The following is a 72,089-nucleotide window of genomic DNA, read 5'->3' on the forward strand; positions in this document are numbered from 1 at the left end:
GTCCCCGAGTGTTTTTAAAAGCTGCACTACAGAAGACAATGACAGGAAATACACGTGGTTGTATCATCCCGGTAACCACAAATGTGGTCACCTCAAGTGCATAACCTGTGAACATCTCTTGACCACAGACAGTTTTTCATCATGCGTTACCAATAACAAATACAACATTACCACATACATAAATTGTAATACTACCTTTGTTATTTATTTAATATCTTGCATTACGTGCAGCCTACAGTATGTGGGATATACCACTAATTCCTTAAAAGTGAATCTCTACTTTCAATGATTCTTACAATATCTATGCTGAGTTATTAATGAAGGTTTCATATTCCATCTCAGCCCCGTACCGCTCAGTACACTGGAAGAAAAAGGACATGTCCGATCTTTCCCTATGTGCACGGCCATGTGCTGTGCATCTCTATGGGGAGGGGATTGTCCATAATATACTGCAGGGAGACGCCATTGATCCCATATTTAGATTTCTATAGCAGAACATAAAGACCCATAACATGAAGAATGAACACTCTAAAAAGCCTCCAACTAAACAAAATCTTTCATTAAATATAATCCATATTTCTAATATAACAGCAAATCGTATGAATATAAACTGCATCTCATCTACAGATCGGCCCAATATGTTTTAGGAGATGCCTAGGAAGACTGATCACCTCGCTAGGAGGTCTCCAAAAGTGGAGAAGTTAGTAATTAACATTAACATATCCATTGTTTATTGATATAACGTGTTCTTGTAAAGCATCCAATATGGATTCACGGACGGCACTCCGATGTGTGGTGCACGAGGACAAGAGAATGACCGCTATAGAAATCCAATACAAAGACGTCCCGGCACACAAAAGGACTTCTTACTAGAAACTAAATTTATTAGCAAATAGCTACAAATAATGTATGAGAAGGCGTTTCGGCTTGTATCTAAGCTTTTGTCAACTGAATAGTAAACTGCTATCACAATGAACTTAAATAGAGAAACCATTTTGTCTCCTACTTATGACATCACACCAGCACCGGCGAGGTGTGATGTCATCATGGAGGTCATAAAGAAAGACGGTAACATTCATTTCCGGCTTCTTTTCTAGGATCGAAAGTGAAACAGGAAAGTAAATAATTATGAGCAATATGTTTGTCAGAATCAGCATTTATGCTATAATATGAAAATATTAATAAATGAATATTTATAGCATTGACCTGATCAGGGAGAATTCACAGTATTTTATATTCCATGTACTGGGAAGTGGAAATAAAATTAAAAATGTGGTAAAATTGACATGAAAGCGTATTTGCCTCATTTTCTCGTGGGCTCTGTTTTTACCGTCTTCCACTGTGTGCTCCAAACCACATCTCTAATATATTCTTTGGTTCTGTACGATTACAGGTAGGCCAAATTTATACAGGCTTTATAAAGTTTTCATACATTTAGAAAAATGAAAACCTATACAATTTTTTTTTTTCATTTTGCCATTTTCTGGCACTGATAACTTTTTCATACGTCGTTGTACGGAGATGTTTGCAGTGTTATTTTTGTGACTTTAGATAACATTTAACGCTACCTTTTTATCACTTTTTATTACATTTTTTTTATATGTTGCAAAATAGAAAAAAAGTTTTTTGACTTTGGGTGCTATTTTCCGTTATTTTCCTATAGAAACATGGTGTGTAAAGGACCTTATAAATTTATTATTTTTTATTAGGAATATATTTTTGGCTTTACTTTACACTTTCTAACTTTTTTCACACTAATGATTGAGCAAACTTGAGTCTGATTACTTGTGAGTTTTCTATTCGAGAGAGACCACACTTTCAGTTTTTAGTTTCTTACTATTTAATAAATTAAAAATGAATTTGGGATTAATTTGACTTTTCATGGTGATATTTCTTTCACTCTCTTTTTGCTGACCCAAATTTTTCAATTCATAGCATATAAATAATCACTCATATTCAGCACATGCAGACACAGCCGTCTATATTAAACTTTCTCAAGGCAAGATTATAATGCATAGACCCGAAAAATTAACCTTAAACAAAAGGTAATACATAACCAATAGGAAATACAAGTAAGTAAAAATCCGGGCGGACCAGACCCAACACATGATTCACATTTGCTTCGTCAGCGAAACCGAAATAATAAAGATTTATCCTGATTTCATTAACTTTTGTGTCCTATCCGCTACGTGGTGTATATGTCTCTATAATCCAGTAATCAATTCTATTTCCACATGTCATAAAACCATACAAAACTGTACATGTTTGGTATCTCTGAAGTTGTAGTGACCTAAAGAAGAAGCTTAAATGTTATTTAATGGCACAAAATGTAAAACTCAAAAACAAGACCAGAATTATAGTTTTTTGTCACCCTCCCAAGAAAGGTTAACTAATAATTATTCAATAAGCCAAAAGTGAAACTGAGGCCTAGTTTCCATCCCAGCACATCCTGGAGAGGTGTGAGACCCCCGCCCTGACATTACCCTCACAATAGTAACGTCTCCAGTCATTCAGGTGCTGATGCTGCTCCCCCGGCTCTCAGTGCAGGTGAATGGGGGAAATACACATAAAGACAATGAGAATGTAAATCCCTTTCATTATGAATAGGTCTGACAGTCACACCCAGAACCGCAGGGGTTGATGCTTCTGCAGGACTCTCCGCCCTCTTACTGTATATAAGATGATGTTTCAGTCTTGAATCCTTCAGATGAGACACAACTTCTGCTGCTCGTGTATTGTGAGTGCGTTGGATGTACTGGAGGATATTCCTATCCTGATTGTGGAAAGAACTTTTTGTGACGACCGATCTTGGAAAAGAACAGGAAACTGGGGAATACAGTGGAGCCTTCATCTACTCTGCCTGATTTTGAGATGGCAAGAGTCTGCTGTACTTACTGCGATTCTCCTGAACCGGCTGACAGAACATGTCTGAGATGTGAGGCTTCTTTCTGTGAGAAACACCTACAGAGACACAGTAAGTCCTCAGAACATATTTTAATTGATCCTACGTTTAACCTGGAGGAAAGAAAATGCCCCACACACAAGGAGGCTATAAAATACTATTGTACTATGGATTCCACCTGTATCTGTGTGTCCTGCTGGGTGACTGGAGACCACAAGGGACATCAGGTTGAGATATTGGATGTGGCCTCTGAGAAGAAGAAGGAGAAGCTGAGATCTGCTGTTGACAAAATGAACGCAGGTAAAATGAAAGCAGGAAAAAGAATCCAGAATCTCACAGATCATGGGGTAGAAGAAAAAAATAAATTATCTGGACTCATTGAGAAAGTCAACAATCTGTTTACTGATCTCAGGAAGAAGCTGGATGATCTAGAAAGGAGAGTCCAGGCTGAGATATCCAGACAAAAGGATCGGGTGTCACTCTCAGTCTCTCAAATGATCAGACAGATGGAGCTACACAAGGATGAGCTGAGCAAGAAAATTCATCAATTTGAGGAGTCATGTAATATCACAGATCCATTGGCCTTCTTACGAGAGGATTTCATCAAAGGTAACATCATTGATCAGAGCTGGGATGTCATTGGTGATGAAAGAAAAGCTCAGAGTTTGGATGATGTCGTAGTGTCACAGATATTATACAGAGGACTGCTGCGCTTTGCTGATGATCTGAATAATATGAAAAGAAGGAGACAGTTCCCAGTGATGCAGAAATCTGAGGTATTACTGGATATAGACTCGGCTCATGATAACATCATTATATCACGTAGTCTTAGATCTGCTTCTTATTGCAAGAAATCGCAGAACAGACCTGATGGACCCAAGAGGTTCGAGTCCTGTCAGGTGTTCAGCTCCTGCAGCTTCTCCTCTGGGAGACATTACTGGGAGGTGGATGTGAGTCAGGCGGAGAAATGGATCATTGGAGTGGCCGGGGAAAGTCTGGAGAGGAAAGTGGTGGGTAACGAGTCATTTATTGGTTTTAATGAGAAATCCTGGGGTTTGATGGGTTTTTTTAATAGCCTTAGTGTGCTTCATAACAATATATTTACAAGTCTGGAATCAGAGTCTCCTGTGAAGGTTGTTGGGATCTATCTGGACTATGAGGCCGGGCGTCTGTCCTTCTATCAGCTGTGTGACCCCATCAGACACTTACACACCTTCACCGCCTCCTTCTCCGAGCCGCTCTATGCCGCCCTCTGTATGTATGACAATTGTATCCTCAGAATCATAAAATAATTTAGAGAAAATTGTGGCTGTAAAATGTAAAACTAAATATGTGCCTTCTAAGATCTTCTCATTTCTATAACTCTGCTGATTCATTACTGATTATAGTTTATTGTTGTGAAGCTCCAGATTTTTGTTCTTACATGTAGATATAGGGATAACATACTGACCCCTTGCAGCCATTGTGATCGGGAGACTAGGAGGTTATAGCCTAATGACTTATATTGAGTGTTTAGGAGGCTCCTTTTCTTCTCCAGATATAATTAGTAACACGTTTCATAGAAATTTGTTGTAATTAAGAAAACCAAAATGGCGGAAGGACTTTCTTAATACACAATATATGTACTAGATCCATCCTTCTGTACCAATCATGTTCAGAGTGTTACATGGTAGGGTCCTTGACATCTAAGGAGATTATTAATTTATGACCTGAGCTCCATCTCCTCCCAGGAGGCTCATACATTACAATCCTGAGATTTTGTACTACAATCCTCTGTACAGTCTCCTTCACCTGATTCTTCTTGTATTTTATTAACTTCCTGTTTATGTCCTGTGCAATGACTGATGTATTGCAATAAAAAAGAGAGCTCCTCCCCCTAAATAAGGAATAAATATGATTTCCTATTGTTTTGTGTATACAGCTCCTATTTAGATTTATGTGTCTCTATGGTAACAGACAACAAACAATGTCATCTTATTCCTACTTCATATTCCTTCTGTCCGTCCCTCAATGTTAATTAACACCTTGTAGATCAGGAAGAACTAACACAAAATGTTTGTTTACTGTCAGTTAGCGTGGAAACACATATATCTAGATATGAGCTGTATACATAGAAAGATAGGGATAAGTTGCTTCCTTTGTTATTGTAGATTTATGTGGATTTTGTTGATAATATAGTAATGGACAGTGTAGAGCCCTCGGTTCTTTGCAGGCGGCTTCTCCACCACTGCTCCCTTCTGCTCTGAGTGATAGCTGTGGCAATTAAGGAAACACTCAACTAGGAATGCTCAGCTGTCACTCAGAGCAGGGGGAGAGATTTGTGTGGCAAGTCCCTTCCAAGAGCCGAGGGCACTTCACCAGGGATCACTGTCTCTTATTATGAAGAAATAATACATTTTACAGTGGCTTGTAGTTGTGGGGGTGAGGGGGAGGAGGTGTTTAACCTGATTTTAACAAATTAGATCTATTTGGAATTATTTGATTGCTATGTTCTGGTTTGTCTTACTTTCAATAAAATATTTCAAAGAAATCAATCGGATTGAAATTTGTTTTTAGCATGAGCAGAAGTAACATCAGGCATTTATATGATCAGTCACATGTCATCTCCTCCTGATATGTGGGGATCATGTGGGGTGGTGTAATTTAGCTTCTCATTCTGGCAGAGGACATTATAAGGTCACAATAACCGTACTGAAGATCATACATCAGCCATAACTTAATAATACTCCAATCTACTGTATATCAGTCATATCTTCTGTTTGTGAGGTAATAATACTGCAATATACATCAGTCATATCTACAGTGTGTGAGGTAATAATATTCATATATACATCAGTAATATCTACAGTATGTGAGGTAATAATACTCCAATATACATCAGCCATATCTACAGTATGTGAGGTATAAATACTCCAATATACATTAGACATAACTACAGTATGTGAGGGAATAATACTCCAATATACATCAGCCATATCTACAGTATATGAGGTAATAATACTCCAATATACATCAGCCATATCTACAGTATATGAGGTAATAATACTCCAATATACATCAGTCATATCTACAGTATATGAGGTAATAATACTCCAATATACATCAGCCATATCTACAGCATGTGAGGTAATAATACTCCAATATACATCAGTCATATCTACAGTATGTGAGGTAATAATACTCCAATATACATCAGTCATATCTACAGTATGTGAGGTATAAATACTCCAATATACATTAGCCATAACTACAGTATGTGAGGGAATAATACTCCAATATACATCAGCCATATCTACAGTATATGAGGTAATAATACTCCAATATACATCAGCCATATCTACAGTATGTGAGGTATAAATACTCCAATATACATTAGCCATAACTACAGTATGTGAGGTAATAATACTCCAATATACATCCATCATATCTACAATATGTGAAGTAAAAATATTCATATATACATCAGCCATAACTACAGTATGTGAGGTAATAATATTCATATATACATCAGCCATATCTAGAATATGTGAGGGAATAATACTTAACTATTCATCAGCCATATTTACAGTGTGTGAGGTAATAATACTCCAAAAAAACATTAGCCATATGTAAATTGTGTGAGGCAGGGGCGTTGCTAGCGTCATAAAAGATCCGGGGCACGGGCCCTAAGTCGCACGTTTCAAATTCTCTGCAGCATCCACTCATACAGAATACCCCCACATGCTTTTGCTGTATAAAATAACACATTTTATCATATGCAGCTATAGAAAGATCTCCCCATTTCTTATATCCAGTCATTGTGGCCCCAAAACTTAAAAGGGTATTCTCTAGCATTTATAACATATGCACAGGATATGTCATTAATACATGATAGGTTGGGTTCCACCTCTGGGACCCATATCCCCAGCCAGACAGAATGCCACTTTAAGGCACCTCCTCCAGGAGACACGATGTTACCTCCCCCTGCAGAGCTCTCAGCCCCATTGTGTAGCATTGTAGGGTTTGTAGTGGAGCAAGGAGCTGACAGCACTGTGCACCGTCACATTACTCATCTCCGGATCTCTGAATTTTCCATGCCGTGTACTGGGAAGCGGGAGAAACATTCCAAATGCAGTGAACTTGGACAAAAAAATGCTTTTGGACCATTTTCTTGTGGGCTCTGTTATACTGATTTTACCTAACGATGCCTCCCCTTTTTGCTTTGGGTCGGTGAAATTATGGGGATTCCAATTATATATGTTTTGTTAGGTTTTAATAAACTTTAGGAAACCTTTTGTACAAAAAAAGATTTCTTCAACTTGACATATTCCATTCCATTTCCATTCTGTGGCATACAGAACTGCATCAGGTGTCATTTTTTTGCAGGAGGTGATGACATATACATTGATACCATTTGTGGCACTGTACAACCTTTTCATCACTTTTTATTCGCAAAATGGCAAATAAATGGTGTTTTGGGATGTTGCAATACCTGACATGTTTGTGACTTTTACTGTATCTTATATCCGTTCTTGGGAAAGGGGCAAATTAGAACTTATTTGTTTTTTACTATTTTTTAGACTACTTTAACCCTAGTTGGTCTTGCCGATATTATCATATACTGCCATACTACAGTATAGCAGTATATGGCATTTTTGAACATGATTTGTTACAATGTTCACTGGTACATTGTAACAGATCTGCATGAATGACAAATTCTCAGATCTAATAAAGACCTGAGTCATGGAGATCGATCATTGATACCTGATGATGTTACAGGGAGCGGTAATCCCAGCCAAGATTGCGGTGCATGTCACAGCTTAACCGGTGGCATGTAAAAGGGTGATTGCTGGGTAATTGATGGGTGTTTGCTGCAATATACACCTGCATGTTCCTGGCATGACACAAGCTGCACACAGCAGGCATATGTACTGGAGCCCACTGAAAGTAATGGTGCTGTGACTCTACATGGTGATTGATAAAAGAATGAAGCTCACAGTAACATTACACAGTATGTGCACAAGGCCTTATACACCCTATATACAAGTTCACTCATAAATATACAGAAACATCTGAATACTAAACTGTGTATATAGATGAACACACACATACATACACTATATACATGGACTACATTATGAGAATCCTCTTATAAGCCACTTACTATGTTTTATGAAGGGGAATTTTATGTGGTAACTTCTCTGCTGTGTGGTGCAGCAGACAGGGCTGAGGTAATGGCTGCAGCCTCTCCCTCACCCTCCGACACTGGAGCCTGCACACGTAGTCAGGGCTTGTGTGAGGAGCTGCTGGGGGAAGGGCAGCATCAGAGAGGAGATGTGACAGCCTGTGGAAGGGGCTGTAAGAGGCTGGAGGAGAAGGTTCCTGTGCTGTGGGGATGACGGGACCTGTTTCCCCTCACTGCCCCTACTATAAACCTGAAGCAGGAGTCTCCGGCAGAGCTGGGGGCGGGGCCTCTGTGATGAGTGCTTCTCTCTGCCCCGGCTCTCATGTCTCTGCTCACAGACATCCGGGGCACAGGACAAAAGATCCGGGGCCTGTGCCCCGAATCTTTCCACCTAGTGACGCCCCTGGTGTGAGGCAATAATACTTCTATATTCATCAGCCATATCTGCAGTATGTGCAGTAATAAAACTTTCATATACATTAGTCAAATCTATAATATATGAGGGAATAATACTTAACTATTCATCAACCATATCTGCCTCTTGTGAGGTAATAATGATCCCATACACACCAGTCATATCTACAGTGTATACGGTAACATGCTCATATATCGTATATCAGCCATGTCTGAAATGTGTGAGGTAATCGGAAGAAGATTCATTAGTGGACATGGAGACTACAGGAATTCATGAGTTATTCCTCCTGTCATACCTACAATGTGTGCTGCCATATACATCAGCCATATATACCGTATGTGATGTACTAAAACTCCCATATACATCAGCCATATATACAGTGTGTGAGGTAATAATACTCCAACATACATTAGCCATATCTACTATATGTAAGGTAAAACTACTGCAATATACATCAGTCATATCTACAGTGTGTGAGGTAATAATACTCCAATATACATCAGTCATATCTACAGTATGTGGGGTAATAATACTCCAATATACATCAGTCATATCTACAGCATGTGAGGTAATAATACTCCAATATACATCAGCCATATTTACAGTATGTGAGGTAATAATACTCCAATATACATCCGTCATATCTACAGTATGTGGGGTAATAATACTCCAATATACATCAGTCATATCTACAGTGTGTGAGGTAATAATACTCCAATATACATCAGTCATATCTACAGTATGTGAGGTAATAATACTCCAATATACATCAGTCATATCTACAGTATGTGGGGTAATAATACTCCAATATACATCAGCCATATATACAGTATGTGGGGTAATAATACTCCAATATACATCAGTCATATCTACAGTGTGTGAGGTAATAATACTCCAATATACATCAGTCATATCTACAGTGTGAGGTAATAATACTCCTATATACATCAGTCATATCTACAGCATGTGAGGTAATAATACTCCAATATACATCAGTCATAACTATAATATGTGAGGGAATAATACTTAATCATACTTAGTCATATCTATAGTGTATACGGTAACAAGCTCATATATCGTATATCAGCCGTGTCTGAAATGTGTGAGGTAATTGGAAGAAGATTTATTAGTGAACATTGAGACTATAGGACTTCATGATTTATTCCTCCTGTCATACCTAAAATGTGTGCTCCCATATACATCAGCCATATATACCGTATGTGATGTACTAATACTCCCATATACATCAGCCATATCTACAGTGTGTGAGGTAATAATACTCCCATATACATCAGCCATATCTACAGTATGTGATGTACTAATACTCCCATATACATCAGCCATATATACCGTATGTGATGTACTAATACTCCCATATACATCAGCCATATATACCGTATGTGATGTACTAATACTCCCATATACATCAGCCATATATACTGTATGTGATTGGTGATTACATGTAGTAATATCTCTCACATATATGATATATCAGCCTTGTCTTCTGTGAGAAATATTACTGAAAGCACATACATGAGGAGATATGTATTACACACATGTATTACAGAAATAGCTGCGCCTCCTCCTAGTAGCCTGTTACAGCTGTCACTCAGAGTAGGGGGGAGGGGTTTGTGGTGCACTTCAATACTAAGAGCTGTGGACACTTCATTACTGGTCGCCATGTTGGCAGCTGCAGGCTCCATATTCTTCCTCAAAGAACTGCTGATAATAAAATGATGACTGTTCCCTAAACCAGATCTCTGTGACCTCATCAGACATTTCCGCACCTTCTCTTAGATGCTCTAAGACATTAAAATCATAACATAATTTTATGCTAATGTCAGCTGTAAAGTCTAAAAGTGAATCTCTACTTTCAATGATTCTTACAATATCTATGCTGAGTTATTAATGAAGGTTTCATATTCTATCTCAGCCCCGTACCGCTCCGTACACTGGAAGAAAAAGGACATGTCCGATCTTTCCCAGTGTGCACGGCCATGTGCTGTGCATCTCTATGGGGAGGGGATCGTCCATAATATACTGCAGGGAGACGCCATTGATCCCATATTTAGATTTCTATAGCAGAACATAAAGACCCGTAACATGAACAATAAACACTCTAAAAAAAGCCTCCAACTAAACAAAATCTTTCATAAAATATAATCCATAATTCTAATATAACAGCAAGTCGTATGAATATAAACTGCATCTCATCTACAGATCGGCCCAATATGTGCACAGACACCAAATAAAAAAATCATAATCCAATGGTTTCCTGAGAAAATTTCTTTATTGTCCAAATGTAGAGATGAGCGAGTATACTCGTCTGAGCTTGATGCTCGTTCGAGTATTAAGGTACTCGAAACGGCTCGTTGCTCGGACAAGTATTTCCCCTGCTCGAGATCGAGCATTTAATTAAAAAAACACAGTGAAGAACAATGAAGAATAGAATAAAAACAGTGAACACAGGATCATTTAAGTGAAAAACACAGTGAAGAACACTGTAGATAGATAGATTACAGATGTTCAGCACATCTGCTTACTTGTCGGAAGATACGTGTGGAATGGTGCAAACAAAATAGCATGTGAAGAACAATATATATGTGTGTAGAACACATTGAAGAACATGGTGAGCAGGACGGAGACTCCGGGGAGCAGCAGCACGGAGACATCGGGGGAACAGCAGCACGGAGACATCGGGGCAGCACGGAGACATCGGGCAGAACGGACACACCGGGGCAGCACAGAGACATCGGGCAGAACGGAGACACCGGGGCAGCACGGAGACATCGGTGCAGCACGGAGACATCGGGGCAGCACGGAGACATCGGGCAGCACGGAGACATCGGGCAGGACGGAGACACCGGGGCAGCACGGAGACATCGGGGCAGCACGGAGACACCGGGGAGCAGCATCTGCTTACTTGTCGGAAGATACGCGCGGAACGGTGCGAACAAAATAGTATGTGAAGAACAATATATATGTGTGAAGAACACATTGAAGAACACGGTGAGCAGGACGGAGACTCCGGGGAGCAGCAGCACGGAGACACCGGGGAGCAGCAGCACGGAGACATCGGGGGAACAGCAGCACGGAGACATCGGGGCAGCACGGAGACATCGGGCAGAACGGAGACACCGGGGCAGCACAGAGACATGGGGCAGAACGGAGACTTCGGGGCAGCACGGAGACATCGGGGCAGCACGGAGACATCGGGCAGCACGGAGACATCGGGCAGCACGGAGACACCGGACAGCACAGAGACATCGGGGCAGCACGGAGACACCGGGGAACAGCATCTGCTTACTTGTCGGAAGATACGCGCGGAGCGGTGCGAACAAAATAGTATGTGAAGAACAATATATATGTGTGAAGAACACATTGAAGAACACTGTGAGCAGGACGGAGACACCGGGGAGCAGGACAGAGACACCGGGGAACAGCAGCACGGAGACACCGGGGCGCAGCAGCACGGAGACATCGGGGGAACAGCAGCACGGAGACATCGGGGGAGCAGCAGCACGGAGACATCGGGGAAACAGCAGCACGGAGACATCGGGAAAACAGCAGCACGGAGACATCGGAGCAGCACAGAGACATCGGGGCAGCACGGAGACATCGGCCAGAACGGAGACACCGGGGCAGCACGGAGACATCGGGGCAGCACAGAGACATCGGGCAGAACAGAGACACCGGGGCAGCATGGAGACATTGGGGCAGCACGGAGACATTAGGGCAGCACGGAGACATTAGGGCAGCATGGAGACATCGGGCAGAACGGAGACACCGGGCAGCACAGAGACATCGGGCAGAACGGAGACACCGGGGCAGCACGGAGACACCAGGGCAGCACGGAGACATCAGGCAGAACGGAGACACCGGGGCAGCACAGAGACATCGGGGCAGCACGGAGACATCGGGGCAGCACGGGGACATCGGGGCAGCACGGAGACATCAAGGCAGCACGGGGACATCGGGGCAGCACGAAGACATCGGGCAAAACGGAGACATCGGGGCAGCACGGAGACATCGGGGCAGCACGGAGTCATTGGGGCCGCACGGAGACATCGGGGCAGAACGGAGACACCGGGCAGAACGGAGACACTGGGGCAGCACGGAGACATCAGGGCAGCACGGAGACATCGGAGCAGCACGGAGACATCGGGCAGAACGGAGACACCGGGGCAGCACGGAGACACCGGGGCAGCACGGAGACATCGGGCAGAACGGAGACACCGGGGCAGCACAGAGACATTGGGGCAGCATGGAGACATCGGGGCAGCACGGAGACATCGGGCAGCACGGAGACATCGGGCAGCACGGAGACATCGGGGCAGCACGGAGACATTGGGGCAGCACAGAGACATTGGAGCAGCATGGAGACATCGGGCAGCACGGAGACACTGGGGCAGCATGGAGACACCGGGGAGCAGCAGCACGGAGACACCGGGGAGCAGCAGCACGGATCCCGGGACAGCGTATCTACCGACAAGTAAGCAGAACATCTGCAATCTATTCTTCACTGTGTTTTTCACTGCGTTTTTCACTTAAATGATCCTGTGTTCACTGTTTTTATTCTATTCTTCACTGTTCTTCACATCTGCTAACTTGTCGGGGGATAATATACGCGTGTACAGTGAAGAATAGATTGCAGATGTTTGCATACATCTGCTAACTTATCAGAAGACATTCTTTTCAAATTAAATAACACATTTTATTCACGAACAATTTGGTCCCTTTGAAAAATGCTTGAGTCTCCCATTGACTTCAATGGGGCTCGTTATTCGAGACGAGCACTCGAGCATCAGGAAAAGTTTGTCTCGAATAACGAGCACTCGAGCATTTTAGTGCTCGCTCATCTCTATCCAAATGTCATAAACAATAAAAATCTGCAAATATTTGGTATCTCCATAAACGTAATGACCTGTAGAAGAAGGTAAAAGGTTTTTTAATAACACAATTTTTAAAACACAAAAACTGGGATGAACTGCAGTTTTTTTGTCAATCTTCCCACAGAAAGGTTAAATAATAATTATTTATTCAGGCAAAAATTAAAACTGAGGCCTAGTTTCCATCCCAGCACATCCTGGAGAGGTGTGAGAGCCCCGCCCTGACATTACCCTCACAATAGTAACGTCTCCAGTCATTCAGGTGCTGCTGCTGCTCCCCCTGGCTCTCAGTGCAGGTGAATGGGGGAAATACACATAAAGACAATGAGAATGTAAATCCCTTTCATTATGAATAGGTCTGACAGTCACACCCAGGACCGCAGGGGTTGATGCTTCTGCAGGACTCTCCGCCCTCTTACTGTATATAAGATGATGTTTCAGTCCTGAATCCTTCAGATGAGACACAACTTCTGCTGCTCGTGTATTGTGAGTGCGCTGGATGTACAGGAGGCGGCTGGAGGATATTCCTGTCCTGACTGCAGAAAGAAGCATCCGTGACGTCCGTAATCACCTAAAGAAAAGGAATCTTGGGAATATAATGGAGAATTTATCTACTCAGCCTAAGATGGAGGAGACCAGAGTCTGCTGCACCTACTGCGATTCTCCTGAATCGGCTGTAAGAACATGTCTGCAGTGCGAGGCTTCTTTCTGTGAGAAACACTTACAGAGACACAGTAAGTCCTCAGAACATATTTTCGTTGATCCTGATGTTAACTTGGTGGAAAGAAAATGCTCCACACACAATGAGGCACTGAAATACTATTGTCCTATGGATTCCACCTGTATCTGTGTGTCCTGCTGGGTGGCTGGAGACCACAAGGGACATGAGGAGGAGATATTGGATGTGGCCTCTGAGAAGAAGAAGGAGAAGCTGAGATCTGCTTTTGAGAAAATGAACTCTGATCAAATTGAAGCAGGAAGAAGAATCAAGAATCTCACAGATCATGGGGTAGAAGAAGAAAAGAAATTATCTGGACTCACTGAGAAAGTCACTAATCTGTTTACTGAACTCAGGGAGACACTGGATGATCTAGAAAGCAGAGTCCTGGGTGAGATCTCCAGGCAGAAGGATCAGGTGTCACTCTCAGTCTCTGACATGATCAGACAGGTGGAGCTACACAAGGATGAGCTGAGCAAGACAATTCATCAATTTGAGGAGTCATGTGAGATCACAGATCCATTGACCTTCTTACAAGAAGATTTATTCAGAGGTGACATCAATGATCAGAGCTGGGATGTTATTGGAGATGTAAGAGAAGCTCAGAGTTTGGATGATGTCGTAGTGTCAAAGATATTACATAAGGGACTTCTGCGCTTTGCTGATGATGTGAAAAATCTAATAAGAAAAAAACAGTTCCCAGTGATGGAGAAATCTGAGGTATTACTGGATATAGACTCGGCTCATGATAACATCATTATATCACAGAGTCTTAGATCTGCTTCCTATAACACAACGTCACAGAACAAACCTGATGGACCCAAGAGGTTCAAGTTCGCTCAGGTTTTAAGCTCCTGCAGCTTCTCCTCTGGGAGACATTACTGGGAGGTGGATGTGAGTCAGACCAAGCAATGGATCATTGGAGTGGCCGGGGAAAGTCTGGAGAGGAAAGTTAAGGGTGTAGAATCTTTTATTGGTTACAATGAGAAATCCTGGGCTGTTAATTTGTCTAAAAAACTATGTGCGAGTCATAACAACATCCATAGACCCCTGAAATCAGAGTCTCCTGTGAAGGTTGTTGGGATCTATCTGGACTATGAGGCCGGGCGTCTGTCCTTCTATCAGCTGTGTGATCCCATCAGACACTTACACACCTTCACCACCTCCTTCACCGAGCTGCTCTATGCCGCTTTCTATCTGTATGAGAATTGTGTCCTCAGAATCTTAAAATAATTACAATAAAATGTTAGTTTTAAAGTGAATCTCTGTCTACTTATATCCTTTTATTGTCCTTTATTGTCCTGTCTATTGAATATATTATAGCAGTTTGGTCCGTTGTCATGCTGTCCAATCAAAAAACTTTGACATATGTCCCTCAGAACAAGGGGGAGGGGTTTGTAGTGCAGGTCATTGCTGACCCTCAGGTTATAGCCTCATCTCCTACCACCATAACCCCAGTTTATTCCTCATGCCCCTCTACCATGACCCCCAGGTTATTCCTCATCCCCCTTCATCAAGACATCCAGGTTATTTCTCATCTCACTCCACTATGACACCCAAGTTATTTCTCATCTCCCTCCACCATGACCACAGGTTATTTGTCATCTTCCTCCACCATGACCCCCAGGTTATTTGTCATCTTCCTCCACCATGACCCCCAGGTTATTTGTCATCTCCCTCCACCATGACTCCCAGGTTATATCTCATCTCCCTCCACCATGACCTCCAGGTTATTCCTTATCTCCCTCCACCATGATCCGATGGTTATATATCATCTCCCTCCACCATGATCCGAAGGTTATATATCATCTCCCTCCACCATGACCCCAGGTTATTCCTCATCTCCCTCCACCATGACCCCAGGTTATTCCTCATCTCCCTCCACCATGACCCCCAGGTTATATCTCATCTCCCTCCACCATGACCTCCAGGTTATTCCTTCGGTAAGATGTAATCATGAAACAAGACAGACAGACAAAAACCCATTAAGGCAGAGTAAACAATCCCAGTCGGCAACAGCAAGAGAAAACAATGATTAAATCACAATCCAATTGGATTGTTGGGGAAGGCACAAAATGATTATCAAAGATGTAATGTTACCTTGGTGGATATACAATGTTTATGATCACTGCATCCAAATCATCTTAGGTCTTCACATAATGTTTACTGTTATTTCCAATATGTTATTAACCTTATATTTGGGTTTTATATGTGGTGTTATAACCTTTAATTATGTTCTATTGAATCTAAGTTGTCGACATGGACAAAAAGCCCTAAAGATCCCTAACAATGTATAATTGTTACATATTTAGAATTCGGATCCCTCAGTGAGAGTAGTGCCCACTTTGGTATCATCCAATCCCCTTAGTGCCAGTCCATTGCGCTGTTTTTGGTGAAGGTAATGGATGGACGTGTAGTCTTCCTGTTGTCCACCTTCATATTGATGAAGGAAGCACAAATGTTCTTTCCAAACACATACTCTGAAGGCTTATAGAAAACATTCTCGGGAATTTTGAAGTGGCTTATCTGCTAAGAGAGGACAACTCTGTATGAATTGTAGGTTAGCTTAATGCCTTGAATGTTTTTAAAGACACAATTTTTGGCATGTAGGTCATCACACCATCTTTTGTAAATAAGACAGCAGGTCTCCTTTCTCACACCAGTTTGGTGGGACAACCCCATTTATGCCAGCACCTATCCCACACTCAGCTCAGGAAGTCTTCCCTCGTCAGCTGTACTAACTTCTCCTATACATTTGACACTTCATGGTGACAGGCTGGTTGTTTACAAAAAGATCACAGTTATTGCCTGATTACTTATTTATTTGGTCAAATATGGTGACAGAGTTTCTTTAAGGGAACAAAAACAAATTCTATCTAGTAAGGCCTTGAGGTTTTTCTCAGGGAAAAAAGTCTTTGGACATAGTTTTACGTAGTATATTTTTGCCATAGGCTCTTGCAGACTATTCTTTCTAATTAACTTTTTCATAAAATGCATCTCTCACAATATTTTTTTAACTTTCATTGTCAATGTAGCAACAGAAGAATTAATAGATGCGCCAAATGCAATTATATAATTGGAGAAATACTTCTTATACATGAGCTAATGTCTTAATTCTTTGTGCTAACCCCAGAAATGCCGATTGTACATTGGAGTTCTGTAGACTGTATATGATAGGATTTATCAATGGCGTTATAGTTGTATATATTATATTGAAGACAGAATCCAGAACTTCAGAGTAAGCTGGTAAAAAATAGACTATTACGCTTGACCCGTAGTACATAGTGATGACGGTGAGGTGGGAGTAGCAGGTGGAGAAAGCTTTTCTTCTGCTTTCTCTTGACTTCATCTTAAAGACGACAGAAAATATTTTAACATAAGAAACAAAGGTGCAAAATGATGGAATTAAAGCTAATGTGGAAAGATCTATACCAGTTACTACAAAAAACAGTTGTGAGATTGTACAGGTCGTTCTTGTTAGTGACTTAATATCACAGAAGAACTGGTGGATGACGTTGGAGTGACAGGAGGACATGTAAATAATTGAAAGGAAAAACACTAGGGAATTAAAAAATGTGGCTGCCCATATGCCAAAAGTTATCCAGATGCAATTTCTCTGACTCAAAATCTGTAGATAATGTAAGGGGATACAGATAGCGATATACCGGTCATAAGCCATAACGAAGAAGAGAGTTTCTTCAGCTATCATTAAAATTATTAAAAAGAACAACTGTGTATAACATTGTGCGGAGGAGACAATATGATTCCCGGATAATAACATGTGCAGTAATTTAGGAACCGTGACCGATGTATAAAATATATCTACAATGGATAAATTACAGATAAAGAGATACATTGGTTTATGTAACTGAACCTCCAGACATATGACTGTGATAATGGAGGAATTAATAAGAACTCCGACCACATACATCAGGAAGAAGAAAGCCGTGATGAAGGGTTTACTCCTCGCCTCTCCAGAAAATGGCAACATGTAAAAATATTTAAGAGACGTCTCGTTCTTCATTAGGGTTTTCCTAAAAGTCTAGAAAAAAAAAACTATTGTACTGTAGGTTTCCTGTACATTATATCGTATATCAATAAATATCGTCAATTTATGTTGCATGATAGAAAATTATATCAAATTCTTATATATGTGATCAACCGGTCACCTGTTGTCCAGTAGTTATGTCTAATGGTTACATAATTGAAGACTTACTTGAAGTCCTTGAAGACTAACTAACCTGGATCATTGTCCCTGTAACCAGTCCCATTGAGGTCAGAGCATTGACAACATGCCTTGTGTCCTGCTCCATGAAAGAGGTCGGATGGGAATGAGACATTGGCCATGGGCAATGGACAGGCAACTAATCGTAGATCCGTAGTAATGGAAATTATGGCTGAAAGGCTTCACAATTGTGAACTATTTTGGGCCCAAATTTATGGAAAGGTTCTACATCTTTCTGGATGGTAACGGCACGAAAACTATCATTTACTTCTGTTTTAATGATAAATATTTTAAAGATAGAAATGTAAATGTACTAGTGCGAGATTTAGACGGATGAGAAGGAGTCAATGGGGGTATGTAGCGCAGCATTGTCTGTTGTCTTGAACTACTTTTTGATCATTTTTGTGTCCGTTGAGACAAAAAAAATCTCAAAAAAGAAGTTCAAGAAACCTGACAATGTTGTGATATACGTTTCAATGTATCGGCTGTTCTTAAGTAGGGGACCGCCTGAATATATTTTAAAGTACTGTTGAATTCTGTGTAATGAAATTTCATTATTCTAACAAATGTTTTTGCCTTCATTTTCACATTTCTAAAGGTTGATATTTTGCATATATATTTGATTTCAATGTAATTATTCTGAGAATATCCCTAGGAGACATTACTGTGGTTACGAGTGGCTGATGTGAATACATGTATATTTTTCTTTCAATGTGTAAATTTAGTTAGAAATAAAATGCATTGATGTAAAGATAAAGCGTCCAAAACCTACTGACCTCATGGCGTTTTGGATTAATTGCTAAACTATTGATAAAAAATGTGTAAAATGTAAAAATGTATTTTCAATGACAATAGCAGTGGGTGGGAGACTTACCGGTGCAGTAACACAAGGTTTGTCCTACAATTTTTTTTTTCACTGGAGGACAAGGAGCTGCATGGAGGGTTTATATTGTGTTGGGACAGTCACGGCCTGATGATCACAGATTTAATATTACTCAGGAGGAGTTGGATGCTTATGATTTCATCACCCGGTAATGTCTCCTGAGTTTCCACATATTTTTTTCAAAATGTAGTCTTCTAATAATTAGTTTTACCATCTATATGGAAAATTATTTTAACTCTTACCCATAATATGCTCTAATAATCATCTAATGGGATGTTTTCTGTATTAACTTTGTTTGGTCATCACCTCTAATCACATGGTGACCAAGAAAAGATGGCTGCTTTTCCCAACACTAGACCATTCTTGCAAGTAGCCTTGGCCTGTTTTCATCCCCCATGCCCAATGGCAATGGTTGTGAGTACAAACCTCCATTAAGGGGGTGAGCCAGGAATATACATTGGGCTGACATCCAGACCTAGTTCTGATGAGTTGATTTACTGAGGTGACAGGGCAATGAGAACTGTGAATCTGTAGAATAACCTGCCTCAGGTGCTGGTCACAGCAAGGACAGCAGAGAGCTTCATGAAGGGTTTAGATGCCTTTTTACATAGAACTGTTTCCCATAAATCTCTTCCTCATCCGATTCCTTCCTTGGTTGAACTTGGAGATGTGTCTTTTTTCAACCGTATAAACTATGATACTATGATATATAGGACACAGAGCCTGATGTATCTGTATCTCATGTAGTGGTCACAGGCTGTAACAGCATCAGCACAGTGACGGATAGTGACTGGTGCTGTATGTGGTATACACCAAGGAGAATTGGTGGTTATCAACCCTTGTCTGGGATAGGGTGGTTGGTAGCAGGGATGGCACGATGGGCTCGGGGTTGTCCATAAACATGGCCCCCCTAAGCTTATATGCAAAGCAAATTCCCCTTTTCCCAGTATAAAGTATAAACTTTAAAGGGGTTGTCCACTTTCAGAAAATGTTAATGTTTGTATAATGAGAAGTTATGACGTTTATATGTATGGAGCAGTGGCGTACCGACCGCGGTCGCAGCGGTCGCCATTGAGACCGGGCCCATCGGACGGGGGGGCCCGGGCGACCGTCTCAATGGCGACCGCGGTCGGTACGCCACTGGCAGTCGGGCAGGGGCCTCCGTCCGTCCGGACAGGAAGCTCCTGCCCGTCACTGAATAGTGCTCGATGCGGCCGCTCGAGCACTATAACTGGAGCGATGTGGCCGGAAGACAACCCCGGCGCACATCGCTCCATGAACTGGGATGCGCGGCTGCGTGATGACGTCATCACGCTGCCGCGCACCCCTTCCTGCCTGCCCGCGGCAAGAAGATAGAAGACGCGGACCCGCTGCCAGTGGTGAGTATAGTTTTTTTTTTTAAAATGGGGCTTATTGTATAATTAATTAATTGTGTGTGGGGGGGGGGGGGGGGATATGTAATAATTGTGTGTGTGGGGGGGAATCTAATAATTAATTGTGGGGGGGGGCAGAATATGTAATAATTAATTGTGTGTGTGTGGGGGGGAGAGATTGTAATAATTCATTGTGTGGGGGGGGGAGATTGTAATAATTAAGTGTGTGTGTGTGGGGGAATATGTAATAATTAATTGTGGGGGGGGGGTAGAATATGTAATAATTAATTGTGGGGGGGGGTAGAATATGTAATAATTAATTGTGGGGGGTAGAATATGTAATAACTCATTATGGGGGGGGGGGAGTATATTTAATAATTCATTATGGGGGGAGAGAATATTAAATAATTAATTGTGGGGGGGCAGAATATGTAATAATCACTGAAATATCGGTTAGCAGAAAGGGTTTTGAGGGTTTTTTTAGGTAAAGTTGGGGAGGGGGGGGGGCCCATTAGGAATTTTGTCCCGGGGCCCAGTGGACTCTAGTTACGCCACTGGTATGGAGCATATTCTCATGTCGGGGTTATTAGGAGAGGGGAATAGATAATAAAGGGGAAGGTAAAAAGGCCTCTAGAACCATTTCTAAGCTCTCTGCTGTCCCTGCTGTCACCAGCACCTGAGGCAGGATATTATACAGATTCACAATCACGGATCTTACAGTAAAGAAGTCGTCTCCCTTGTCTTTTGAATTTAATGGAAAAACTTTCAACTATATTTTTTGTATGGACCAGTCATAAATGTTTATAAATTAATCACGACCTCCTTTAGTCGTCTCTTTTTCAAGACTACATAAATCTAGTTTTAAAAATCGTTCCCCATAACTCAGTCCCTCCATACCCCTTGTCATTTTTGGAAGGCATATTCAATGGGAAGTCCGAACAAGTGCCTTGTACAGTGATAATATGACATCCCTATCCTGAGAGTCCAGACCACTGATACTTGACAAGGTCTTGCTGGCTTTAGAGTCAGCTAAATGACATTGCATGTGCAACTCCCCTGCCGACGCACAGGGTGGTTAGTTGTTACGATAATCGCCCTCTACGTTTTAGGAGATGCCTAGGGAGACTGATCACCACGCCAGGAGGTCTCCAAAAGTAATTACAGCTGGAACTATGCCTGGGAGGGCATATCCATTGTCTATAACCAATGATATGATGTGTTCTTATGGTAAAGCATCCAATATGGATTCACGGACGGCACTACGAATCAGGATTTATGCTATAATATAAAAATATTAATAAATGAATATTTATAGCATTGACCTGATTGTGGCGAATTCACGTCATTTTATATTCCATGTACTGGGAAGTGGAAATAAAATTCAAAATATTATTATTATTAAAATTGACATGAAACCGTATTTGCCCCATTTTCTCGTGGGCTTTGTTTTTACCTCTTCCATTGTGCGCTCCAAATGGCATCTCTAATATACTCTTTGGTTCTGTACGACTACAAGGAAACCAAATTTATACAGGTTTTATAATATTTTCATACGTTTAGAAAAATGAAAACCTTTACAAATTTTATTTTTCATTTTGCCATTTTCTGGCACTAATAACTTTTTCATACGTCGTTGTACGGAGATGTGTGCAGTGTTATTTTTGTGACTTAAGATAACATTTTTAATTCTACCATTGAGGACTGTACGGCCTTATCATCACTTTTTAATTAATTTTTTAGTGTATTACTATTTAATAAATTAAAAAAGAATTTGGGATTAATTTGACTTTTCATGGTGATATTTCTTTCACTCTCTTTTTGCTGACCCAAATTTTTCAATTCATAGCCTATAAATAATCACTCATATTCCGTACATACAGGCACAGCCGTCTATATTAAACTTTCTCAAGGCAAGAATAAAATGCATAGACCCAAAAAATGTACCTTAAACACAAGGTGATACATAACCAAGAGGTAATACAAGTAAGTAAAAATCCGGACAGCCCAACCCCTGTTTCACATTTGCTTCGTCAGCGAAACCAAAATAATAAAGATTTATCCTGATTTCATGGACTTTTGTGTCCTATCTGCTACGTGGTGTTTATGTCTCTATAATCCAGTAATCAACTCTAATTTCGACATACCATAAAACGATACAAAACTGTACATGTTTGGTATCTCTGAAGTTGTATTGACCTATAGAAGAAGCTTAAATGTTATTTAATAGTACAAAATGAAAAACTCAAAAACAAGACCTGAATTTACCAAGAAAGCTAACATAATAATTATTCATTCAAGCAAAAGTGATACTGAGGCCTAGTTTCCATCCCAGCACATCCTGGAGAGGTGTGAGACCCCCGCCCTGACATTACCCTCACAATAGTAATGTCTCCAGTCATTCAGTTGCTGATGCTGCTCCCCCGGCTCTCAGTGCAGGTGAATGGGGGAAATACACATAAAGACAATAAGAATGTAAATCCCTTTCATTATGAATAGGTCTGACAGTCACACCCAGGACCTCAGGGGTTGGTGCTTCTGCAGGACTCTCCGCCCTCTTACTGTATATAAGATGATGTTTCAGTCCTGAATCCTTCAGATGAGACACAACTTCTGCTGCTCGTGTATTGTGAGTGCGCTGTATGTACAGGAGGATATTTCTGTCCTGATTGCGGAAAGAACTTTTTTTGACGACCCATCTTCGAAAAGAACAGGAAACTGGGGAATACAGTGGAGCCTTCATCTACTCTGCCTGATTTTGAGATGGCAAGAGTCTGTTGTACCTACTGCGATTCTCCTGAACCGGCTGAAAGAACATGTCTGAGATGTGAGGCTTCTTTCTGTGAGAAACACCTACAGAGACACAGTAAGTCCTCAGAACATATTTTAATTAATCCTACGTTTAACCTGGAGGAAAGAAAATGCTCCAGACACAAGGAGGCTATAAAATACTATTGTACTATGGATTCCACCCGTATCTGTGTGTCCTGCTGGGTGACCGGAGACCACAAGGGACATCAGGTTGAGATATTGGATGTGGCCTCTGAGAAAAAGAAGAAGATTGTGAGATCTGCTGTTGACAAAATGAACTCAGGTAAAATGAAAGCAGGAAAAAGAATCCAGAATCTCACAGATCATGGGGTAGAAGAAAAAAAGAAATTATCTGGACTCACTGAGAAAGTCAACAATTTGTTTATTGATCTCAGGAAGAAGCTGGATGATCTAGAAAGGAGAGTCCAGGCTGAGATCTCCAGACAAAAGGATCGGGTGTCGCTCTCAGTCTCTCAAATGATCAGACAGATGGAGCTACACAAGGATGAGCTGAGCAAGAAAATTCATCAATTTGAGGAGTCTTGTGATATCACAGATCCATTGGCCTTTTTACAAGAAGATTTAATCAGAGGTGACATCATTGATAAGAACTGGGATGTCATTGGTGATGAAAGAGAAGCTCAGAGTTTGGATGATGTCATAGTGTCACAGATATTATACAGAGGACTGCTGCGCTTTGCTGATGATCTGAATAATATGAAAAGTAGGAGCCAGTTCCCAGTGATGCAGAAATCTGAGGTATTACTGGATATAGACTCGGCTCATGATAACATCATTATATCACGTAGTCTTAGATCTGCTTCTTATTGCAAGAAATCGCAGAACAGACCTGATGGACACAAGAGGTTCGAGTCCTGTCAGGTGTTCAGCTCCTGCAGTTTCTCCTCTGGGAGACATTACTGGGAGGTGGATGTGAGTCAGGCGGAGAAATGGATCATTGGAGTGGCCGGGGAAAGTCTGGAGAGGAAAGTGGTGGGTAACGAGTCATTTATTGGTTTTAATGAGAAATCCTGGGGTTTGATGGTTTTTTTTAATAGCCTTGGTGTGCTTCATAACAATATATTTACAAGTCTGGAATCAGAGTCTCCTGTGAAGGTTGTTGGGATCTATCTGGACTATGACGCCGGGCGTCTGTCCTTCTATCAGCTGTGTGACCCCATCAGACACTTACACACCTTCACCACCTCCTTCTCCGAGCCGCTCTATGCCGCCCTCTGTATGTATGACAATTGTATCCTCAGAATTATAAAATAATTTAGAGAAAATTGTGGATGTAAAATGTAAAACTAAATCTCTGCCTTCTAAGATCCTCTCATTTCTATTTCTGTGCTGATTCATTACTGATTATAGTTTATTGTTGTGAAGCTCCAGATTTTTGTTCTTACATGTAGATATAGGGATAACATACTGACCCCCTGCAGCCATTGTGATCGGGAGACTAGGAGGTTATAGCCTAATGACTTATATTGAGTGTTTAGGAGGCTCCTTTTCTTCTCCAGATATAAATAGTACGTTTCATAGAAATTTGTTGTAATTAAGAAAACCAAAATGGCGGAAGGACTTTCTTAATACACAATATATGTACTAGATCCATCCTTCTGTACCAATCATGTTCAGAGTGTTACATGGTAGGGTCCTTGACATCTAAGAAGATTATTAATTTATGACCTGAGCTCCATCTCCTCCCAGGAGGCTCATACATTACAATCCTGAGATTTTGTACTACAACCCTCTGTACAGTCTCCTTCACCTGATTCTTCTCACTTGTATTTTATTAACTTCATGTTTATGTCCTGTGCAATGACTGATGTATTGCAATAAAAAAGAGAGCTCCTCCCCCTAAATGAGGAATAAATATGATTTCCTATTGTTTTGTGTATACAGCTCCTATTTAGATTTATGTGTCTCTATGGTAACAGACAACAAACAATGTCATCTTATTCCTACTTCATATTCCTTCCATCTGTCCCTCAATGTTAATTAACACCTTGTAGATCAGGAAGAACTAACACAAAAGGTTTGTTTATTGTCAGTTACCGAGGAAACACATAGATCTAGATATGAGCTGTATACATAGAAAGATAGGGAAAATGCCATCAGGACCCAGGGCAGAGTTGCTTCATTTGTTATTGTAGATTTATGTGGATTTTGTTGATAATATAGTAATGGACAGTGTAGATCCCTCGGAGCAGGGGGAGAGATTTGTGTGGCAAGTCCCTTCCAAGAGCCGAGGGCACTTCACCAGGGATCACTGTCTCTTATTATGAAGAAATAATACATTTTACAGATGCTTGTAGTTGTGGGGGTGATGGGGGGGAGGAGGTGTTTAACCTGATTTTAACAAACTAGATCTATTTGGAATTATTTGATTGCTATGTTCTGGTTTGTCTTACTTTCAATAAAATATTTCAAAGAAATCAATCGGATTGAAATTAGTTTTTAGCATGAGCAGAAGTAACATCAGGCATTTATATGATCAGTCACATGTCATCTCCTCCTGATATGTGGGGATCATGTGGGGTGGCGTAATTTAGCTTCTCATTCTTTCAGAGGACATTATAAGGTCACCAATAACCGTACTGAAGATCACACATCAGCCATAACTTCAGTGTGTGAGGTAATAATACTCCAATCTACTGTATATCAGTCATATCTACTGTATGTGAGGTAATAATATTCATATATACATCAGCCATATCTACAGTATGTGAGGTAATAATATTCATATATACATCAGCCATAACTACAGTATGTGAGGTAATAATATTCATATATACATCAGTCATATCTACAGTATGTGAGGTAATAATACTTCATTCTACTGTACATCAGTCATATCTACTGTATGTGAGGTAATAATATTCATATATACATCAGCCATAACTACAGTGTGTGAGATAATAAAACTCTCATATACATCAGTCATATCTATAATATGTGATTGAATATTACTTAACTATTCATCAGCCATATCTACAGTTTGTGAGGTAATAGTATTCATATATACATCAGTCATATCTATACAGTATGTGAGGCAATAATACTCCAACTAATACTCCAACATACATTAGCCATATCTGCTATAGGTAAGGTAAAAATACTGCAATATACATCAGCCATATCTACAGTGTGTGAGGTAATAATACTCCACTATACATCAGTCATATATACAGTGTATGAGGTAATAATATTCATATATACATCAGTCATATCTATACAGTATGTGAGGCAATAATACTCCAACATACATTAGCCATATCTACTATATGTAAGGTAAAAATACTGCAATATACATCAGCCATATCGTCAGTGTGTAAGTTAATAAAACTCTCATATACATATAATATGTGAGGGAGAAATACTCACATATACATCAGCCATAGCTATAATATGTGACGGAAAAATACTTAACTATTCATCAGCCATATCTACAGTTTATAAATTATTAATGATCCCATACACATCAGCCATATCTACAGTTTGTGAGGTGATAATGATCCCATATACATCAGTCATATATACAGTGTGTATGGAATCATACTCATATACGGTATATCAGCCATGTCTGAAATGTGTGAGGTAATTGGAAGAAGATTTATTAGTGGACATGGAGACTACAGGAATTCATGAGTTAATCCTCTTGTCATACCTACAATGTGTGCTCCCATATACATCAGCCATATATACCGTATGTGATGTACTAATACTCCCATATACAGTAGTCATATCTACAGTGTATACGGTAACATGCTCATATATCGTATATCAGCCATGTCTGAAATGTGTGAGGTAATTGGAAGAAGATTTATTAGTGGACATGGAGACTACAGGAATTCATGAGTTAATCCTCTTGTCATACCTACAATGTGTGCTCCCATATACATCAGCCATATATACCGTATGTGATGTACTAAAACTCCCATATACATCAGTCATATATACCGTATGTGATGTACTAATACTCCCATATACAGTAGTCATATCTACAGTGTGTGATGTACTAATACTCCCATATACATCAGCCATATCTATAGTGTGTGAGGTAATAATACTCCAATATACATCAGTCATATCTACAGTATGTGAGGTAATAATACTCCAGTATACATCAGTCATATCTACAGTGTGTGATGTACTAATACTCCCATATACATCAGCCATAACTACAGTGTGTGAGGTAATAATACTCCCATATACATCAGCCATATCTATAGTGTGTGAGGTAATAATACTCCCATATACATCAGCCATAACTACAGTGTGTGAGGTAGTAAGCTTATATATATCCGCCATGACAGCGCAGTGTGAGGTAATTGGGAGCAGATATGATATATCAGCCTTGTCTTCTGTGAGAAATATTACTGAAAGCACATACATGAGGAGACAGGTATTAGTATTTGAGACAGAAATAGCTGCGCCTCCTCCTAGTAGCCTGTTACAGCTGTCACTCAGAGTAAGGGGGAGGGGTTTGTGGTGCACTGCAATGCTAAGAGCTGTGGACACTTCACCACTGATCGCCATGTTGGCAGCTGCAGGCTCCATATTCTTAATCAAAGAACTGCTGATAATAAAAGGATGACTGTTCCCTAAACCAGATCTCTGTGACCTCATCAGACATTTCCGCACCTTCTCTTAGATGCTCTAAGACATTAAAATCATAACATAATTTTATGCTAATGTCAGCTGTAAAGTCTAAAAGTGAATCTCTACTTTCAATGATTCTTACAATATCTATGCTGAGTTATTAATGAAGGTTTCATATTCTATCTCAGCCCCGTACCGCTCCATACACTGGAAGAAAAAGGACATGTCCGATCTTTCCCAGTGTGCACGGCCATGTGCTGTGCATCTCTATGGGGAGGGGATCGTCCATAATATACTGCAGGGAGACGCCATTGATCCCATATTTAGATTTCTATAGCAGAACATAAAGACCTGTAACATGAACAATAAACACTCTAAAAAGCCTCCAACTAAACAAAATCTTTCATAAAATATAATCCATATTTCTAATATAACAGCAAGTCGTAAGAATATAAACTGCATCTCATCTACAGATCGGCCCAATATGTGCACAGAGACCAAATAATAAAAGGCTAAAGGTCATATGAAAGTAGCAACACAAAATCAAAATGTCACTTAAGAAAATTATTATATTGTCCAAATGTCATAAACAGTAAAACCTGCACATATTTGGTATCTCCATAATCGTAATGACTTGGAGAAGAAGGTAAAATGTTTCTTAATGACACAATTTTTAAAACACAAAAACTGGGATGAACTGCAGTTTTTTGGTCAATCTTCCCACAGAAAGGTTAAATAATTATTATTCATTCAGGCAAAAGTGAAACTGAGGCCTAGTTTCCATCCCACCACATCCTGGAGAGGTGTGAGACCCCCGCCCTGACATTACCCTCACAATAGTAACGTCTCCAGTCATTCAGGTGCTGATGCTCTTTCCCCGGCTCTCAGTGCAGGTGAATGGGGGAAATACACATAAAGACAATGAGAATGTAAATCCCTTTCATTATGAATAGGTCTGACAGTCACACCCAGGACCGCAGGGGTTGATGCTTCTGCAGGACTCTCCGCCCTCTTACTGTATATAAGATGATGTTTCACTCCTGAATCCTTCAGATGAGACACAACTTCTGCTGCTCGTGTATTGTGAGTGCGCTGGATGTACAGGAGGCGGCTGGAGGATATTCCTGTCCTGACTGCAGAAAGAAGCATCCGTGACGTCCGTAATCACCTAAAGAAAAGGAATCTTGGGAATATAATGGAGAATTTATCTACTCAGCCTAAGATGAAGGAGACCAGAGTCTGTTGCACCTACTGCGATTCTCCTGAACCGGCTGTAAGAACATGTCTGCAGTGCGAGGCTTCTTTCTGTGAGAAACACTTACAGAGACACAGTAAATCCTCAGAACATATTTTAGTTGATCCTGATGTTAACCTGGAGGAAAGAAAATGCTCCACACACAAGGAGGTACTGAAATACTATTGTCCTATGGATTCCACCTGTATCTGTGTGTCCTGCTGGGTGGCTGGAGACCACAAGGGACATGAGGTGGAGATACTGGATGTGGCCTCTGAGAAGAAGAAGGAGAAGCTGAGATCTGCTGTTGAAAAAATGAGCTCTGATAAAATGGAAGCAGGAAGAAGAATCCAGAATCTCACAGATCATGGGGTAGAAGAAGAAAATAAATTATCAGGACTTGATGAGAAAGTCACTAATCTGTTTACTGAACTCAGGGAGACGCTGGATGATCTAGAAAGTAGAGTCCTGGGTGAGATCTCCAGGCAGAAGGATCGGGTGTCACTCTCAGTCTCTAACATGATCAGACGGATGGAGCTACAGAAGGATGAACTGACCAAGAAAATTCATCAATTTGAGGAGTCATGTGATATTAAAGATCCATTGACCTTCTTACAAGAAGATTTATTCAGAGGTGACATCAATGATCAGAGCTGTGATGTCATTGGAGATGTAAGAGAAGCTCAGAGTTTGGATGATGTCGTAGTGTCAAAGATGTTACATAAAGGACTGATGCACTTTGCTGATGATCTGAAAAATCTAATAAGAAAAAAACAGTTCCCAGTGATGAAGAAATATGAGGTATTACTGGATATAGAATCGGCTCATGATAACATCATTATATCACATAGTCTTAGATCTGCTTCTTATACCACAATGTCACAGAACAGACCTGATGGACCCGAGAGGTTCAAGGTTGCTCAGGTTTTAAGCTCCTGCAGCTTCTCCTCTGGGAGACATTACTGGGAGGTGGATGTGAGTCAGGCCAAGCAATGGATCATTGGAGTGGCTGGGGAAAGTCTGGAGAGGAAAGTTGAGGGTGTAGAATCTTTTATTGGTTACAATGAGAAATCCTGGGCTGTTAATTTCTCTCAAACCTTATGTGCGAGTCATAATAATATCCATAAACTCCTGGAATCAGAGTCTCCTGTGAAGGTTGTTGGGATCTATCTGGACTATGAGGCCAGGCGTCTGTCCTTCTATCAGCTGTGTGACCCCATCAGACACTTACACACCTTCACCACCTCCTTCACCGAGCCGCTCTATGCCGCTTTTTATCTGTATGAGAATTGTGTCCTCAGAATCATAAAATAATTACAATAAAATGTTAGTTTTATAATGAATCTCTGTCTTCTAATATTTTTTTATTGTCTTGTCTAAGAATGTTTTCTGAATTATTATTGAATATATTATAGCAGCTTGGTCCGTTCTCATCCTGTCCAATCCAGAAACTTTGACACTTGTCCCTCAGAGCAAGGGGGAGGGGTTTGTAGTGCAGGTCATTGCTGACCCCAGGTTATATGTTGAATACACGTGGTGTGTTCAAATAATAGAGCACTCACGGTGTGCACCACCTGTAAACGTAATCTCAGAAAAGAAGAAGGGAAGGGGAATATGTAGGAGAAAGAAAAAGTTGTGAGTGTAATAAAAATTAACTTTTATTGTTGTTTTTAAAATCTGGAGTCTGTACTCTTTATTAATATAAATAACCTAACAAGCGTGGCAGAGTTATCGTTGCCACGCTGTTGCCCCAGCCACAAATTATGCAGAATAACTCCTAGGGATATAGATACAGGTGGGAGTCCCCTTATGATTTCTTTTATCCCTCCTGTGGATATAGCTAGATCCCACTGGAATTCAGTGGTAGGGATCTGACCCCAGGTTATAGCCTCAACTCCTACTAACATAACCCCAGTTTATTACCCATGTTCCTTTACCTTGATATCCAGGTTACTCCTCTTCTCCCCTCGCCATGACTCTCAGGTTATTCATCATCTACCTCCACAATAACACCCAGGTTATTGCTCAGCTCCCTCCACCATGACCCCCAGGTTATTCCTCATCTCCCTCCACAATAACACCCAGGTTATTGCTCATCTCCCTCCACCGTGACCCCCAGGTTATTCCTCATCCCCCACCCCCCACATGACTCCCAGGTTATTCCTCATCTCCCTCCACCATAACCCCCAGGTTATCCCTCATCTCCCCCCGCCATGACTCCCAGGTTATTCCTCATCTCCCTCCACTGTGACACCCAGGTTATTCCTCATCTCCCTCCACCATGACTCCCAGGTTATTCCTCATCTCCCTCCACAATAACACCCAGGTTATTCCTCATCTCCCTCCACCATGACTCCCAGATTATTCCTCATCTCCCTCCTACATGACCCCCAGGTTATTCCTCATCTCCCTCCACCATGACTCCCAGGTTATTCCTCATCTCCCTCCTCCATGACACCCAGGTTATCCGTCATCTCCCTCCACCATGACCCCCAGGTTATTCCTCATCTCCCTCCACCATGACCCCCTGGTTATTCCTTATCTCCCCCCGCCATGACTCCCAGGTTATTCCTCATCTCCCTCCACCATGACCCCAAGATTATTCCTCATCTCCCTCCACCATGACCCCCAGGTTATTCCTCATCTCCCTCCACAATAACACCCAGGTTATTGCTCATCTCCCTCCACCGTGACCCCCAGGTTATTCCTCATCCCCCACCCCCCACATGACTCCCAGGTTATTCCTCATCTCCCTCCACAATAACACCCAGGTTATTCCTCATCTCCCTCCATCATAACCCCCAGGTTATCCCTCATCTCCCCCCGCCATGACTCCCAGGTTATTCCTCATCTCCCTCCACCATAACCCCCGGGTTATTCCTCATCTCCCCCCGCCATGACTCTCAGGTTATTCCTCATCTCCCTCCACCATGACTCCCAGATTATTCCTCATCTCCCTCCACCATGACCCCCAGGTTATTCCTCATCTCCCTCCACCGTGACCACCAGGTTATTCCTCATCTCCCTCCACAATAACACCCAGGTTATTCCTCATCCCCCACCCCCCACATGACTCCCAGGTTATTCCTTATCTCCCTCCACAATAAAACCCAGGTTATTTCTCATCTCCCTTCACCATGACTCCCAGGTTATTCCTCATCTCCCTCCACAATAACACCCAGATTATTCCTCATCTCCCTCCACCATGACCCCCAGGTTATTCCTCATCTCCCTCCACAATAACGCCCAGGTTATTCCTCACCTCCCTCCACTGTGACACCCAGGTTATTCCTCATCTCCCTCCACCATGACTCCCAGGTTATTCCTCATCTCCCTCCACAATAACACCCAGGTTATTCCTCATCTCCCTCCACCATGACTCCCAGGTTATTCCTCATCTCCCTCCTCCATGACACCCAGGTTATCCGTCATCTCCCTCCACCATGTCCCCCAGGTTATTCCTCATGTCCCTCCACCATGACCCCCTGGTTATTCCTTATCTCCCCCCGCCATGACTCCCAGGTTATTCCTCATCTCCCTCCACCATGACCCCAAGATTATTCCTCATCTCCCTCCACCATGACCCCCAGGTTATTCCTCATCTCCCTCCACAATAACACCCAGGTTATTGCTCATCTCCCTCCACCGTGACCCCCAGGTTATTCCTCATCCCCCACCCCCCACATGACTCCCAGGTTATTCCTCATCTCCCTCCACAATAACACCCAGGTTATTCCTCATCTCCCTCCACCATAACCCCCAGGTTATCCCTCATCTCCCCCCGCCATGACTCCCAGGTTATTCCTCATCTCCCTCCACCATAACCCCCGGGTTATTCCTCATCTCCCCCCGCCATGACTCTCAGGTTATTCCTCATCTCCCTCCACCATGACCCCCAGGTTATTCCTCATCTCCCTCCACCGTGACCACCAGGTTATTCCTCATCTCCCTCCACAATAACACCCAGGTTATTCCTCATCCCCCACCCCCCCACATGACTCCCAGGTTATTCCTTATCTCCCTCCACAATAAAACCCAGGTTATTTCTCATCTCCCTTCATCATGACTCCCAGGTTATTCCTCATCTCCCTCCACAATAACACCCATATTATTCCTCATCTCCCTCCACCATGACCCCCAGGTTATTCCTCATCTCCCTCCACAATAACGCCCAGGTTATTCCTCACCTCCCTCCACTGTGATACCCAGGTTATTCCTCATCTCCCTCCACCATGACTCCCAGGTTATTCCTCATCTCCCTCCACAATAACACCCAGGTTATTCCTCATCTCCCTCCACCATGACTCCCAGATTATTCCTCATCTCCCTCCTCCATGACCCCCAGGTTATTCCTCATCTCCCTCCACAATAACACCCAGGTTATTCCTCATCCCCCACCCCCCACATGACTCCCAGGTTATTCCTTATCTCCCTCCACAATAAAACCCAGGTTATTTCTCATCTCCCTTCACCATGACTCCCAGGTTATTCCTCATCTCCCTCCACAATAACACCCAGATTATTCCTCATCTCCCTCCACCATGACCCCCAGGTTATTCCTCATCTCCCTCCACAATAACGCCCAGGTTATTCCTCACCTCCCTCCACTGTGACACCCAGGTTATTCCTCATCTCCCTCCACCATGACTCCCAGGTTATTCCTCATCTCCCTCCACAATAACACCCAGGTTATTCCTCATCTCCCTCCACCATGACTCCCAGATTATTCCTCATCTCCCTCCTCCATGACCCCCAGGTTATTCCTCATCTCCCTCTACCATGACTCCCAGGTTATTCCTCATCTCCCTCCTCCATGACACCCAGGTTATCCGTCATCTCCCCCTGCCATGGCTCCCAGGTTATTCCTCATCTCCCTCCACCATGACCCCAAGATTATTCCTCATCTCCCTCCACCATGACCCCCAGGTTATTCCTCATCTCCCTCCACCATGATTCCCAGGTTATTCCTCATCTCCCTCCACCATGACCCCCAGATTATTCCTCATCTCCCCCCGCCATGATTCCCAGGTTATTCCTCATCTCCCTCCACCATGACCCCCAGGTTATTCCTCATCTCCCTCCTCCGTGACACCCAGGTTATTCCTCATCTCCCTCCACCATGATTCCCAGGTTATTCCTCATCTCCCCACGCCATGATTCCCAGGTTATTCCTCATCTCCCCCCACCATGACCCCCAGGTTATTCCTCATCTCCCTCCTCCGTGACCCCCAGGTTATATCTCATCTCCCTCCACCATGACTCCCAGGTTATTCCTCATCACCCTCCACCATGACTCCCAGGTTATTCCTCATCTCCCTCCACCATGACTCCCAGGTTATTCCTCATCTCCCTCCACCATGACCCCCAGGTTATTCCTCATTTCCTTCTAACATATCCCTCCCGGGATATTTATTTTCGCTATTCCCAGAGAGACCACACTTTTTACTTTTTAGTTTCATACTATTTATTAATTTGAAAATTAATTTGGGATTAAATACACAGTCATGTGCAGGAGGCCTTACTCCTGGAGCGCTGCTACATCTTGTATCTTCTCGTCCAAAATTCATTGTCACAAATCTCCATAATCCCTCCATTTGCTCATATAATGTATAACAAAATAACCATAAAACAATAAGGAATCCATTAGTTATGTTATTTGTGTGCTATTTCCATGATTTTAGAAAAACATGTGTTAAAACAATGAATAAAGGGATTTCTCTCACTATTTGTAATTTTATCCACAAATAAAATAAATAATGTAAAAAAAAGTATAAAAAATAGGTATAAAAAATAATGTAAGTTTTTAACTAGTCCAATGTACAGGTAACTCAGCACAATGTAGAGTTATAGCAGCCAAACCAAAAGGACTGCGAAAATGCTAAAACTGCTCTATTCTTAAAGGCCTGGTCATACCTGAAATGGTTAAACCTCCACATCAAAAGGTGATACCCCAGCTCAGCTTGTTTGTCCTTTAACAAATTTAGGCTACATGCACACTGATGTATGCCCGTAGGCTATGGCCGGGAGGGTATATGTTAGCCGCGATGGAAAGGGGGAGGAGTGACCCCTCCCCTCTCCATAGTATAAGCCTACTTTTTCAGCACAGGGGGCAGGCTATATACTGGAGGGGAGGTGCTGGCTATATACTCTGGGGCAGGGTCCAGCAGGCTATGTACTGGGGAGGCTGTGACCAATCCATTTCCCACCCTCGACTTATACTCGAGTCAATAGGTTTTCCCAGGTTTTTGTGGTAAAATTAGGGGCCTCGGCTTATACTTTGGGTCGGCTTATACTCGAGTATATACGGTATTGACTGCCGCAAGCTTGCACCCATACATACATCCCCCTACGGTCGTGAGAATGCGGCCTAATATACAAAGTAGAGACAAAGATAAAACAATTTTTCCTTATTTTAAAAATACTTTTATTTGGTAAAATTCAAAGTTAATAAAATGAACCCCAAAAAAATCCTAAACTGTAATTTTTATTCTTTTTCTATTTTATGTTATTTTTTTACAGTTTCAGTGCGTTCCGATGCTCTTCAGCGCCACAGCGCCACCTGGTGGACGTCGGAGGAACTGCCTTAATGAATCCCGGCCGGACCCAAATCCACCGCAGAGAAGGTGCCGCTGGATCGCAAATGGGCCGGGTAAGTAAATCTGCCCCAGTCTCTTCCCTTACAAATAGGCCACAATATGGGAAGATGGACCGTATTTTAAAAAAAAACAAAACGAAGACCCTAAGAAAGTAGCAATACAAAATCAAATAGTTTTTTAAATAAAATAATTTTATCATCCAAATGTCATTAAAAACATTTAAAACCTTTACATATTTGGTATCTCCATGATCGTATTGACCCCTAGAAGAAGGTAAAATGTTATTTTATAGCACAATAATGTTTTTGAATTTTTGCCAATTCTCCCACCAAAAGGGTTAATAATGATTATTCAATCAGCAAAAATTAAAACTGAGGCCTAGTTTCCATCCCAGCACATCCTGGAGAGGTGTGAGACCCCCGCCCTGACATTACCCTCACAATAGTAACGTCTCCAGTCATTCAGGTGCTGATGCTGCTCCCCCGGCTCTCAGTGCAGGTGAATGGGGGAAATACACATAAAGACAATGGGGATCATTTAGTAAGGGTCCTACGGCCACACTTTGGTCGGATAGTCTGACGATTTCCGATCCCCGTCGCATTTAGCAGAGGATTTTGGTGCACGTGATCGGATTTTGGCGCGGATCAGCAGTGGCTTTCATGCAACAAAATGGGGGGGTGGGTTGGGCGGTGCTTGTGTCGCAAGCCAAGCACTTACATGCACCGGGAAGAAGAAGGTGAACTCCGGGGACCTGGGCGGGGAAGTGACACATGCAGGATATCGGGTGCAGGATCTTACTGAATCGCGGCACAGCACATTATCCACGGACAATGCACTTACATGCACCAGGAAGAAGAAGGTGAACTCCGGGGACCTGAGCGGGGAAGCAACGCATGCAGGATATCGGGGGCACGATCTACGTGACTCGCGAGTTCATCCTCACACGACATTCCAGATCGGGGATCGCGCAGGGACCAGGTAAGTAAATGTCCCCCATAGTTTCTGCATTGCTTTGTTCCAAACATTATCATTAGAGATGAGCGAACATGCTCGTCCGAGCTTGATGCTCGGTCGAGCATTAGGGTACTCGAGACGGCTCGTTGCTCGGACGAGTAGTTCCCCTGCTCGAGATCGAGCATTTAATTAAAAAAACACAGTGAAGAACAATGAAGAATAGAATAAAAACAGTGAACACAGTGAACACAGGATCATTTAAGTGAAAAACACAGTGAAGAACACAGTGAAGAATAGATTACAGATGTTCGGCACATCTGCTTACTTGTCGGAAGATACGCGCGGAACGGTGCGAACAAAATAGTATGTGAAGAACAATATATATGTGTGAAGAACACATTGAAGAACACGGTGAGCAGGACGGAGACACCAGGGAGCAGCACAGAGACACCGGGGAGCAGCCAGGAGACACCGGGGCAGCGGCAGCACGGAGACATGGGGCAGCGGCAGCACGGAGAGCAGCGGCAGCGGCAGCACGGAGACATGGGGCACGGAGACATGGGGCACGGAGACATGGGGCACAGAGACATCGGGGCACGGAGACATCGGGGCACGGAGACATCGGGGCACGGAGAGCAGCGGCAGCACGGAGAGCAGCGGCAGCGGCAGCACGGAGACATGGGGCACGGAGACATGGGGCACAGAGACATCGGGGCACGGAGACATGGGGCACGGAGACATGGGGCACGGAGACATCGGGGCACGGAGACATCGGGGCACGGAGAGCAGCGGCAGCACGGAGAGCAGCGGCAGCGGCAGCACGGAGACATGGGGCACGGAGACATGGGGCACGGAGACATGGGGCACAGAGACATCGGGGCACGGAGACATCGGGGCACGGAGACATCGGGGCACGGAGAGCAGCGGGGCACGGAGACAGCGGGGCACGGAGACATCGGGGCACGGAGACATCGGGGCACGGAGAGCAGCGGCAGCACGGAGAGCAGCGGCAGCGGCAGCACGGAGACATGGGGCACGGAGACATGGGGCACGGAGACATGGGGCACGGAGACATCGGGGCACGGAGACATCGGGGCACGGAGAGCAGCGGGGCACGGAGAGCAGCGGGGCACGGAGAGCAGCGGGGCACGGAGAGCAGCGGATCCCGGGACAGCGTATCTCCCGACAAGTAAGCAGATGTGCAGAACATCTGCAATCTATTCTTCACTGTGTTTTTCACTTAAATGATCATGTGTTCACTGTTTTTATTCTATTCTTCACTGTTCTTCACATCTGTTAACTTGTCGGGAGATAATATACGCGCGGAACAGTGAAGAATAGATTGCAGATGTTTGCATACATCTGCTAACTTATCAGAAGACATTCTTTTTCAATTAATTAACACATTTTATTCCCGAACCATGGTCCCTTTGAAAAATGCTCGAGTCTCCCATTGACTTCAATGGGGCTCGTTACTCGAAACGAGCACTCGAACATCTGGAAATGTTCGGCTCGAGTAACGAGCACCCGAGCATTTTAGTGCTCGCTCATCTCTAATTATCATATGTTCCAATTTGTCTGCATCTATTTACACAAGCGGGTGCATTACATATATCTATGGCTGTTGTGAGTAAGTTGGGGAAATAAATAGTAACCAACTTTACAAATGACAAAAACCAAATTAATATTTTGTGTAATTTCAGTACACATCAATTGAACACGGCAAATATTCAAAAATATATGAAAACAAAACCTTAAAAAGTTGATTTGTCCGTTTTTGTAAACATCTCTCACTGTAATTTTACAAAGTTAGACTGGAAAAAGTTAGATTTACCAAATAAGTTTGTGCAATTAACAAAAAAAGTTCACATCATACAAATTTTGAGGTCATCTTTCTAACATTTTGCACTTACCCTAACAATGCAGACCGTACACGGGCATTCTGGAGACTATATATGATAGGATTTATCATGGGGATCATAGTTGTCCATATTTGGGGTCATTTACTAAGGGCCCGATTCGCGTTTTCCCGACGTGTTACCCGAATATTTCCGGTTTGCGCCGATTTTCCCTGTATTGCCCCGGGATTTTGGCGCACGTGATCGGATTGTGGCGCATCGGCGCCGGCATGCACGCGACGGAAATCGGGGGGCGTGGCCGAACGTAAACCCGACGGATTCGGAAAAACCACCGCATTTAAAACAAAAAAAGTGTCGCTTGGGGCGCGTTTACCTTCACTTGGTCCGGCTCGGTGAATTCCAGTGCGTTCAGATGCTTTTCAGCGCAGCAGCGCCACCTGGTGGACGGCGGAGGAACTACCTTAGTGAATCCCGGACGGACCCGAATCCACCGCAGAGAAGGCGCCGCTGGATCGCGAATGAACCGGGTGAGTAAATGGGATAAAAAACGGAGGGCTGGCATTGAATGCGTTAATGTTGGGATCCACAGCTTTGCACCAACGTAGCCAATGAGAGAGGGAGATAAAAAGCGCAGAGGATTCAAGTGTATTCCGCTTAAGAAGGATTGTGTTACAGTAGAGTGTCTCTCTCCTGGTCCAGTGAAGAAAGAAGCGTATCGTAATAGATAGAGGAGCTGCTGCCGACGGGACGTCAGGTCCGTACAACCAGTGTTGGCGGACTTGGCAGTGTAGCGAAGATCCATGAGGTGTCGTCCCGTTCTGGAAGGCGCTGCCACACTCAAAAATTAGACCGGAATAGTATATCCATAAAAGTGATTTTAATAAATGGTAAAACACTACGCGTTTCGGCTGCGGGCTGGAGCCTTCGTCAGGTGAAAAATTTTCACCTGATGAAGGCAGCAGAGGCAGGCTATTAGAGATCAGCAGAAATATTGCTATATAATGCAATACTGTAGTATTGCAGGTCATCCCAGTGAGACAATGTACAGTGATGGCAGGTACACACATTACTCTGGTAACAGAGCCGAGCAGGACAGTCTGTTAGTTCATCACTGGAAGCAGAGCATAAGAGCTTCCCCTTTATGGGAGAAGTAGTATCCTGTGGCAGCAGGGCCGGTTCTAGACAAAGTTGGGCCCTGGGCAAAACTAAAAGTGGGGCCCCAAAATAAAACTATTTTATGACCAGTCACAGTCAGTAAGCGGCTCCCTTTAGTATGGTAAAACAAACTGTAATTTTGAAGAATTTTACAGGAGATAGATCATAGGGAGATTGATGGGCAGCATGGTGGCTCAGTGGTTAGCACTACAGCCTTGCATCGCTGGTCAACATCTGCAAAAAGTTTGCATGTTCTCTCTGTGTCTGTGTGGGTTTCCTCTGGGTCCTCCAGTTTCCTCCCACACTCCAAAAAATTACTGGTAGGTTGATTAGACTGTGAGGCCCATTGGGGAAAGGGACCAATATTTTCTGAAAGAAGACACTTGCCCCATTTTCAAAATTGCATCAAAGAGTTTATAGACATAGGCGCCTTCATGCAATTTTGATTCAAACTGAAACGTTTTATAAAAAATATTTAAAAATTTACTTTGATGCCAAAAAATTTGTTCCAAACAGAAAATATTTACCTTCACATCTCCTAAATGTAATAGATGGACATTTGTAGAGTTCACAAATGCCTCATATTGATATGTTCACATAAATCCACATAATATCACTACAACTGTAATAACTTGATATCTGCTTTTGAGCTAGAAATTTTAAGACAGTCACAACCTGCAAAATATAGCAATAAAACAGTAAAGGCGCCATAAAACCTATAGAATTTTGAAAGCAGACAACCAGGCGATGCATTTGGCAATTAACATTCAAAATTTCCTCTAAAATATGTACAAATCCAGATACTTATATGAAGAAATAAACTTTCCTAAAACAGTAAGATGTGCGGAGATCGTACAGACCCCACATGTGGATATTCACCAAAATATGCAGCAAATGGAACTGTAGAAAATTGCACTGAGCGTCACACAGATGTATCATTGTCTGTTCCTTACACAATGGTAACCCAAATAAATAACTATATATCCATAAACCTCTCTAATGAGATAATAAAAGTCACGTTTAGATGTGCGCCATTGTATTATCCGCACAATAACAGAACCCTCTGCGCTACATAAGAATGCGAGTGAGAATGTCATAACATAGGTGTAAGTAATGGAGGATGGTGGGAAATAAAAACTTTATTCCAGAACATGTGTGTGTTTTTGGTGTTGCATATAACTTTTTTGGGCATGTTCTGGTCGCGGTGTAGTCACATTAGGCGAAGAGGATCAAATGTTCATCGTATCAGTCAATTTTCCCAACAAAAAAAACTATCACAAAATTAAAGGCAATAAGAGATCAGTGTGTTCTTAGATAGTTCTGCATAGAGAAGGGTTAAAAACATAAATATTAGTTGATATTATCCCTTCTCAGAATGTAAAGTGATTACTTCCATTATTTGTGAGGTGCAGCAGCTCCTGTGTGCAGCAAATTCTCCCTGTATCCTGATGGCTAAGAATCTGGAGGAGGCTACACTTCAGGGGGCTGTATCTCTGGTTCTGTGACACATAGAACCTCACTTCTTTTTTCCTATGAAAGGAGAGAGTCTCCTCTTTTATATGTAATTAAATTTGTGTTTCTAAGTGTTAGGAAAAGGGAGATATTAACTGTTAAACTGCCATTGGGAGTGATTTTTATATATAAAAATGGCACCTGATATTCTCACTTTAAACCTGAATATCTCTGGATCCCTGGCACCTAGAAACAAAATTCAAGATTCATTTGAAAGAAGAGATTCTCCCCTTTCAGGGGGCCCTGGGCAATTGCCCCCTTTGCCTACCCATAGCGCCGGCCCTGGCTATGCCAGATGAGATGACGCTGAGTTATGAAAAAATAAACGTTAAATTAAAAAAAACTGGCAGACTGTGCCTAATTTCAATCAAACCCCTAATAAATTGTCCCACTTTGGTGTTTGAGATGGATATGTGTGTCACTAAGAGCTAAACACAAGTCTCCCTGCAAATTCCTCACAATATGGTACTAGCTGCACTACTAGTGCCAGCAAGCCCAGCCACAAGCAAACAAAAAAAAATTAAATATATAACGCTATTGTAGGCCTAAGAAGGGCTGTTGGGTTCTTATAGACTCACTCCTGCCTAACAGTAAGCTAATAGAACACCCTAACGCTATCCCTGCAGCAGCAGCAGCTCTCTCCCTAACGGCATCCAGACAGAGAATGACGCGAGCAGCGCGGGCAGCGGCTAGGCTATCCCAGGGTCACCTGATCTGGCCAGCCAACCACTGCTATCGACGTGTAAGGGTACCACGTCATGCTGGGTGGAGTGCAGAGTCTCCTGGCTTGTGATTGGCTCTGTTTCTGGCCGCCAAAAAGCAAAACAGCGGGAGCTGCCATTTTCTCGAGCGGGCGAAATACTCGTCCGAGCAACGAGCAGTTACGAGTACGCTAATGCTCGAGCATCAAGCTCGGACGAGTGTGTTCGCTCATCTCTAATTATCAACAAAATTAGACAATTCTAAATTTCATCTCCATTTTGTTTTAATTATTTTCAGGGTTAACAATCTTCCTAAAAAATGGCTTAAATAGTTTGCGATAACATTTTTTACAAATAAAAGAATAAAGTAAAAAAAATATTATTAAACTTCCACATATAATAAAAAAGTGAAAATCATCAAAGAACCCATACATATAGGGTATCGCCGCATCCATAACAATCCGTACAATAAAATAAAATTATTATTGAAGCAAAATGGTGAATACAGTATCAAACATAATTTTAAAAAAACATAACGGAAATTAGGAATAGATAGACTTGTTTGATTTCAATCCTGCATCATGTCACAAGGCCTTTTCAAGGTCATGCTTGATGTCAAGAGAGTTGCCTTACAAGGTAACTAAAAGAGGCGTGGTTTTCCTTATCCCCATAGTGAAGAATCAATGGCTAAGACTCCACACGCATACACGGCAGCCTTATATGGCAGTCTCCGTAAGGAGAACTATTCCCGACCCTGGTAAAAGATAAAAAAGTTCAAGTGCTTTTTAATTAACCCCTTAACGCTCTGCGCCGTAGCTCTACGGCGCAGAGGTATAAGGGATGTATGAAGAGGGCTCATGCGCTGAGTCCTCTTCATACAAAGGTGGGGGTTTTTGCATTTTGCACAAAACCCCCACCGCTAATAACCGCGGTCGGTGCTAGCACCTTCTTTGCCGCCGGCAAAGTCGCCGGCGGCGTTTAAAAGACGGCGGCGCGCGGGTGCCGCCATCTTTCTTTCGATCGCCACGCCCTCGAACGTCATCGGGGGGCGGCGATCGGTTGCCATGGTAGCCTCGTGTCTTCTCTTGACACGAGGCTACATGGCAGCTGCAGATTCGTTACAATGAGCCAGTGGCTCATTGTAATGAATGTGCTGCAAAAATGCCATATATTGCAATACAGAAGTATTGCAGTATATGGTAGCAGCGATCTGACCATCTAGGGTTAATGTACCCTAGATGGTCTAAAAGATAGTGAAAAAAAAAAAGAAAAAAAAAAGTTTAAAAAATAAAAAAAATTAATAAAATATTAAAAATTCAAATCACCCCCCTTTCCCTAGAACGGATATAAAACATAATAAACATTAAAAATCACAAACATATTAGGTATCGCCGCGTCCCAAAATGTCCGATCTATCAAAATATAAAAACGGTTATGGGCGGCGGTGACCTCCGAGGCGGGAAATGGCGCCCAAATGTCCGGAATGCGACTTTTACACCTTTTTACATAACATAAAAAATGAAATAAAAAATGATCAAAATGTCACACAGACCTCAAAATGGTAGCAATGAAAACGTCGCTTCATTTCGCAAAAAATGACCCCTCACACATCTCCTTGCGCCAAAGTATGAAAAAGTTATTAGCGTCCGAGGATGGCAAAAATTTTTTTTTCTTTTTTGTACACATTCGTTTTATTTTTGAAAATGTATTAAAACACAATAAAACCTGTATAAATTTGGTATCAACGCGATCACACCGAACCAAAGAATAAAGTAGGCATGTTATTTGAAGCGAAGAGGGAAAGTCGTAAAAACTGAGCCCACAAGAACATGACGCACGTGCATTTTTTAAAAAATTTTTCCACGTTTGGAATTTTTTTTCAGCTTCGCAGTACACGGCATGTTAAAATAAATAACATTACGGGAAAGTAAAATTTGTTACGCACAAAATAAGCCCTCACACAGGTCTGTACACAGAAAAATGAAAAAGTTATGGATTTTTGAAGTTGGAGAGCGAGAAATGAGGCGAAAAACCCTCCGTCCTTAAGGGGTTAAATAGAAAATCATAAAAAAGTAATTTTTTTCAGTAATTCAAAAAATGAAATTCCTATATTATATACAGTCACTAGAAGCAGAGTGAACTTTATTGAGCGTCTATTTCTGTTAATGTTGATGATTATGGCTTCAAGTCAAGTAAAAACGGCAAAAGTCAAGAAGGTGAACTCTGGCGGACCTCAGCGGGGAAGCTACGCGAGCTTCGTGAGTCGCGCCGAACTTCATCTTTGTCGGATTGTCCGAATCGGGGATCTCGACAGGACCAGGTAAGTAAATTTGCCCCATTATCTCACATGGCAACATTCATTGAAAAACAAATATTTTATAGCTCACAAAAGTGCATCAATGTACCAACTGAAAACCGTTACATCCTCTAAGACAAAGCTGTACCTTGCCGTGCGCCCATACAATAAGTATCGTCCACATGTGGGGTGTCTCTGTACTGCATAATAAATTTGAATAAGTTTTCACTTTTTCTTTTTTGTGAATGTATCAATTTAAGGGCTAAATTAACACATTACCAACAAAATTAGATAATTCTAAATGTCATCTCCATTTTGAAGATCTCAAAGGGTTAATAATCTTCCTGAGGGGTGCAGACTTAAAAATTGAGTGATTTATAGGGGGTTTCTAATATATTGGGGCACATTTACTTTCTCGTCGGAGGAGTTCACAGAAAGTGCATTTTCCAACGAGAATGCACTGTGCTGCGATTCACTAAGATCCTGCGCCTGATACCCTGCATGTGTCGCTTCCCCGCTCAGGTCCCCGGAGTTCACCATCTTCTTCCTGGTGCATGTAAGTGCATTGTCCGTGTATAATGTGGTGTGCGGGGAGTCACTAAGATCGTGCCCCCGATATCCTGCATGGGTCGCTTCCCCGCTCAGGTCTCCGGAGTTCACCATCTTCTTCCTGGTGCATGTAAGTGCATTGTCTGTGTACAATGTGCTGTGCAGGGAGTTACTAAGATCATGCACCCGATATCCTGCATGTGTCGCTTCCCCGATCAGGTCCCCGGAGTTCACCATCTTCTTCCTGGTGCATGTAAGTGCATTGTCCGTGTACAATGCGCTGTGCGGGGAGTCACTAAGATCGTGCCCCCGATATCCTGCATGGGTTGCTTCCCCGCTCAGGTCTCCGGAGTTCACCATCTTCTTCCTGGTGCATGTAAGTGCATTGTCTGTGTATAATGAGCAGTGCGGGGGATCACTAAGATCGTGCGCCCGATGTCCTGCATGTGCCGCTTTCCCGCTCAGGTCCCCGGAGTTCACCATCTTCTTCCTGGTGCATGTAAGTGCATTGTCCGTGTACAATGCGCTGTGCGGGGAGTCAATAAGATCGTGCCCCCGATATCCTGCATGGGTCGCTTCCCCGCTCAGGTCTCCGGAGTTCACCATCTTCTTCCTGGTGCATGTAAGTGCATTGTCTGTGTATAATGTGCTGTGCGGGGGAGTCACTAAGATCCTGCGCCCGATATCCTGCATGTGTCACTTCCCTGCTCAGGTCCCCGGAGTTCACCATCTTCTTCCTGGTGCATGTAAGTGCATTGTCCGTGTATAATGCGCTGTGCAGGGAGTCACTAAGATCGTGCGTCCGATATCCTGCATGTGTCGCTTCCCCGCTCAGGTCCTTGGAGTTCACCATCTTCTTCCTGGTGCATGTAAGTGCATTGTCCGTGTATAATGTGCTGTGCGGGGAGTCACTAAGATCGTGCCCCCGATATCCTGCATGGGTCGCTTCCCCGCTCAGGTCTCCGGAGTTCACCATCTTCTTCCTGGTGCATGTAAGTGCATTGTCTGTGTATAATGAGCAGTGCGGGGATCACTAAGATCGTGCGCCCGATATCCTGCATGTGTCGCTTTCCCGCTCAGGTCCCCGGAGTTCACCTTCTTCTTCCTGGTGCATGGAAGTGCATGTCTTGCGACACAAATTGAAAGTTAAATCCTGCGCTTGGTCAGAATGAGTCGGATCAGACAGCCTGCTCCCCTGATTGCTGTTGCATGAAAGCAGCACAGCTGTGCCAAAATTCGATCGGGTGCGACATAATCTCCTGCTAAATACCTGCCATTGCCGTGCAATCCCCGAAAATGGAGGCGTTTTATAAAACGTGGCAGCCCTGGATAGACAATGTCGAGCTGCCGTCATCCTCCACCCTACTAACTCCTTAGCTCACTTAGCTTTGTGCTGACCTGGACTCTTCCTCTGCTTACAACTCTGACTACATTACACCTATAAGTTGTTTTGGATAACTACTAGCCGTTTCCTCCCTTTTCTTCCCCCTTTATTGTCGTGTGTTTCCCTTTCTGTGATTGTGTTGTGCCCCCCCCCCCCTTTTTCTTTTCTTTTTGTCCTGACCCTGTCTTTGTCTATGTAATTGGGTGAATGGGAACTTGTAAAAGGCAATCCCCAGTGTGGGAAATTTATACAGTGAATTGTGCTGCTTTTTCATATCTCCCCTGCGTGGGTAAATATTAGATAAAAAGTGCCTGATTTTTTTTCTTAGTTTTTTTCTGTATTTTCCTTTTCTAATAATTGCTTGGTTTTTCTATGTGTTTCAACTGGAGGACTATCATCAGACTGCTTTGTAGTATTTACTTCTGCATCATTGTCCCCTGCAAGGGATTCTTCGAGGCGGTCCTGTACATCAGCATTTTCTGTTTCTTTCATTCAATAAAACTCTTTGACATTAAAAACTGAAATAATCCTGCAAAAAGTCAATATTAAAATCACTTTAAAAATATAAAAAGACAATAGGGCAGATTTACTTACCCAGCCCTGCACAGGATTCGGGTCCGGACGGGATTTATGAAGGTAGTTCCTCCGCCGTCCAACAGGTGGCGCTGCTGCGCTGAAAAGCATCTGAACGCGCCGGAATACACCAGCTCGGACAAAGTGAAGGTAAGCGCTTCCCAAGCGACACTTTTTCAGTTTTTAAATGCGGTGGTTTTTCCGAATACGTTGGGTTTTCGTTCGGCCACGCCCCCCGATTTCCATTGTGCACATGCCGGCGTCGATGCGCCACAATCCGATCGCGTGCGCCTCCATCCCGGGGCAATTCAGGTACAATCGACGCAAATCGGAAATATTCGGGTAACACGTCGGGAAAACGTGAATCAGGCCCTTAGTAAATGACCCCCAATGGGGCAGATTAGTTACCCGGTCCACTCGCGATCCAGCGACGCGTTCTCTGCTGTGGATTCGGGTCCGGCCGGGATTCACTAAGGTAGTTCCTCCGACGTCCAGCAGGTGTCGCTGCTGCGCTGAAGTCCGCCGAGGCCCGCCGGAATGCACTGAAGTTCACCGGCCTATTCCTGGTGAAGGTAAGCGCGAGTCCCGCAACACTTTTTTTTTTAAATGCGGCGGTTTTTCCGAATCCGTCGGGTTTTCGTTCGGCCACGCCCCCGATTTCCGTCGCGTGCATGCCAGTGCCGATGCGCCACAATCTAATCGCGTACGCCAAAATCCCGGGGCAATGCAGGGAAAAGCGCCGATAATCGGAAATATTCGGGTAACACGTCGGGAAAATGCGAATCGGGGCCCTTAGTAAATGTTCAATTCGTAAGCCGTTTGACGTTGTAATAAAAATTGAAGATATTTTGAAAATTATGAAAACATAAAGCAGCCACATGAGGAATGTTAGTTAGTAACTAATTTGGGTGAAAATGAGATTATTTAGAATTTTGAAAATGGTGAATTCCTAAAAAAAAGCTGGCAATTTTTTAAAAATAATTAAACATGAAACATATCAACCAAAATTTACCACTGTCTTCTAATCTGTATGGTTAAACATAAAAAACTTATTTTTTTCAGTAATTCAATTCAAAAAGTGAAACTCATATAATATTATGTAGAGTCATTACTAATTTTATTGAGTTTTTTTCTTTTAATGTTGATGATTATGGCTTCAAGTGAATGAAAACCAAAAGTCATTGGGGGTCATTTACTAAGGGCCCGAATCGCGTTTTCCCGACGTGTTACCCGAATATTTCCGATTTGCGCCGATTGTACCTGAATTGCCCCGGGATTGTGTCGCACGCGATCGGATTGTGGCGCATCGGCGCCGGCATGCGCGCGACGGAAATCGGGGGGCGTGGCCGAACGAAAACCCGACGGATTCGGAAAAACCGCCGCATTTAAAAACCGAAAAAGTGTCGCTTGGGGACCGCTTACCTTCACCTGGTCCGAGGTGGTGCATTCCGGCGCGTGGAGATGATTTTCAGCGCAGCAGCGCCACCTGGTGGACGGCGGAGGAACTGCCTTCATGAATCCCGGCCGGACCCGAATCCAGAGCAGAGAACGCGCCGCTGGATCGCGAATGGGCCGGGTAAGTAAATTTGCCCCATTATCTCAAAAAATTTTAATATTACATAAGACCAACAGAATAACATTTTTGGAACACACAAATGTGGGACCAATGAAAAGTCAGTAAATGTCCTCAATACTTGGCCGTGGCTCCTTCTGCATGAATGACTGTATCAATGCTGTGCACATGGTGGGATCAGCTGATGGTGCTGCAAAGGTGTTATGGCATGAAGGATCAGCTGATGGCTCTGGAGAGGTGTTATGACATGGAAGAAACAGCTGATGGTGCTGGATAGCTGTTATGGAATGGAGGGATCAGCTGATAGCGCTGCAGTGGTGTTATGGCATGGAGGGATCAGCCGATGGAGCTGCAGAGTTGTTATAGCATGGAGGGATCAGCCTGTGGTGCTGCAGAGGTGTTATGGCATGGAGGGGTCAGCTGATGGAGCTGCAGAGTTGTTATGTCATGGAGGGATCAGTCTGTGGTGCTGCAGAGGTGTTTTGGTGTTATGGCATGGAGGGATCAGCTGATGGTGCTGGAGAGGTGTTATGGAATGGAGGGATCAGCTGATAGTGCTGCAAAGGTGTTAGGGCATGAGGGATCTGCTGATGGCTCTGGAGAGGTGTTATGGCATGAAGGGATCAGCTGATGGTGCTGCAGAGGTGTTATGGCGTGAAGGATCAGCTGATAGCGCTGCAGTGGTGTTATGGCATGAAGGGATCAGCTGATAGCGCTGCAAAGGTGTTATGGCATGGAGGGATCAGCTTGTGGTGCTGCAGAGGTGTTATGGCATGGAGGGATCAGCTGATGGCGCTGCAGAGGTTTTATGGCATGGAGGGGGTGCTGGTGCTGCAGAGGTGTTATGGCGTGAAGGATCAGCTGATAGCGCTGCAGTAGTGTTATGGCATGAAGGGATCAGCTGATAGCGCTGCAGAGGTGTTATGGCATGGAGGGATCAGCTTGTGGTGCTGCTGAGGTGATATGGTATGGAGGGATCAGCTGATGGCGGTGCAGAGGTGTTATGGCATGGAGAAATCAGCTTGTGGCGCTGCAGAGGTGTTATGGTGTTATGGCATGGAGGGATCAGCTGATGGTGCTGCAGAGGTGTTATGGCATGGAGGGGTCAGCTAATGGTGCTGGAGAGGTGGTATGGCATGGAGGTATCAGCTCATGGCGCTGCAGAGGTGGAATGGCATGGAGGTATCAGCTGATGGTGCTGCAAAGGTGTTATGGCATGGAGGGATTAGCTGATGGTGCTGCAAAGGTGTTATGGCATGGAGGGATCAGCTGATGGCTCTGGAGAGGTATTATGGAATGGAGGGATCAGCTGATGGCGCTGGTTCTGGAGAGTAGTTATGGCATGGAGGGATCAGCTGATGGTGCTGGAGAGGAGTTATGGCATGGAGGGATCGCCTGATAGCGCTGCAGTGGTGTTATGGCATGGAGGGATCAGCTGATGGAGTTGCAAAGTTGTTATGGCATGGAGGGATCAGCCTGTTGTGCTGCAGAGGTGTTATGGTGTTATGGCGTGGAGGGATCAGCTGATGATGCTGCAGAGGTGTTATGGAATGGAGGGATCAGCTGATAGTGCTGCAAAGGTGTTATGGCATGAGGGATCAGCTGATGGCTCTGGAGAGGTGTTATGGCATGGGGGGATCAGCTGAAGGTGCTTCAGAGGTGTTTTGGCATGTAGTGGTCACACATGGTGCTGCGGAGGTGTTATGGGATGGAAGAATCAGCTGATGGCACTGCTGAGGTGATATGGCATGGAGGGATCAGCTGATGGTGCTGCAGAGGTGGAATGGCATGGATGTATCAGCTGATGGTGCTGCAAAGGTGTTATGGCATGGAGGGATCAGCTGATGGTACTGGAGAGGTGTTATGGCATGGAGGGAACAGCTTTAACTCAATGAAAACCAAAAGTTATTATCTCAAAAAATTTGAATATTAAATGTCCTCAATACTTGGCTGTGGCTCCTTCTGCATGAATGACTGTATCAATGCGGTGCTCATGGTGGGATCAGCTGATGGTGCTGCAAAGGTGTTATGGCGTGAGGGATCAGCTGATGGCCCTGGAGAGGTGTTATGGCAAGGAGGGATCAGCTGATGGTGCTGCAGAGGTGTTATGGCGTGGAGGGATCAGCTGAAAGCGCTGCAGTGGTGTTATGGCATGAAGGGATCAGCTGATAGCGCTGCAGAGGTGTTATGGCATGGAGGGATCAGCTGATGGTGCTGCAGAGGTGGTATGGCATGGGGGGATCAGCTTGTGGTGCTGCAGAGGTGTTATGGTGTTATGGCATGGAGGGATCAGCTGATGGCGCTACAGAGGTTTTATGGCATGGAGGGGTCACACATGGTGCTGCAGAGGTGTTATGGGATGGAAGAATCAGCTGATGGGACTGCTGAGGTGATATGGCATGGAGGGATCAGCTGATGGCACTGCAGAGGTGGAATGGCATGGATGTATCAGCTGATGGTGCTGCAAAGGTGTTATGGCATGAGGGATCAGCTGATGGTGCTGCAAAGGTGTTATGGCATGGAGGGATCAGCTGATGTCTCTGGAGAGGTATTATGGCATGGAGGGATCAGCTGATGGTACTGGAGAGGTGTTATGGCATGGAGGGATCAGCTTTAACTCAATGAAAACCAAAAGTTATTATCTCAAAAAATTTGAATATTAAATGTCCTCAATACTTGGCCGTGGCTCCTCCTGCATGAATGACTGTATCAATGCGGTGCTCATGGTGGGATCAGCTGATGGTGCTGCAAAGGTGTTATGGCGTGAGGGATCAGCTGATGGCCCTGGAGAGGTGTTATGGCAAGGAGGGATCAGCTGATGGTGCTGCAGAGGTGTTATGGCGTGGAGGGATCAGCTGAAAGCGCTGCAGTGGTGTTATGGCATGAAGGGATCAGCTGATAGCGCTGCAGAGGTGTTATGGCATGGAGGGATCAGCTGATGGTGCTGCAGAGGTGGTATGGCATGGGGGGATCAGCTTGTGGTGCTGCAGAGGTGTTATGGCATGGAGGGATCAGCTGATGGCGCTGCAGAGGTTTTATGGCATGGAGGGGTCACACATGGTGCTGCAAAGGTGTTATGGGATGGAAGAAGCAGCTGATGGCACTGCTGAGGTGATATGGCATGGAGGGATCAGCTGATGGCACTGCAGAGGTCGAATGGCATGGATGTATCAGCTGATGGTGCTGCAAAGGTGTTATGGCATGGAGGGATCAGCTGATGGTGCTGCAAAGGTGTTATGGCATGGAGGGATCAGCTGATGGCTCTGGAGAGGTATTATGGCATGGAGGGATCAGCTGATGGTACTGGAGAGGTGTTATGGCATGGAGGGATCAGCTTTAACTCAATGAAAACCAAAAGTTATTATCTCAAAAAATTTGAATATTAAATGTCCTCAATACTTGGCCGTGGCTCCTCCTGCATGAATGACTGTATCAATGCGGTGCTCATGGTGGGATCAGCTGATGGTGCTGCAAAGGTGTTATGGCGTGAGGGATCAGCTGATGGCCCTGGAGAGGTGTTATGGCAAGGAGGGATCAGCTGATGGTGCTGCAAAGGTGTTATGGCGTGGAGGGATCAGCTGAAAGCGCTGCAGTGGTGTTATGGCATGAAGGGATCAGCTGATAGCACTGCAGAAGTGCTATGGCATGGAGGGATCAGCTGATGGTGCTTCAGAGGTGGTATGGCATGGGGGGATCAGCTCGTGGTGCTTCAGAGGTGTTATGGTGTTATGGCATGGAGGGATCAGCTGATGGTGCTGCAAAGGTGTTATGGCATGGAGGGATCAGCTGATGGCTCTGGAGAGGTATTATGGCATGGAGGGATCAGCTGATGTTACTGGAGAGGTGTTATGGCATGGAGGGATCAGCTTTAACTCAATGAAAACCAAAAGTTATTATCTCAAAAAATTTGAATATTAAATGTCCTCAATACTTGGCCGTGGCTCCTCCTGCATGAATGACTGTATCAATGCGGTGCTCATGGTGGGATCAGCTGATGGTGCTGCAAAGGTGTTATGGCGTGAGGGATCAGCTGATGGCCCTGGAGAGGTGTTATGGCAAGGAGGGATCAGCTGATGGTGCTGCAGAGGTGTTATGGCGTGGAGGGATCAGCTGAAAGCGCTGCAGTGGTGTTATGGCATGAAGGGATCAGCTGATAGCGCTGCAGAGGTGTTATGGCATGGAGGGATCAGCTGATGGTGCTGCAGAGGTGGTATGGCATGGGGGGATCAGCTTGTGGTGCTGCAGAGGTGTTATGGTGTTATGGCATGGAGGGATCAGCTGATGGCGCTGCAGAGGTTTTATGGCATGGAGGGGTCACACATGGTGCTGCAGAGGTGTTATGGGATGGAAGAAGCAGCTGATGGCACTGCTGAGGTGATATGGCATGGAGGGATCAGCTGATGGTGCTGCAGAGGTGGAATGGCATGGATGTATCAGCTGATGGTGCTGCAAAGGTGTTATGGCATGGAGGGATCAGCTGATGGTGCTGCAAAGGTGTTATGGCATGGAGGGATCAGCTGATGGCTCTGGAGAGGTATTATGGCATGGAGGGATCAGCTGATGGTACTGGAGAGGTGTTATGGCATGGAGGGATCAGCTTTAACTCAATGAAAACCAAAAGTTATTATCTCAAAAAATTTGAATATTAAATGTCCTCAATACTTGGCCGTGGCTCCTCCTGCATGAATGACTGTATCAATGCGGTGCTCATGGTGGGATCAGCTGATGGTGCTGCAAAGGTGTTATGGCGTGAGGGATCAGCTGATGGCCCTGGAGAGGTGTTATGGCAAGGAGGGATCAGCTGATGGTGCTGCAGAGGTGTTATGGCGTGGAGGGATCAGCTGAAAGCGCTGCAGTGGTGTTATGGCATGAAGGGATCAGCTGATAGCGCTGCAGAGGTGCTATGGCATGGAGGGATCAGCTGATGGTGCTGCAGAGGTGGTATGGCATGGGGGGATCAGCTTGTGGTGCTGCAGAGGTGTTATGGCATGGAGGGGTCACACATGGTGCTGCAGAGGTGTTATGGGATGGAAGAATCAGCTGATGGCACTGCTGAGGTGATATGGCATGGAGGGATCAGCTGATGGCACTGCAGAGGTGGAATGGCATGGATGTATCAGCTGATGGTGCTGCAAAGGTGTTATGGCATGGAGGGATCAGCTGATGGTGCTGCAAAGGTGTTATGGCATGGAGGGATCAGCTGATGGCTCTGGAGAGGTATTATGGCATGGAGGGATCAGCTGATGGTACTGGAGAGGTGTTATGGCATGGAGGGATCAGCTTTAACTCAATGAAAACCAAAAGTTATTATCTCAAAAAATTTGAATATTAAATGTCCTCAATATTTGGCCGTGGCTCCTCCTGCATGTATGACTGTATCAATGCGGTGCTCATGGTGGGATCAGCTGATGGTGCTGCAAAGGTGTTATGGCGTGAGGGATCAGCTGATGGCTCTGGAGAGGTGTTATGGCATGGAAGGAACAGCTGATGGTGCTAGAGATGTGTTATGGAATGGAGGGATCAGCTGATGTCTCTAGAGGTATTATGGCATGGAGGGATCAGCTGATGGTGCTGGAGAGGAGTTATGGCATGGAGGGATCAGCTGATGGTGCTGGAGAGGAGTTATGGCATGGAGGGATAAGCTAATAGCGCTGCAGTGGTCTTATGGCATGGAGGGATCAGCTGTTGGAGCTGCAGAGGTGTTATGGCATGGAGGGGTCAGCTGATGGTGCTGCAGAGTTGTTATGGCATGGAGGGATCAGCCTGTGGTGCTGCAGAGGTGTTATGGTTTTATGGCATGTAGCGATCAGCTGATGGCGCTGCAGAGATGTTATGGCTTGGAGGGATCAGCTGATGGTGCTGCAATGGTGTTATGGCATGAAGGGGTCACACATGGTGCTGCAGAGGTGTTACAGCATGAAAGAATCAGCTGATGGCACTGCTGAGGTGATATGGCATGGAGGGATCAGCTGGTGGCGGTGCAGAGGTGTTATGGTGTTATGGCATGGAGGGATCAGCTGATTGTGCTGCAGAGTTGTTATGGCTTGGAGGGATCAGCTGATGGTGCTGCAAATGTGTTATGGCATGGAGGGATCAGCTGATAGTGCTGCAAAGGTGTTATGGCATGGAGGGATCAGCTCATGGTGCTACAAAGGTGTCACACATCAGTCTTTTATGCTTTTTGTGAGAAGGAGGAACTTGGGAACCCAATAAGACTTAGCTCCCACCTGTATCCAACAAGCTGTAAGGTTATGCTTTATAATTCCAACTTTTGGCTGAGGCTTCAAAGCCAAATCTTTGGGCTCTAATGTAAAGGAATATGGGTGAAAAATAATCAATTGTACATTCTGATTTTTGGCCTGTACAATAACAGCATTTTCGCTGGCCCTAAGAATTTTTCATTACACAATAATTTTAACATTGAAGTCACTTTTAAAGAAGTAGATTTTCTTCACTAACACCAGCAATGCAGACTGTATATTGGAATTCTGTAGACTGTATATAATAGGATTTATCATGGGGATAACACTAGTATAAATGATATTGAAGATGATATCCAGAACTTCAGAGTAAGGTGGAATCAAATACCCTATTAAGCTCGTTCCATAGTAAATAACAATGATAGTGAAATGGGAGGAGCAGGTGGAGAAGGCCTTTTTTTGGCTTTCTTTTGACTTCATCTTGAAAATAGCAGGAAAAATATACACATAGGAAATAAGTGTACACGTCAACGGAGAGAGGGCTAACATAAGAATCTCCACACCATTTACTATGATAAACAGTTCAGTGGTTGTACATGTGATCTGAGTGACTTGGCATCACAGTAGAACTGGTGGATGATGTTGGAGTGACAGGAGGACATGTATAAAACTAAGGTTAAAAACATTAAAGAGTTTAAAAATGAGGCTGCCCAAATCCCAATAGTTATCAGGATGCACTTTCTTCGATTCAAGATAGAATGATAATGTAAGGGGTCACAGATGGCGACATATCGGTCGTAAGCCATAGTTACTGCGACATAACAGTAAAACTGAGTATAACATTGTGCGGAGGAAACAATATGATTGCCGGATAATAACATGTGCAGTAATTTAGGAACCGTGACGGATGTATAAAATACATCTACAATGGATAAATTACAGATAAAGAGATACATTGGTTTATGTAACTGAACCTCCAGACATATGACTGTGATAATGGAGGAATTAATAAGAACTCCCACCACATATATCAGGAAGAAGAAAGCCGTGATGAAGGGTTTACTCCTCGTCTCTCCCGAAAATGGAAGAATGTAAAAATATCTAACAGAAGTCTCGTTCTTCATTAGAATTAGTTTTTTTCCTAGAAAAAGGAGACTTTATCAATTAATTCAAAACATAATTTATGGAATAAGAATTACAATAGGATGAATTTCAGCAAAATAAAAATAATAGTTACAATGTAAATCTTATTCTACAGGAATATCTGTTTATCCAGTAGTTAATCTAGTGACTTTACTTGGATAGTTTCGTAGTGAAAAAAGAATGTATTCTATCAAAAAAGGCAGAGATACAGTAACAGGTTGCCGACATTGGACAAGAATGCTCGTCCTAATTAGCGGATATTTGCCTCAGTAGGACGAGCATTCCCGACCTGATGTTCATATGGTATTGTTAACGTGTCAGCATGATCAGCAGCCAGGCATCAGCTGTTATAGTCTGGTCATTACTGCATCTTCCCGGCACAAAGATCATTCATTCAGGGTAGACTAGCCCCTTAAGCACAATTGCAGAATCTAAGGGGAGAGAAAGAGGGAATCAGCCCCCTTTGTCATTGCCCTGGCCTTCTGAAATGCGATCGTGGGGCACTGGGGGATCACCATGGCAGCCATGGGTCTGTGACTGCCATTTATGGAGGCCTATCAGGTCCACTTAAAACTGGGTCAAACCGTCAGTGTAAAACTGACAAATACATAAGTATATTGTATAAGGGATCAAGGTATACCAAGTGTAAGTCCACTAGTGGGACAGATAAAAAAAGTAAAAAAAAGTTTAAAAAAATAATAAATAAATAATTAAAATTTAAAAAACACTCAAAAAATGTTCCTAATCCCCATTAGTGATAATATAGTGTGTTAAAAAATTGAATACAATATTAATGGATATTGCAGTGTCTGTATGTAGTGACCTTCACTAAGATGAGATGATACTTGTACTCTATAAAAAACATAAAATAAACAGGACATAAAAAACAAAAATAAACACTCCCGAAATAAACAAAACCCGAATAATACTCTTTTAATTGGGGAATAAAAAAGTTTTTGCTTTTAGAATATGGCAACACATAATCAAATAAGTTTTCCTCAAAAGGAGTTTTTCTGCCAAAGGAGTAAAATATAAGAAAACCTGTACATGTTTGCTGTCTCCTAGGGAACCTACCACCACGTATCTACCTAAAGGTAGATCAGGTGATAGGTGCATCCATAGGACGCTAATCCTCACCTCCCTGAAATATTTTACATACTTTTAATTCCCTAATATGGCTACTGGGGCATGGAGTACCCGGAGCTGAGGCTACATGGTGCGGCTACTCCACACCCCAATAGCCTCTTTGATCCTCCTTCCAGATGTCTTCGGCGTGCAGCTCCTTGTAGCTGCGCTCCCTCGTCTGCTAAACCTGCCGTCTGTGCATGCGCAGAACAGCAGGCCCACGGCTGAGTGGCTCTGGTTTCGGAGCAGTGACCGCTCCAGTAGTCGTGCAATTCTTCACTAGCCATGAAGAGAAGAGGCCAGAGCCTCTAGCACCGGAAGAGAAGAGGCCAGAGCCTCATAGCACATCTGGCATAAACTGTGGGGATAACATCATGCAATGATGCATAATGCACATCATAAATAAGGAGCCTGAAACTTTTAAATAGAACACAATGGGGGTCATTTACTAAGGGCCCGATTTGCGTTTTCCCGACGTGTTACCCGAATATTTCCGATTTGCGCCGATTTTCCCTGTATTGCCCCGGGATTTTGGCGCACGCGATCGGATTGTGGCGCATCGGCGCTGGCATGCACGCGACGGAAATCGCGGGGCGTGGCCGAACAAAAACCCGACGGATTCGGAAAAAAACCACCACATTTTTAAAAAAAAATTGGTCACACGCACCATACTAACATGCACCAGGAAGAGCTCAGTGAATGTGAGCTCCAAATAATAACCCCTTATCTTTCTATGCGATATGTTGGATGTGATACATACATCAATTTTTATGTATTTTTATGAATTGGGTTTGATGTTTTTTATACTTCTATGTGTATGAACTATATGATAAATTCTTATTAATAAGAAGACTAGTTTAGTGCTCTGTTAATATTTACAATTTTAAAATTTAAAGCTGCAGCAATTATGGAAATTTCGTTTTGGTAAAGATATTTTACAAATATTATTCAATTGCATGTTTCATTGTTAATTTTAATACAAGGTATAAAATGGAATCCAGAGTGTGTTGGCTTTTGAAATAACTCTTCTCCATAGTAGACCATTATCTACTTTCTTCACCAGTGGATGAAGTTTCCAAATGGCGTGAATGTACATCTTTAGGTTGGAGGTGCTTAGTGATTGGCTGATCTTCCAATCACTTGGCAGTTGCATCTGCACACCACCATTTTTCCTAGGATTAATTGCTCACTGAGAAATCATCAGGGAGAAATGACACAAAGGAAAATGGAGGCCCAGATTTTACAGGGTAAACACCAACAATTGGTTCCAGTAGTGATCATGGATGTTATAGGTAAGTCCAAATGCCAAACCTGCACTTCTGGATGAAGTCTAGCTTCAGTTTGGAGATCTGAAGCCACTATAAAGTTTGTGTATACTCATCCCTAGAGACCAAAGCAAGACACATTTGTGGCAATTACATATATAACATATACTTTTTACTTTTGGTGCACTTTTAATATTGACTATGCATTACAATTGTGGGGCAGGTCAGTAATAAAGACGTTGCAAACTCCGACTAAGCTCTAACACATTCCAATTAGGTGCAGAGTTGGACAACCGCGACACAATTGTGGCACAAACACTTCATAAATACGTGTGCAAGCTCGAAAGATGTTCTTTTTAGTGCAAACCTAGATAAAAAACTGGTGCTATCACCATAATATATGTGGGCCATAGTTGGTGTACTGGAAGTACATCTAAGCTTCCCTATATTCCTATAAATGACTTTCCCCCAATTTCTTGAAAGAATCAAGTCTCAAGAAGGCAACCACCTACAAGCATTCTAGAAATGTCCCTTCTTAACTACATATTGTCCAACTGTGAATCAACTGCAAGGTATAGGGAGCACCTTGAGACACCTCTCTAGACCGGCTTAATTACTTGTTAACTATACTGGCCCAAGCAATGGTTAAAAAGTCTGCCCCAATATAGCTGTATTGGTGGTCCTTGGGATTCCTATGTTGCTACACATGGTCCCTAGCCCCTTGCCCATATCTGGTAATATCTACAAGGTACTAAAGTAAATCTACCCCTTTTTTTGGTGAGCGGGGGGGAGAGGGGGGCAAGGGGTAATTTGCCACAAACTTTGGAAGACTCTGCTTACATATATATCACACTATTCTGTAATTTATGTACATCCTTTATTTTTATAATAATTCCAATAAAAATTCCAAAATTCCTAAAAAAACAGGTAGACAGTAAGCTTGTCCTCCCCTCTATATTTTCCTAAATAAGCCGATCATCTAGACTTTCAGGAAAGTAGAAATAAATAACAATATACCATATATACTGATGTATAAGCCCAGTTTTTCAGCACAAAAAATGTGCTGAAAAATCTCACCTTGGCTTATACACGAGAAATAAAAAATAAACTTACATACTCACCTTCCGGTGCCCCAATTCTTGCTGCAGCTCCTCAATGCTCTGTGTGGCTCCCCATGGCTCCTCTTCTTTCTTCTCTCCGAAGTAACAACTGGCAAAGATGTGTGCATACGCTCTTCCACCGGTGCACACTATGATGCGGCCGTGTCACTAATGATGGCGTCATAGTGTGTGCCGGCCGACAGAGTGCATGGACGTGTCTCTGCTGGCTGTTACAGCAGAGAGAAGACAGAAGAGGAGCCGCAGGGACTGGAGCATCATGGAGCCAATACTGTATACTGAAGTGGGCTGGCTGTATACTAACGTGGGCTGGCTGGATATATACTACTGGGGACTTGCTGGCTATATACTGGGAGGATATGACCAATGCATTTTCCACCTTCGGCTTATACTCAATCAATAGTTTTTCCCGGTTTATAGTGGTAAAATTAGGGGCCAATTATTTCAAAATTAATTGGCAAACATGTGTCTGTGGGATTACAATTTTTTTTTTTTAAAAAACTGCTTCCCCCATTTAAAAAAACTAAAGATTTAAGGCCAAATGTACCAAGTAGTACAAGTTTTACCATTATGTATTTTCAAGACTTTTAGTCTCAAGTTTTCAAGACTTTTCAAGACATTTTAGTTTCTCATAGATCTCCAATTTCATTTCTAATGTATATGTCTGAAGTCACTTTTTAAAAAACACATTCCCTTAACTAACCTCAGCAATGCCGATTGTACATTGGAATTCTGTAGACTGTATATGATGGGGTTTATAATGGGGGTGATACTAGTGTACACAATGTTCATTACAGAATCTAGAACTTCAGAGTATGGTGGTACCAGATACCCTGCTAAGCATGTCCCATAGTAGATAGACATGACAGTGATGTGGGAGGAGAAGGTGGAGAAGGCCTTTTTTCTCTTCTCTCCAGACTTCATCCTATAGATGACAGAGAAAATTTTAATATAAGAAATAAGAGTGCACATCATCGGAATAAAAGCTAAAATTAAAATTTCGATGCCGGTTAATACAAAAAATACTAGAGAGCTTGTACAAGTCGTCTTTGTTAGTGACTTGGCATCACAGAAGAACTGGTGGATGACGTTGGAGTGACAGGAGGACATGTATAACGCTGTTGTAACATACAGAAAGGAGTTAAAAAATGCAGTTGCCCAAATCCCAGAAGTCATCAGGGAGCAATTTCTCCGACTTAAAATACGTTTATAATGTAGGGGGTTACAGATAGCGACGTATCGGTCATAAGCCATAACGAAGAGGAGAATTTCTTCTGCTGTTGCTACAGATGAGGAAAAGTACAATTGAGTATAACATTGTAAAAAGGAAACAATATGATTCCCGGATAATAACATGTGCAATAATTTAGGAACCGTGACCGATGTATAAAATATATCTACAATGGATAAATTACAGATAAAGAGATACATTGGTTTATGTAACTGAACCTCCAGACATATGACTGTGATAATGGAGGAATTAATAAGAACTCCGACCACATATATCAGGAAGAAGAAAGCCGTGATGAAGGGTTTACCCCTCGTCTCTCCGGAAAATGTCAAAATGTAGAAATATTTAACAGAAGTCTCGTTCTTCATTGGGATTCGTTAAAAATGCTGAAAAATAATTACATCCTGTTTTAAAGTGTATAATATTTCATATAACAAACTGCATCAATAAGGAAAGAGAACATGTAAAACCTATCCCAGATCAATTATGAGTTTTCCTGGAAAGTCTTCTAGTTATTTCTAGAGATCCGGTGATAAATCAGTGAGTCTTGAGTACAAGTTGCTTTTTAACCAGGATTTACCAACAATGGTGAAAATATATATAATACTTAATTTTTACTCATATCTGTTAAAATGATACATTACATAAAAGTGTTCCAGTATCCAGAAGAAGAATACTATGTATAAAACTAGAGTATGCTATACTATTACTGTATTAGAAAAATGGGTGCTGTCAATATTACTTAAATTTAACTTTTAATAGAATTACTTTAAAAAACTCCTCAAGTGTCATATCCATTAGATTGCACAAAACCACAACCTCATTCACATGGCCATATGGGGGACATATATACGACAACGTATATACATCGCATATACGCCCCACCATAGCCTGGCAATGGCGGTAGCAGCACCGTACCTTTCCAAAGCTGTGAAAAGATAGGACATATCTTTTCTCGGTATACGACATTGTGCGCCATATATCTCTATGGAGAGGGGCAGGGGTGAGTGGCACTAACCTTCTCCTCCTCTCCCCAGCTCCTGCTGCAATATGGTGGGCACATGTCCATGTGAATTTAGCCTTAAAGAGTGACCTGGCAAGAAGCACCACAACATTGGAAAAAATTGGTTAGATGGTCCATAATCACGGGATGTGGTCCCAATTTCCCCCTCAACTGCTAACTGGCACCTTACAGCCCCAATGACTCACGCCATTACAAGGGCAGTACCAGCACTGTACCTATGGCATGCTAGTGACCCTATTGCAAAAGCCGAAGACCATCCAGTCATCAGGGGAATAAATGGCACAGTAAGCCACAATGGCATCTGTAAAAATGGGTGGCAGTGGTCACTTAATTGAGAAGTCTGGGGCAGTGGCAACCTGGCTCCAGCCATATAACAGCGCTATACTATTACTGTATGCACCCAACCTGCAAATCCAATGCCTGGACTGATCCCAATTATTGTGATTGCATGTTAAGGATCCCACCATTAAGCAGGTGTGGTCTGAAGCAGAAAATAATTCCTTCTACTGCCTCCTATGGATGGGGTAACATGCTTAAACACTACGTGGCCCTTTCTCCTGCAGGACGTGCACTCCCTGTCATCCATAGACTGTTCGGCTCATTCTTGAGCTTTGTATATTCTGCCACTTTCAGCAGTACATGGTATTACATGCATACATCTTAGATCCAATGGTCATGGCTGTTTATTGCAACTCAATTATCAAAGTCAGGGAATCACTGGCCTCTGTTTTCATATTACCCTATGAGCCCATCAGAGATGAAATATGTCACTTCAGGATTGATTTGATACAAAAACAAGTTCATTCTCTGCTATTTACTTTACTCCATGGGACCTCTCTCAGCTTTAGGTTTGCTTTGTCTAGGTAGGAACAGGTTCTAGTCCACAGGACTGCTACTCCAGGTTGAGGCACATAGGGTGCAATATCCCAGTTGGAGATAGGGTGTAGTAGGGACGGTCACCCTAGTCCCAACTTGATTCTTCTCACCCATCTACACACATCCGACTTCTTTTGTCATTCTGCTTCCCTTTTCTCATTTGCTTCTTTCTTTTGATCTACCATCTTATCCCGATGACCCACCACCTGGAACATATAAAGACCACAAGAGCAATATATCCTGTGGAGGCAAGAGTGAACATAGACCAAATTATTTTCTGGTCCAGACCAACTTTTTTTTAACTGTGAGATCTTTATCATGATTAGAGATGAGCGAGCACTAAAATGCTCGGGTACTCGTTATTCGAGACAAACTTTTCCCGATGCTCGAGTGCTCGTCTCGAATAACGAGCCCCATTGAAGTCAATGGGAGACTCGAGCATTTTTCAAGGGGACCAAGGCTCTGCACAGGGAAGCTTGGCCAAACACCTGGGAACCTCAGAAAAGGATGGAAACACCACGGAAATGGACAGGAAACAGCAGGGGCAGCATGCATGGATGCCTCTGAGGCTGCTTAATCACACCATTATGCCAAAATTATGGGCAACAGCATGGCCATGACAGAGTGACAGAATGAAGCTAGATAGCATCTAAAACATCCAATAATTGACCCTGACACTATAGGGGACGGCATGCAGAGGCAGCGGCAGCAGGCTAGAGAGTGTCATGGCGACATACCCTAAATGGACTCAGGCTTCAAACCAATGGGTGGCAGAGAGGAACCAAAGGAGGTGAGCAAGAAGCGCTCAAATAATATCGGTACATGATAAAAGTTTGCCAGTATATTTTGTGGATTACACAGCAGGGTGGCGACAAAGTTAACATGGAAGCCATGAAAACAACCCAAAATTCTGCCTGACACAGCTCGTTTGATAAGGGGACCATGTATGGAGGCAGTGAACTAGTAGTAGATTAAAGGTGCTGCAGTTAAAACTATGTTAGTTGGATCTTGGGATGGAGCTGGCGCTCCGCAGCCAGGCGAGCTTTCGCCAATCCAAGCCCCTGTCTCTAGGCTACTCCCCAAACAGCACTTCTAAGAACCTTTTGTATAAGATCAAGTGTAGTAGCGTTCTTATAAGTTTGGGATATGGCGGGTGAGGGGAATGTAAACAGATGCGCAAGAAGCGCTGAAATAATATTGGTAAATGATAAAAGTTTATTAGTATATTTTGTGGATAACACAGCTGGGTGGCGACAAAGTTAACAACTTTGATGTGGAATCCATGAAAACAACCCAAATTTCTGCCTGACACACCTCGTTTGATAAAGGGACGATGTATGGAGGCAGCTATATGGACGACTTTTGGAGGTAGCAATGGAGACAACGTGTGGAGGCTGCTATGGAGACAATTTAATTTGGATAGTGCCTGTATGTGGCAGTCCCAAAAATTTTTCAAACCAGAGGAGCAGGTAGGTGGCCCTCCAGAAAAATTGAATAGATTGAGTGCCTGTATGTGGCAGTCCCAAAAAGTTTTCAAACCAGAGGAGCAGGTAGGTGGCCCTCCAGAAAAATGGAATCGATTGAGTGCCTGTATGTGGCAGTCCCAAAAAGTTTTCAAACCAGAGGAGCAGGTAGGTGGCCCTCCAGAAAAATTGAATAGATTGAGTGCCTGTATGTGGCAGTCCCAAAAAGTTTTCAAACCAGAGGAGCAGGTAGGTGGCCCTCCAGAAAAATTAAATGCATAAAGTACTATAGCTAGAGCCAGTGGGCCCTGTCAAAAAATAGCCAGTTTCCTCTGCTTTACTGTACAAAGAGGAGGAGAAGGAGGAAAATGAGGAGGAGGAGGAGTGGATAAATTATTCAGGTTGAGCTTCCTTCACCTGGTGGAGATTGGAAATTATGAGAAATCCAGGCTTTATTCATCTTAATAAGCGTCAGCCTGTCAGCGCTGTCAGTCGACAGGCGTGTACGCTTATCGGTGATGATGCCACCAGCTGCACTGAAAACCCGCTCGGACAAGACGCTAGCGGCAGGGCAGGCAAGAACCTCCAAGGCGTACAGCGCCAGTTCGTGCCACATGTCCAGCTTTGAAACCCAGTAGTTGTAGGGAGCTGTGTGATCATTTAGGACGATGGTATGGTCAGCTACGTACTCCCTCACCATCTTTCTGTAAAGATCAGCCCTACTCTGCCGAGACTGGGGACAGGTGACAGTGTCTTGCTGGGGTGACATAAAGCTGGCAAAAGCCTTGTAAAGCGTACCCTTGCCAGTGCTGGACAAGCTGCCTGCTCGCCTACTCTCCCTCGCTACTTGTCCCGCAGAACTACGCACTCTGCCGCTAGCGCTGTCAGAAGTGAAATACTGTTTCAGCTTGTGCACCAGGGCCTGCTGGTATTCATGCATTCTCACACTCCTTTCCTCTGCAGGGATGAGAGTGGAAAGATTTTGCTTGTACCGTGGGTCCAGGAGAGTGAACACCCAGTAATCGGTGCTGGAATAAATTCTTTGAACGCGAGGGTCACGGGATAGGCAGCCTAGCATGAAATCTGCCATATGCGCCAGAGTACCAACGCGTAAGAATTCACTCCCCTCACTGGCCTGACTGTCCATTTCCTCCTCCTCCAACTCCTCCAACTCCTCTTCTTCTGCCCATACACGCTGAACAGTGAAGGACTCAACAATGGTCCCCTCTTGTGTCTCGCCAACATTCTCCTCCTCTTCCTCCTCATCCTCCTCCACCTCCACCTCCTCCGATATGCGCTGAGAAATAGACCTAAGGGTGCTTTGGCTATCAACAAGGGAATCTTCTTCCCCCGTCTCTTGTGACGAGCGCAAAGCTTCCGACTTCATGCTGACCAGAGAGTTTTTCAACAGGCCAAGCAGCGGGATGGTGAGGCTGATGATGGCGGCATCGCCACTGACAATCTGTGTTGACTCCTCAAAGTTACTCAGCACCTGACAGATATCAGACATCCACGTCCACTCCTCATTGTAGACTTGAGGAAGCTGACTGACCTGACTACCAGTTCTGGTGGAAGTTGACATCTGGCAGTCTACAATGGCTCGGCGCTGCTGGTAAACTCTGGATAACATGGTCAGTGTTGAATTCCACCTCGTGGGCACGTCGCACAACAGTCGGTGAGCGGGCAGTTGGAGGCGGCGCTGCGCTGCCCTGAGAGTTGCAGCATCTGTGCTGGACTTCCTGAAATGCGCACAGATGCGGCGCACCTTCGTGAGCAAATCTGACAGATTGGGGTATGTCTTGAGGAAACGCTGAACTATCAGATTTAACACATGGGCCAGGCATGGCACATGTGTCAGTCTGCCGAGTTGCAGAGCCGCCACCAGGTTACGGCCGTTGTCACACACAACCATGCCTGGCTTCAGGTTCAGCGGTGCCAGCCACAGATCAGTCTGCGCCGTGATGCCCTGTAATAGCTCTTGGGCGGTGTGCCTTTTATCGCCTAGGCTCAGCAGTTTGAGCACCGCCTGCTGTCGCTTGGCGACGGCACTGCTGCTGTGCCTAGAGCTACCGACTGATGGCGCCGTGCCCACGGATGGTAGTTCGGAGGAGGAGGTGGAGGAGGGGTGGGAGGAGTAGGAGGCATAGTAGGCCTGAAACACCTGGACCGAGGTAGGCCCCGCAATCCTCGGCGTCGGCAGTATATGAGCAGCCCCAGGGTCAGACTCGGTCCCAGCCTCCACCAAGTTAACCCAATGTGCCGTCAGCGATACATAGTGGCCCTGCCCGGCAGCACTCGTCCACGTGTCCGTGGTCAGGTGGACCTTGTCAGAAACGGCGTTGGTCAGGGCACGGATAATGTTGTCTGACACGTGCTGGTGCAGGGCTGGGACGGCACACCGGGAAAAGTAGTGGCGGCTGGGGACCGAATACCGAGGGGCGGCCGCCGCCATGAGGTTGCGAAAGGCCTCGGTCTCTACTAGCCTATAGGGCAGCATCTCCAGGCTAAGCAATCTGGAGATGTGGACATTAAGGGCTTGGGCGTGCGGGTGGGTTGCACTATATTTGCGTTTCCGCTCCAGCGTCTGGGGTATGGAGAGCTGAACGCTGGTGGATGCTGTGGAGGATCGTGGAGGCGACGATGGGGTTTTTGTGGCAGGGTCCTGGGCAGGGGACTGACTATCAGCTGACACAGGGGAAGGAGCAGTGGTGTGCACGGCCGGAGGTGAACGGGCTTGTTGCCACTGAGTGGGGTGTTTAGCATTCATATGCCTGCGCATACTGGTGGTAGTTAAGCTAGTAGTGGTGGAACCCCTGCTGATCCTGGTTTGGCAAATGTTGCACACCACAGTCCGTCGGTCATCCGGTGTTTCCTTAAAGAACCTCCAGACTTCTGAAAATCTAGCCCTCGCCGCAAGAGCCCTCGCCACGGGAGCTTCACTAGTTGACACATTTGGCGCTGATGCACCAGCTCTGGCCCTGCCTCTCCGTCTGGCCCCACCACTGCCTCTTCCAACCTGTTCTGGTCGAGGACTCTCCTCCGTCTCAGAAGCACTGTGTTCACCCGGCCTATCAACCCAGCTTGGGTCTGTCACCTCATCATCCTCCGATCCCTCAGTCTGCTCCCCCCTCGGACTTCCTGCCCTGACAACAACTTCACCACTGTCTGACAACCGTGTCTCCTCATCGTCGGACACCTCTTTACACACTTCCACTACGTCAAGAAGGTCATCATCACCCACAGACTGTGACTGGTGGAAAACCTGGGCATCGGAAAATTGCTCAGCAGCAACCGGACAAGTGGTTTGTGACTGTGGGAAGGGTCCAGAAAACAGTTCCTCAGAGTATGCCGGTTCAAATGCCAAATTTTCCTGGGAGGGGGAAGACTGGGGGGGAGGAGGCTGAGGTGCAGGAGCTGGAGGAGTGGCGATTTCGGTGACATGGGTTGACTGCGTGGAAGACTGACTGGTGGACAAATTGCTTGAAGCATTGTCGGCAATCCACGACATCACCTGTTCGCACTGTTCTGGCCTCAACAGTGCTCTACCACGAGTCCCAGTAACTTCAGACATGAACCTAGGGAGTGTAGCTCTTCGGCGTTCCCCTGCTCCCTCATAAGCAGGTGGTGTCTCACCCCGGCCAGGACCACGGCCTCTGACCCCTGCAGTAGTTGGACGCCCACGTCCCCGCCCTCGTCCTCTACCCCTAGCCCTCGGGTTAAACATTTTTAAAATGAGAGTTATAACTTTAATTTTTTTTTAACTTTTTTTTGTGTTTTTTGTTTTTTTTTGTGTTTTTGAGTTTTTAAAACCAAACGATGCTATCCTATTGCTATGGCTATTTTCTAGCCAAGTATGAAAGCACACTACTATGCCAGATGAGATGACGCAGAGTTATGAAACAAAATAAACGTAAAATAAAAAAGGAAAAATGGCAGACTGTGCCTAATTGAAATCCAACCCCTACTAAATTTTCCCACTTCGGTCTTTGCAATGGATATGTGCGTCACTAAGCGCAAAACACAGCGGTCGCAAGTCTCACTACAAATTGCTCACAATTTGCTAGTAGATGCACTGCAGCAAGTACAGCCACCAGCAGATCAACCAGAAATCAAATATATATAACGCTACTGTAGGCGTAAGTAAGCCGTTTAGATTCTCCTATGGCTATTTTCTAGCCAAGTATGAAAGCACACTACTATGCCAGATGAGATGACGCAGAGTTATGAAACAAAATAAACGTAAAATAAAAAAGGAAAAATGGCAGACTGTGCCTAATTGAAATCCAACCCCTACTAAATTTTCCCACTTCGGTCTTTGCAATGGATATGTGCGTCACTAAGCGCAAAACACAGCGGTCGCAAGTCTCACTACAAATTGCTCACAATTTGCTAGTAGATGCACTGCAGCAAGTACAGCCACCAGCAGATCAACCAGAAATCAAATATATATAACGCTACTGTAGGCGTAAGTAAGCCGTTTAGATTCTCCTATGGCTATTTTCTAGCCAAGTATGAAAGCACACTACTATGCCAGATGAGATGACACTGAGTTATTAAAAAAATAAACGTAAAATAAAAAGTAAATGGCAGACTGTGCCTAATTGAAATCAAACCCCTAATAAATTTTCCCACTTTGGTGTTTGAGGTGGATATGTGTGTCACTAAGAGCTAAACACAACGGTAGCAAGTCCCCCTGCAAATTCCTCACAATATGGTACTAGCTGCAAATAAAAAAAAAAAAGTATAACGTTATTGTAGCCCTAAGAAGGGCTGTTGGGTTCTTGGAGAATCACTCCTGCCTAACAGTAAGCTAATAGAACACCCTAACGCTTTCCCTGACCAGCAGCAGCTCTCTCCCTAGCGGCATCCAGACACAGAATGATCCGAGCAGCGCGGGCAGCGGCTAGTCTATCCCAGGGTCACCTGATCTGGCCAGCCAACCACTACTATCGACGTGTAAGGGTACCACGTCATGCTGGGTGGAGTGCAGAGTCTCCTGGCTTGTGATTGGCTCTGTTTCTGGCCGCCAAAAAGCAAAACGGCGGGAGCTGCCATTTTCTCGAGCGGGCGAAGTATTCGTCCGAGCAACGAGCAGTTTCGAGTACGCTAATGCTCGACCGAGCATCAAGCTCGGACGAGCATGTTCGCTCATCTCTAATCATGATGCAATCATCATAATTGGGATGTGACCAGGCATTGGATTGGTAGGTTCGGTGCACACAGTAATAGTAGCACATTATTGATATTTTAGTCTGATTAGGTGGGCTGAGGACGATTTTCTTCCTTATACCTGACCCCAACCGTTTATATAAGGTACCATTCTAACAGATATGTGAACAATTTCAGTTATATACATTTATAACAATTGGATTTTGGTTAACAAGGCTCTAGGGTCATTTTGCATTTTCAAGTTTTACAAGTTTACATTTTAATTTCTCTATTTTTGCTTTTCGAAAATATTTCTAGTAAGGGCAATGCATTAGATTGCATTAAATATTAAGTGAGTAATTCAGCTTTACACTAAAAGTATTGTAAAATAGTAAAACTAACCTAGCATATTTTTCCTTAGGATATAAAGCAACCATTGAGTTCAAGGTCTCTTTTCGTTATTCCTTAAGAAGCATGTGACTGCTATAATCAGTAACGGAACAGTGCAGTTCTGTAGACAATGACAGACATGATGCCTTTACGGTAGCAACCATTGTGCCAGTGACTTAGCCACTCAGCCATTGCTTGTCTATGGCAATCACATCCTGCCCGTCCTATGGAAAAGAATGGTGATCTTAGTCACTGTATCCCTCAGAATAAAAATACATTTAGTTAGTTAGTTTTACTTTTTAATGAAATTTAGCAATACTTTTGTTATGGAAATTCTGTGAGCACAGACAGAGACAGTGGACCCTAAGACTGAATCCTCTTCCTAAATGTCCCTGCCTATTTTCACGACCCACACTAGGCAGTGAGTAGACAACAATACAAACAGAAAAGGATATTTGCCAAATATTAGACAAAACCAAGAGGACTGTGAAGTACAAAATCAGTAGGCAAAGGGGATAGTCAAGTGCACAGGCAAATAGTCATCATATCAGAGTAAATAATTAAATAATAACATAATGTGCTTATTAAATATAGGGCTATAGCAGACAAAAAACTTTGTTTCACAAGACATTGGGGATCATTTACTAAGGGCCCGATTCGCGTTTTCCCGAATATTTCCGATTTGCACCGATTTTCCCTGTATTGCCCCGGGATTTTGGCGCACGCGATCGGAATGTGGCGCATAGGTGCCGGCATGCGCGCAACGGAAATCGGGGGACCGTGGTGGAACGAAAACCCGACGTATTCGGAAAAACCACAGCATTTAAAAACGGAAAATGTGTCGCTTGGGATGCGCTTAACTTCACTTGGTCTAGCTCGGTGAAGTTGAGTGCGTTCAGATGCTTTTCAGCGCAGCAGCGCCACCTGGTGGACGTCGGAGGAGCTACCTTAGTGAATCCCGGCCGGACCCGAATCCACCACAGACAAGGTGCCGCTGGATTGCGAATGGACCGGGTAAGTAAATCTGCCCCATTATGTGACGTGCAAAAACCCTGGTCCATGTATTGATTCGGTCAGTTTTCTGACATCAGTTAGGATGGCAATGGGAGTGGTGAGGGATTCTGTCTATCACATTGGGTTTAATGTTAGTGAACCAGAGAAGAGTTTGAAAGTGATAGATGGTTGGGGTGCAATTCAATCAAGCTACTAAACCAGTGTTCAGACTAAGAAGAGACAGAATGGAACAAACGGACACTATCAGTGTCTTCTAAACTGCACTCTATAAACGGGATGAAACAGGCACAGATGTAAGAACTTTTATGTAGTATAAGCAAACATAATAAATATTATTTTGGCTTATTCATATATGATTTAAATTTTAATCTCCCTTTGGGCTAACCCAGTCTACTCCATGGAGCAATTGTTCTGTATTGTGAGCAGGAACTGAAATGAAAAATATGTTCTAAAAATGGAAGTATTAGCTTGTTAAGTCTAAGTAACAAGACCTTATTGATAAAAATATTTCTCCTTAAATTGAAATTACTATTATATTATTATTATTATTTTTATTATTATTATTATTATTTTTATAAATTATTATTTCTATTCAATATTTAACATTTTAAGTTAAAAAACAAGTGTTATAAAAATAAATAGAAAAATAATACGGAAACATCATTTAAAAAAAAAAACTATTTTACTAATTAATAATTGATAAAGGAATCAAACAACTCCAATTTCAACCCTTTATTTCTAATCTTTGTACCACGACTATGACATTCATTTAAAATGACAATAATTCTGACTTTCCTATGCTAAACAACAAGACATATGCAAGCGAAAATAAGCTGAGAAAAAGATATTTGTCTCATTTTTTTTAAATTGATGCAGAAAAATGTTAATTAATTTTTTCACCTTACTTGAATGTTAAAAGAAATACTTGATCATTCCCCAGATGTATTTATCACCTCACACACATTTGAGATGTTCTTTTTAACATTAAGGTTTTCTGTAAAAATTATAAGGATAATATTTCCAAAGAATATTACAGATCACATACATAATATTCAGATTCACTCTAGGAGGAGAATATGTTTTTTATTATTTTAATGTGTGACTATTGCTACATAGTTAAGTCATTTGTTTTTAGAATTCCATGAAATAAATAATTCACAGCCAAAACATTATTAAAAGCTTGTAACATTATAAAATAGGGGCCACTTGGCTGTAAGATTCGGAAAGGGTAATAAAGGTGAAAGAAAACTTTACTGCATATTCCACTTACTTGTATATAGCACCAGGCTTGTCCTAATGGTAAAATCTGTACAGTGACAAGAAGGAGCAGAGGAGGAGATTTATATAATATTAGAGACATTGATTATTTTAGATACAACACCCAGGAGAAAAACACATTAAAATCTTCATGAATGTGAAATAAGAATCAGGCCTCTAAGGTCACAGCAAGTATTTTTTATATTATATCTTCATAGAACTTGAGATAAAGTTTTCAAATAAACTTAAAACTGTGCTAATTGAAAGTTACTTGGAAAATGTCATCTTATAAAACTGAACAAAACAATCATTTTAATCATTTAATTTTCAGGCCAGGGACAGTTTCAAGGTAATTTATCAAACAGAAAAAATCTCTAAAAGTTGCCCCTCCTGAAAGTCATTAAAATATTCTCCCAAAAATTAGAACACAATCGGTGACTGCTACAAATTACTTAAATCCCCCAAAT

General features: G+C 43.4%; 3 protein-coding genes across 3 annotated transcripts; all 3 read left to right on the forward strand.

Moving 5' to 3' along the window:
* The first annotated feature begins 2,871 nt into the window (after positions 1-2,871).
* On the forward strand, positions 2,872-4,194 carry LOC140076109 (nuclear factor 7, ovary-like). The gene has a single exon (XM_072122614.1). It carries the CDS (start codon positions 2,872-2,874, stop codon positions 4,192-4,194), a length of 1,323 nt encoding a protein of 440 aa, XP_071978715.1.
* A 9,632-nt stretch (positions 4,195-13,826) lies between these two features.
* On the forward strand, positions 13,827-15,321 carry LOC140076111 (E3 ubiquitin/ISG15 ligase TRIM25-like). The gene is given in 2 exon segments (XM_072122615.1): positions 13,827-13,931; positions 13,933-15,321. Coding segments are annotated over 2 exon segments (1,494 nt in total).
* An 8,008-nt stretch (positions 15,322-23,329) lies between these two features.
* Positions 23,330-30,530, forward strand: LOC140076112 (E3 ubiquitin/ISG15 ligase TRIM25-like). Its single transcript, XM_072122616.1, is given in 4 exon segments — positions 23,330-24,618; positions 25,949-26,015; positions 29,036-29,140; positions 29,142-30,530. Coding segments are annotated over 4 exon segments (2,850 nt in total).
* Positions 30,531-72,089: the final 41,559 nt, after the last annotated feature.

The sequence above is a fragment of the Engystomops pustulosus genome, chromosome 8 (assembly GCF_040894005.1).
Source record: "Engystomops pustulosus chromosome 8, aEngPut4.maternal, whole genome shotgun sequence".
NCBI lineage: Eukaryota > Metazoa > Chordata > Amphibia > Anura > Leptodactylidae > Engystomops > Engystomops pustulosus.

Bases quoted from the DNA above. Each gene is read 5' to 3' on its own strand.
- LOC140076109 (XM_072122614.1), top strand. From the start codon at position 2,872: ATGGCAAGAGTCTGCTGTACTTACTGCGATTCTCCTGAACCGGCTGAC.